General features: G+C 44.7%; 2 protein-coding genes across 2 annotated transcripts; one reads left to right on the top strand and one right to left on the bottom strand.

Moving 5' to 3' along the window:
* Window positions 1-20503: 20503 nt before the first annotated feature.
* ZNF488 (zinc finger protein 488) lies at window positions 20504-22337 on the top strand. The gene has a single exon (XM_023547202.2). The coding sequence runs from the start codon at window positions 20510-20512 to the stop codon at window positions 21602-21604; it is 1095 nt and encodes a 364-aa protein (XP_023402970.2). The 5' UTR covers window positions 20504-20509; the 3' UTR covers window positions 21605-22337.
* Window positions 22338-37738: 15401 nt separating this feature from the next.
* Window positions 37739-48564, bottom strand: RBP3 (retinol binding protein 3). Its single transcript, XM_003409096.3, has 4 exons — window positions 45443-48564; window positions 42291-42481; window positions 39286-39428; window positions 37739-38109 (listed from the first exon to the last, which is right to left on the bottom strand). Exons 1-4 carry the CDS (start codon window positions 48551-48553, stop codon window positions 37739-37741), a joined length of 3816 nt encoding a protein of 1271 aa, XP_003409144.3. The 5' UTR covers window positions 48554-48564.
* Window positions 48565-71877: the final 23313 nt, after the last annotated feature.

Raw genomic sequence — 71877 nt, 5'->3', positions numbered from 1 at the left:
TATGTATGTATATATGTTTATATATGTATGTATATACACACACACACACACTTAAAGCCATTTTTGTCGATCAGGTTGCTCCATCGTTCTCCCAAAGAGCTGCTGATGGATTGGAACTGCTGACCTTTCGAATAACAGCCAAGCTCTTAAAGCACTGCACCACCAGAGCTATTTAATATAACCCAAGCCCACTGCTGTTGTGTAAATTCTGACTCATAGCAGCCCTATAGGACAGAGTAACACTGCCCCATAGGATTTCAAAGGCTGTAAATCTTTATGGAAGCAGACTCCTACGTCTTTCTCCCAGGGAGCAGCTCGTGGCCTTGAACCGCCAACCTTTAGGTTACAGCTGAGCACTTTAATCATGGTGTCACCAGGGCTTCTTCTACTTAATATATATATATACTAAATTATAAAAAGATCCTTGTTTGTTTTAAAGATGTTAATTACCAGCTAAAGCTTGAAGCTTTGAATTCTTATAATCTGTTGTTTTAGTTTAGTATGATCTTTAATGTTAATTCAGCTTAATTTTTCAGTTGATGTATATGGAAAAGGAACTTTGGCAGTAGATAAATCACACAGAAGAAGTGAACAAAAATTAAATATGATGGAAAAGGATTATAGTGTGTTTAAAGAAAGATTTTTGATTTTTTTTTGCTTTAGATCCAAAAATACTAGACAAATTCATAGGTATATATGCATGGAACTTTTATTTAGAAGACTATTTTCTGGATTGAAGAATTAAATTGTCTTTTACTTCATTTATCCATTAACCTCCAATTTATCCTAATTCTAAGGGGCGAAGGGATGCTTTTTAAATGATCTAAAACCATCGTGTCTACTTCGCTTAGAAATTTTTTTTTTCCTTTTTCAGAAATCTGGGAGGTGACAGGTTTTCTTAAAAATAGATAACCACACCAAATGTGTTTTATACAAGCCTAGTTCTTGAACTGTAATGCTTTTAAACATGCTTTCTTTCATTAAGTAGGCTGCATCTCCATATAGTACATCACTGTGTCCCATTCTAGTAGATGGTGCTTTGAGGTTGGCACATGGAAGGGTCTGACTGAGCAGCCTGATGTATATAAACAATGGACCTTTCCCCTGAAGGCTGCCACTGGAATTATGACCACTGGTGGAGAATCTGTGTTTATTCTCTAATTGCATTAGTGATAACAGCTGCCATTTTTTTGGGCTGTTACTACCTGTGGTACACAGAGCATTGTTTAATCTTAGCAATAATCCCTGAAGTGAAGATCCTTATTGTTATTGTGTGCCATCAAGTTGATTCCAACTCATAGGGACCCTATAGGACAGAGTAGAACTGCCCCATAGGGCTTCTTAGGCTGTAATCTTTATGAGAGGAGCCCTGGTGGCACAGTGGCTAAAGTGCTCAGCTGCTAACTGAAAGATTGGTAGTTTGAACCCACTAGCCGCTCTGCAGGAGAAAAATGTGGCAGTCTGTCTCCGTAAAGATTTACAGCCTTGGAAATCGTATGGGGCAGTTCTGCTTTGTCCTATAGGGTAGTTGTGAGTCGGAATTAATTTGACGGCAGTGGGTTTTGGAATCTTTATGGGAGCAGATCACCAGGTCTTTTCTCCCTTGGAGCGGCTGGCGGGTTCCAACCACTTACCTTTTGGTTAGCAGTTGAGCGCTTAACCATTGCGCCACCAGGGTCCTTGAAATAAAAATTTAAAAAACCAAACCCGTTGCTGTCAAGTCAATTCCGAAATCCATTTGTCCCCTGGAACCTGAGTTATTGGACCTAATTCAGTCCCATTATGTCCATGTTGCTGCAGCTAGGCAACTGATAGCACCATCAGGTTTCCAGTCCCAGGCATTTAGTAGAATGCTCCTTGTTCTAGGGTCCTGGCCAGCGTTGACTCTGTAAATCCACAGGGTAGGGCCTCTTTGAAGCCCTGGCTTGTCCGTCTGCTTCCACTGGCTCTGCTTCTGCAGCCTCTGAGGCTTCTGAGTGGGTGATGGAATTGCATCTGCCTTGGAAACCCTGGTGGCGTAGTGGTTAAGTACTACGGCTGCTAACCAAGAGGTCGGCAGTTCGAATCCACCAGGCACTCCTTGCAAACTCTATGGGGCAGTTCTACTCTGTCTTATTAGTGTCGCTGTGAGTTGGAATCGACTTGATGGCAGTGGGTTTGGTTTTTTGATTTATGTGGGCACATGTGGCTGAGTTGTATTGGGACTCAGCCAATCTAACTACAGGCCTGGGGGTGTCCTGAGAATTCTGCACTTGGCTTTTTTGCTGGCGGGGTGCAGGCATAGCTGGATGTGGAGCCTGTGGTGGCTGGGTGGAAAGCTCTCCTCTTCCCCAGCCCCAGGGTCCCACCAGCCAGCCTCCAGGGAAGTTTGAACAGGTCTTCAGTGTTTAATTTTCTCAGCATGCCAGGACCAGTTGTATGCCTAGAAAACATGTGTATTCCCCTTCTTAGCCCAGGGCCTCACAGTCCATATGCAGAAGAATTCAACAGATGATTATTTTTTGGAATCTTTCAAAAGGGAATCATCTCTAGAAACTAGGGAAACCAATGGATTGGGAGCACAGGAGATCTTTTATGCTCTTATTTGTTTTAGCTGAAGACAAAGGCAAACACAGTAAGGGACTGGCTGGCCATGTAGATGGTATCACCACATAAGATTTGGTTTCTGGGCCATGGCTAAGGACAGTGGAAGCCTGACCAATTGACTTGCAGTGGGAAGTGCCTTCAGACATTTCAGGAAACTGAACCCCTCCAGTTGTTTGCCAAGAGTTCTTTCCTCTGTAAATGGAGGGGGAAGAAGGAAAATGTCCGGGCCATTGGTCATTAAGCTATTGTGTGCCAGGTTCTGGTGGTTCCTGGAAGTGCACAGATAGGAGGAAGGCAGGCATGTGATTGGCACTAACCCTTTGCAGTAAGTGTGATAATGAAATTGATACCAAAAAAAAACACATTGCCGTCAAGTCGATTCTGATACTACATAACATTTATTGGTGTCCCTGAATGGCACAAAGAGTTAAAAGTGCTTGGCTGCTAACTGAAAGGCTGGAGGTTCAAGTCCACCCAGAGACACCTTAGAAGAAAGGCCTGGTGATCTACTTCTGAAAAATCAGCCATCGAAAACCCTGTGGAGCCCAGGTGTACTCTGGTACACATGTGGTTGCCATGAGTTGGAATCAATTTGATGGCAACTGATTTGGTTAGCTTTTGTTTTTTTAAAAAAAACATTTATTGAGCCATGCTCTTGAACACTTCAGATATGTGAATTTATTAATCTTTACAACAGTCTAGTGAAGTTGTAAAACGTGGGGATCCTGTTTTACAGATGAGCAAATGGAGGCATGGAAAGGATAAGCAGCTTGCCTGAAGCCACACAATGAGTAACAGCAAAGCTGAATTTGAATCCAGGCATCTGACCCTAGAGCCCATGCACTTAACTACTAAGTGGATGTAAAGCTTGATGGTTACCTGGGGGACCTGGGTTATGGTGTGAACAGAAGTGTACTATGGGAAAACTTGGCTTCCAGATGAAGGAATGATCAGTAGTCTGTAGCCAGAGCCCAGGGAGTGGGCCACAAACAAGGAAACATAAGCTTTTAATGCAGTGGGGGGATTTGAGCTGACACTTCATCTCCCAGAATGCAGGAGTTGCTGTGTTCATCAATAGAAGAACCCTGGTTGGTGACTCTCTAGAGTTGGGAGCCTTAGGGACAAGTATCACCTGTGGAAGGAAAGACTGGGTAAGTTCAGACACCTGTTGACTTGGGTGGGGGCTCAGCTTTAGAAAGTTTCAAAAATCATCACTCATGATCCCATGGTCTAAGAGCTCAGAAAATAGTTGGAGAGCCTCAGAATTAAATCAGGTCTTTTCAAATAAGAAGACCGTGGGGTGATATTGAAAGATGTCCCTGTGGTATCTGGCAGAGCTCAGCCCAAAAAGAGCCAGGAATGACAAGAGGAGCCCATTCTCAGGAAACACACAATGCTCGAGCAATGAGAACCAGTCAATAGTGTCAGGGGATGAGAGCCCAGAATGAACTGAGACTTTTTTTGTGTGTGTGTGCTTTAAGTAAAAGTTTACAAATCAAGTCAGTCTCTCATACAAAAATTTATATACACTTTGCTATATACTCCTAGTTGCTCTCCCCCTAATGAGACAGCACACTCCTTCTCTCCACCCTGTATTCTCCATGTCCATTCAGCCAGCTTCTGTCCCCCTCTGCCTTCTCATCTCCCCTCCAGACAGGAGCTGCCCACGTAGTCTCAGGTGTCTACTTGATCCGAAAAGCTCACTCCTCACCAGTATCATTTTCTATCCTATAGTTCAATCCAATCCCTGTCTGAAGAGTTGTGTTTGGGAATGGTTCCTGTCTTGGGCTAACAGAAAGCGCGGGGACCATGAACTCTAGGGTCTGTCTAGTCTCAGTCAGGCCATTAAGTCTGGCCTTTTTACAAGAATTTGAAGTCTGCATCCCACTGTTCTCCTGCTCCATCAGAGATTCTCTGTCGTGTTCCCTGTCAGGGCAGTCATTGGTTGTAGCCAGGCACCATCTAGTTCTTCTGGTCTCAGGCTGATGTAGTGAACTGAGACTATTGAGGAGAGTAGAGGAGAACAAGATCTTTAATGCTATATTCAAAGCGAGGAGGGCAAAGAATGCATAGTCCCGTCCATTGCTTAGGCCAGCTGGTGCCTTTGTAGTGAGAAGAAGGAAGGAGCAGGTCTGTGGCCTGTGGAACATCTGGCAGAGAACTGTCCTCCAGATGAAAACAGCCTGGTGGGTCCACGTAGGAAAGGAGGAGCAGAGCTGCTGTGTATGTGATCACCTTTCCTGACCCAAGAAGTCACTTGCCAGGGCATGGAGTGGCCCCAAAATTGAGGTCACATATCTGCAGTGTCAGCTGAGAGCTCAGGAGAGGGGAATGAAGCTTGGAGATGGATGGGGCCTTATTTTCAAAGAAAGAAGCTCACAGGCTGAAGTCTGAGGTTGACACTGGGAAAGATGTTAGATAAAGGGAAGGTCTGTACGTCCTTACACAAGGTCTGTACATCCTTAGGAGAGGAGCTGGCAGGGGCTCACTAGGCACTTGCCTTACCTCAAGTAGTGCTGATGACTGATAGTGATGACCCTCAGACCTGGTGATGTGCCAGAGGTCCCTGGCCAGTTCAATACCTTTGTGTTCTCCTTTTCCTCCTTCTCATTATTATTCTTATTATGATTTGGATGACAACCTTTATGGAGTATTGACTAGATTACAACATTTTATGAAGCTGAATGGGGTATCTGAAGTTGGCACGATCTAGACCCATAATGGTCTCAGAAAACCAGAGTGCTATGGTGAGTTTGGCAAGATGGCATTTGATGGGTTAGAGATAAATGCAGTACTGTTTGCCCGTTGAGGGTGCGCATGAAGTTGAGTTTCCCAGGATCAACATCAAATAAATGCACTTGGGTTGAGACAGGCAACTTGCTTCATGTAGTTGTGACAATTAAATGAAATTAGGTGTATCAAGCATCTGGCATGCAGGGAGTGTTCAGTGAACAGAGACTTTATTTTAATATTTTGAAACACCCTGATAGTAAGCATTCCATCCTACTGTAGACCACATGCCCCAGTTTTTAGTTCAGAGAAGAGGGCTACCTCATCTCTGGCTCTGGTGCCCCTGGACAGTTCTGGTGTCAATGGCCTGTGCAGCAGTGGTGGGCAAAGGCTGCCTGAGCTGCTTTGATGGCAGCCCATGGGGTAATCTGGAGAGGGTGACACAGGAGGCCAGTGAGGCCAGAAGGACAGCAGGGGCAGAGTTGAATCCTTCCCAGTGAAATCATACATCGGTAGGTCAGGACACCAGAAGTGATTTAACCCAACCCCTGTTTGACAGATGGTAGACTGAGGACAAATGGTTTGCTCCGAGGAACTCAGTGACCTTTGTTGCTGCCTTGACCTCTGCAGGAAGCATAGGTTAACATTGTTACCTCTGATACCGGTGACAGCCCCTTTGAAGAATTGTGTGGCAAAGATGTTAGGAATGACTCTGATCTTCCTGGCAGCACACAGTATGGTATGACAAAGGAAACAGAGGCCCAAGGGTCCCATGGAAGGGGCCTGAAGGGTAGAGCTGGCATATGTTTCCTCCTCTTCGTCCTCCCGCTGCTTTCCTCCTAGTCTTCCTCTTCCCTCATCTTCCTCCTCTTTCTTCTACCTTTCCTCCTCTTCACCCACCTGCTCCTCTTTTCTTCTCCTCCTCAGTGCCCTGTCACTCGTGCACTTCCCTCACCTGTGATTTTTTAGGTCTTCTCTTCCACACTACGCGCACCTCAAGTCAGTTCCACCTATGTGGCACAAGCACCCAGCTAACAAATGTTTAACAGGCAAGCAGAGGAGAAGCAAGTGGATTAATGTGCAAGGCTAGTCAAGAACGAATACTTTTGGCAAGTGGAGTTAGGAGACTCACTTTGGGGGTAGGGCTTGGTGAAGAGGTGGCTGCAGCCCAGATGTGGGAGCAGGGGCAGGGGTTAGGCTCAGCCCCCACCTACCTGTCAGGGTGTTTGTTGCTCCAGCTTTTATCACTCCATGCCTGCCAGAGCTTCTGTGCCCAGGTGCCTAAAGAGTCCTAATGCTTGAGGATTGGGGAGAAACATTAGTGTGCCTACCAGCAAGGAAAGAAAGCTGCCCCGAATTAGGGTGCAGACTCATTACACTGTCCACCAAGTCAGAACTGGTGGCACAAGAAAGCAGTGTGGGCTCTGTTAATAAGCAAACTGCTGCAGGGGGCCGGCAGGTACAGCAGGAGTTCTGGCAGGCCATCCAGGGCAGCAGGTCCAAGGGGGTTGCCTGGCAGGCCACGGCTGTTCTTCTGCATTGAAGACCAGGAGGTGGAAATGGAAGAGAGCTTAGAGCCGCCATGTGTTGATTGCATCTATAGCAGTTAGCGTTCTGTGGATGCAAACAACGAAGGCCGGCTCTTGCCAGCTTAAGCCAAGAGAATTAATTAGAAATGATACCAGAGGGCCAGGAGAGGAAAATCTAGATGATGGTGTCAATGGGAGGACTGGAGAACTAAGCTTGAAAAAGACAGGGACTGAGCTGCTTTGGAGAGTCCCAGTAGTGGGAACAAACGTGTAATTTCCCCAACTGAAACTGGGTTTAATTAGGAAAGATTCTGGGTAGCATCAAACAGAACAAAGCAATCTGATGTCTGCTTTAATGTCATACCATTACCAGCTGCTTTGGAGTCGATTCTGACTCCTGGCGACCCCAACTGTGTCAGTAGAACTGTGCTCCGTAGGGTTTTCAATGGCTTATTTTTCAGAAGTAGATCACCAGGCCTTTCTTCTGAGGTGCCTCTGGGTTGAACTTGAACCTCCAACCTTTCAGTTAGCAGCGGAGTGCGTTAACCTTTTGCTGCGCACAAGAACTGTACTATTGTCACTTGTTGTTAGTTGCCATTGAGTCAATTCTGACCCATGACGACCCTGTGTGTGCAGAGGGGAATTACTGCAGAGTTTTCAGGGCTGTGACCTTTCAGAAGCAGATCTGCAGACCTATCTTCCAAGATGACTCTGTGGATTTGAACTGCCAACCCTTCAGCTAGTAACGACGTACTTAACTGTGCCACCCAAGGACTCCTCTGTTGTCATAATGATCACATAATCCTTCTGTCCATTGGCTGGTTTATGAATCTGGGGCAAAAAGGGGCCCCTCAGTCCAGCTTCCAAGAAGCTGCTGCTTACCATGCCCATGATGTCCCCAGGGGTCTCCTTCTCCAGAGTCTGCGAGTCCAGCAGGATATCAGGGCTACAGGCTCTGTGGCCAGGGCAGTCAGCCCATGCTGGTTTCTATGCCCTGAGCTTGGCTTGGTAACCCTCTTGGTGTTTGCTGCAGATAAGTTTAACTTCATAATCAGCTTTCTGAGGGTCCCCTGGAAGTCTGCACCCAAGGAAGAGTTACACGCCCAGGGAAGTTATCTATAGGGTAGCATGAAGACATGAGCGTTATTGGCTGTTGTCGTAGTCATCTGGTGCTGCTATAACAGAAATACCACAATTCAATCCATGACAGATGTCAAGGAGTTGGTGTTCTTCAGTAGAAGGAGCTGTGCAACTCTTCAGCCCTGACTCTGACCCTCACCCCTTTTTCTTCCCTACCATCTAGCGGAGCTGGATTTCACAATTGGGCCAGGTCTGGCTTAGAGTGAATAGGATGTTAGCATTAGGGGGCTTCTATGTCTTGCTGGGCTCCTGTCCCTTGACCTTCTCCTTATGGCTAGAGCATGCCCAACCCTTCTTTTCTGCTACGACTTTGCCTATACATTTTCACCGTCTGGCTTGGTGAGCCCCAATTCAGCCATCAAAACCCAGAATTAATGTCACTTCCTCAGTGGGGCATTCCTCAGCCCCCCTGGCACTGCATGGTCAGTGGTTCCCCATCCCTGACCTTGCAGTGTTTCCCCTGCACCTCTAATGCAGTGCTTTTGTCAGCCCTGTTATAACTAGGCATTTTCTTTCCTTACTGTGAGTTTTTGAGGAAGTAGGAGCTCTGTAATATTCACCATTCTGCCTCCAGGACTAGCAGAGATAGCTAATTATTGAATAAATGAATGAATATCATGTCTACATTGCAGGAGAGCCAAGTGAGGAGTCAGGAATAGTTGTGGATTGAACCAATCAGCAGAACCTGTCGTTGTGGCACATATAAAGCTCACTCTGTGGGAAGGCTGAGGGGACACAACCATAGAACTATGTCCCTCAAATGGTCTCTTCTCTCTCCCCAGCATCCTGTGAGTTATAAAGGTTTTCTGGGCTGGACTCAGCTCATGGTGGCTTGTGAGAGCCAATTGGTAAATTTTCAAGAATTTTCTGAGCCAGCTTTTTCTAGTATTTTTGTGGCTAGGGATCCCTGGAGGAATTTGAGGGCCATGGTACAGGTGGGGAAAGGTTTGGGGCTAGGCATCTTTATGTAGTTTCTCTTTTTTCTCAATATTTTTCTTAACCTGTGCTTGGCCCAGAGCTCCAGCTTTCCCATGCTTAGAAAGCAAAGGAGCCCTGAGCTTCCAACAAAGGCCTGGTCACATGTTACTCCATTCAGCATGGCCAGCTATGGTGTTGGCCAGGAGCCTAAGGATCTGTGCCTGCAGCATTTCATCGCCATGTTCGTCTGCATCCAATCCTTGGCAAGTCTGGGGCTGCTGTTTCTGATCGAGCCTACCTTGGATATTTCATTTGGCATGCACCAGGACTGGCATTCATGTGTCAGACTTCCTGCTCTAAATTCCAAGTGAGGCCTCTAGGACACGCTGGAGCTTGGCTCCCATTCACCTCCCACCTCACCCTACTCTCCCACCATCTTGAACAACTTGGAATTCTCTCAGTGTGTTAACCACCAGTCTTATATAAACTGGAGCCTGGCACATAATAGGTGCTTTAGGCATGTATACTGAATGAACGAATCAAGTGAACCACACATTGTTCAAAAGCTAAGCTATTCTGAGAGCTTGAACATTCCCCCCCACCCTGTAGTCTAAAGCTCTCCTTTTGCCTGTGGAGCTCATGGGGATGCTTGTTCAAACCCCAGCCAGGCTTGGGAGTAGGTCTCTCCAGGTAGTGTGAGATGGACCCAGAAGCTAACAACAAGCCCCCAGCCCACTGTACAGCCAGCAGGAAGGGCCCTGGACTGGCTTTCAGACCTCTTGGCTCCCCAGAGATTCCAACTACAACAGTCCACTCTGGGGAGTGGGGATAGAATGTCTCTTTCCCAAGGGGTGGTAATGATGACGAGAGGAAAATTTACCTAATGATTATTTCCCAGAGCAGATGGGAAAGTAGCATCCCCTGAAATCAAAACAGTTTCACTGAGCTATGAGAATGTTCTTGTTATGTGTCATCAAACTGATTTCAACTCACAGTGACCGCTTGTGAAAGAGAAGAACTGCCCCATAGGGTTTTCTAGTCTGTAATCTTTATGGTAGCAGATCTCCAGGCCTTTCTCCCATGGAGTAATTGGGTAGCTGGGTAGGTTCGAAGCACCAGCCTTTCAGCAGCCAAGTGCTTAACTGCTGCACCACTATTACAGGAGACGGGGCCAAGATGGCGGCATAGTCAGATGCTTCTGGTGATCCCTCTTACAACAAAGACCTGAAAAAACAAGTGAAACAATTATATATATATAACAAGCTAGGAGCCCTGAACATCAAAGGCAAGGCTAGGAAATCAGACTGAGTGGCAAGGGGAGGGAGAGATAGTTCAGAAGCCACGAGGAGTTTCCGGACCTGACTCCGCAGGAACCAGCGCCCCTCAGGCACAATCCCCTGGCGTGACGGCAGCGGGGCTGGCGGTAGCGTTCAGGATGCGGTTTCCTCACGGAGAACAATGAGCCGCACACTCTACTCACCCCTCCAGAATCGGAGAAGAACAGCGCTCACGGCAAAATGTAAGTACTTATGTCGATTTTACCATGTCCCTGACCCCCAAGCAGGCTTCAGTGGCTGTCAATTTACCTGGGCCTGAGATAGGTCCTGCTGCACATCCTAAGCCATGCTCCTGGCCTTGGAGAAGGAATAAATTAACAATTGGGGGAAAAGATAATCTGCCAGCTCCCCTAAGCTGGGGAGCTCAGGACAGAAGTGGCTCCTGTCCCGGCACAAACAGTCTGCAGACTTTGAATACCTTTCACCCCTGCGTGGATCTGTGTGGGCCCATTTCAGAAGCTGAGGCCATTGATGGCAGACTCTTAACGGTATATGGGCTTGAGATCTGACTTCAGCTGTTCCAGCTGTGTGGTAGAGGCAGTTTTTTGATGTTTGAAACCACTTTGCCATGTGGGAGTCTATCAAGAGAAATAACCTAGGAGAGATTGGAGTACCAGAAAGGGAGGGAGAACAGAAAATATGGAGCGAATTGTTGAAGACTCGTTGGCAGAAAACTTCCCTGGTATAATAAGAGAGAAACAAGTATCTATCCAAGATGTTCGTAGAACGCCACGTAAGGTAGACCTCAAAAGAAAGTCAACAAAACGTATTATAATCAAACTTCCCAAAACCAAAGATAAAGGGAAAATTTTAAGAGCAGCTCAGGATAAACGAAAAGTCACCTACAAAGGAGAGTCAGTAAAAATAAGCTCGGACTACTCGGTAGAAACCATGTAGGCAAGAAGGCAATGGGACGACTTATATAAAGCACTGAAGGAAAAAAATGCTTGCCAAGAATCATATATCTATCCAGTAAAACTGTCAGATAAAAGGCAAAATTAGGACATTTCCAGATAAACAGAAATTTAGGGAATTTGTGAAAACCAAACCAAAACTACAACACTAAAGGGAATTCTCTGGTTAGACAATAATATCAACCCAAGACTAGAACACAGGACAGAACAACTAGATATCAACCCAGACAGGGAAATCACAAAAATATATTAAGATAAAAAAATGCTCAAAGTGGGGAAACAGCGATGTCATTATGGAAAACATTAAATCAATAAAGAGGGACAAAGAAATGTAGTCATAGATCTTTCCTATGGCGAGGAGGTCAAGGTGATATAAAGAAATAAAAGTTAGGTTTAAACTTGGAAAAATAGGCGTAAATATTAAGGTAACCACAAAGGACACTAACAATCTTACACATCAAAATAAAATACAAGAAAAACATAAAGACTCAGCAAAAAAAAAAAAAAATCAACAACAAAGAAAAGGGGGAAAAGACAATATATAAAGAAAAACTACTCGGCACAAAAAAAGTGAAAAAAGAAGCTGTCAACAACACACACAAAAAGACATCAAAATGACAGAACTAAACTCATACCTATCCATAATTAGTTGAATGTAAATGAACTAAATGTACCAATAAAGAGATGGAGAGTTGCAGAATGGATAAAAAACACAATCCGTCTATATGCTGCCTACAAGAGACACACCTTAGACTTAAAGACACAAACAAACTAAAACTCAAAGGATGAAAAAAAAATCAAGCAAACAACAATCAAAAAAGACCAGGAGTGACTAATTTCTGACAAAATAGACTTTAAAGTTAAATACGCTACAAAGGATAAAGAAGGACACTATATAATGATTAAAGGGACAATAAACCAGGAGGGTATAACCATATTAAATAGGCACCTAATGACAGGGCTTCAAGATACATAAACTCCGACAGCATTGAAAAGTGAGATAGGCAGCTCCACAGTAATAGTAGGAGACTTCAACATACCACTTTCAGTGAAGGACCGAACATCCAGAAAGAAGCTCGATAAAGACACGGAAGAGCTAAATGCCACAATTAAACAACTTGATCTCATAGACATATACAGAACACTCCATCCAACAGCAGTGAAATAAACTTTCTTTTCCAATGCACATGGAACATTCTCTAGAATACACCACATATTAGGTTATAAAGCAAGCCCTAACAGAGTCTAAAACATCAAAATATTACAAAGCATCATCCCTGACCACAAAGCCATAAAAACAGAAATCAATAACACAGAAAGCAGGTAAAAGGAATCAAACACTTGGAAACTGAGCAGCACCCTGCCCAAAAACGATTTGGTTATAGAAGAAATTAAGGATGGAATAAAGAAACTTACAGAATCAAATGAGAATGAACACACATCTTACCAGAACCTTCAGGACAGAGCAAAAGCAGTGCTCAGAGGTCAGTTTTAGCAATAAATGCACACATACAAAAAGAAAAAAAGGCCAAAACCAAAGAATTATCCGTACAACTTGAACAAACAGAAAGAAAACAAAAGAAACCAAACAATAAAAATTAACTTAAAAACCTTAACCCAGTGCTGTCAAGTCGATTCTGACTCTTAGAGCAGAATTAAATAAAATAGGGGCAGAAAAATACTTGAAAGAGTTAACAAGACCAAAAGCTGGTTCTTTGAAAAAATTAACAAAATTGATAAACCATTGGCCAAACTGATAAAAGAAAAGCAGGAGAGGAAGGAAATACCCTGAATAAGTAACGAGATGGGCAATATTACAACAGACCCAACGGAAATTACAAAAATCATCAGATTACTATGAAAAATTGTACTCTTAACAGATTCGAAAGCCTAGAAGAAATGGATGAATTTCTAGAAACACACTACCTACCTAAACTAATACAAACAGAGGTAGAACAACTAAATAAACCCAGAACAAAAGAAGAGATTGAAAAGATAATTAAACCCCACCCCCCACCCCCCACCCCCCCCAAAAAAAGCCCTGGCCCTGACAGCTTCACTGGAGAATTCTACCAAACTTTCAGAGAAGAGTTAACACCACTACTACTAAAGGTATTTCAGAGCATGGAAAAGGATGGACAACTCCGAAACTCATCCTATGAAGCCAGCGTATCTCTGATACCAAAACCAGGTAAATACACCACAAAAAAAGAAAATTATACATCTATATCCTTCATGAACTTAGATGCAAAAATCCTCAACAAAACAGTAGCCGATAAAATTCCACAACATATCAAAAAAACAATTCACCATGACGAAGTGGGATTCATACCAGGTATGCAGGGATGATTCAACATTAGAAAAACAATCAATGTAATCCATCATATAAATAAAACAGACAAAAACCACATGATCTTATCAATTGATGCAGAAAAGGCATTTGACAAAGTTCAACACCCACTCATGATGAAAACTCTTAGCAACATAGGAACAGAAGGAAAATTCCTCAACATAATAAAGGGCATTTATACAAAGCCAACAGCCAACATCATCCTAAATGAAGAGCATCTGAAAGCATTCCCCCTGAGAATGGGAACCAGACAAAAATGCCCTTTATCACCACACTTATCCAACATTGTGCTGGAGGTACTAGCCAGAGCAATTAGGCTAGATAAAGAAATAAAGGGCATCCGGATTGGTAAGGAAGAAGTAAAAATATCTCTATTTGCAGATGACATGATCTTATACACAGAAAACCCTAAAGAATCCTCAAGAAAACTACTGAAGCTAATAGAAGAGTTCAGCAGAGTATCAGGATACAAGATAAACGTACATTTATCAGTTGGATTCCTCTACACCAATGAAGGGAACATAGAAGAGGAAATCAGCAAATCAACAGCATTTACAGTAACCCCCAGGAAGATAAAATACTTAGGTATAAAGTGAATCAGAGATGTAAAAGACCTATACAAAGAAAACTACAGAACACTACTGTGAGAAACCAAAAGAGACATACATACGTAACCGGAAAAATACACCTTGCCCATGGGTAGGAAGACTCAACATTGTAAAAATGTCTATTCTGCCAAAAGTGATCTATAGATACAATGCAATTCTGATCCAAATTCCAATGACATTTTTTAATGAGTTGGAGAAACAAATCACCAACTTCATATGGAAGGGAAAGAGGCCCCGGATAAGTAAAGCTTTACTGAAAAAGAATTAACAATGTGGGAGGCCTCACGCTACCTTATTTTAGAACCTATTATACTGCCATGGTAGTCAAAACAGCCTGGTACTGGTACAGCAACAGATACATAGACCAGTGGAGCAGAACTGAGAATCCAGACATCAAATCCATCCACATATGAGCTGCTGATATTTGACAAAGGCCCAAAGTCAGTTAAATGGGGAAAAGACAATCTCTTTAACAAATGGTGCTGGCATAACTGAACACTCATCTGGAAAAAACTGAAACAAGACCCATACCTCACACCATGCACAAAAACTAACTCAAAATGGATCAAAGACCTAAATACAACATCTAAAACGATAAAGATCATGGAAGAAAAAATAGGGACAATGCTAGGAACCCTAATACATGGCACAAACAGTATACAAAACATTACTAACAATGCACAAACACCAGAAAAGAAACTAGATAACTGAGAGCTCCTAAAAATCAAACATCTATGCACATACAAAGATGTCACCAAAAGAGTAAAATGATTACCTTCAGACTGGGAAAAAGTTTTTAGCTATGACATTTCCGATCAGCATCCGATCTGTAAAATCTACATGATACTGCAAAAACTCAACAACAAAAAGGCAAATAACCCAATTAAAAAATGGGCAAAGGATATGAACAGACACTTCACCAAAGAAGACATTCAGGTAGCTAACAGACATGAGGAAATGCTCATGATCATTAGCCATTAGAGAAATGCAAATCAAAAGGGCAATGAAATACCATCTCTTCTGAACAAGGCTGGCATTAATCCAAAGAACACAAAAAATTAAATGTTGGAGAGGTTGTGGAGAGACTGAAACACTTACACACTACTGGTGGGAATGTAAAATGGTACAGCCACTTTGGAAATTGATTTGGTGCTTCCTTAAAAAGCTAGAAATAGAGCTACCATATGATCGAGCAATCCCACTCCTTGAAATATATCCTAGAGAAATAGGAGCCTTTACACAAACATATATGCACACTCATGTTCATTGCAGCACTGTTTACAATAGCAAAAAGATGGAAGCAACCAAGGTGCCCCTCAAGGGACGAATGGATAAATAAATTATGGTATATTCACAGAAACCCTGGTGGCATAGTGGTTAAGTGCTATGGCTGCTAACCAAAAGGTTGGCAGTTCAAATCCGCCAGGCGCTCCTTGGAAACTCTACGGGGCAGTTCTACCCTGTCCTATAGAGTCGCTATGAGTCAGAACCGACTTGACAGCACTGGGTTTGGTTTTTCTGGGTGGTATATTCACATAATGGAATATTACGCAATGATAAAGAACAATAATGAATCCGTGAAACATCGCTTAACATGGAGGAATTTGGAAGGCATTATGCTAAGTGAAATTAGTTGCAAAAGGACAAATATTGTATGAGACCACTATTATAACAACTCAAATAGTTTAAACAGAGAAGAAAATATTCTTTGTTGGTTACAACGGTGGGGAGGGAGGGAGAGTGGTATTCACTAAATAGATAGTAGACAAGAACTGTTTTAGGTAAGGGGAAAGATCACATGCAATACAGCAGAGGTCAGCACAACTGGACTAAACCAAAAGCAAAGAAGTTTCCTGAATACAACTGAACGCTTTGAAGGCCAGAGTAGCAGGGATGGGGGTCTGGGGACCATGGTTTCAGGGGACATCTAAGTTAACTGGCATAACAAAATGTGTTAAGAAAGCATTCTGCATCCCACTTTGGTGAGTGGCGTCTGGGGTCTTATATGCTAATAAGGGGCCATCTAAGGTGCATAAATTGGTCTCAACCTACCTGGAGCAAAGGAGAATGAAGAACACCAAAGACACAAGGTAATTATGAGTTCAAGAGACAGTGCCACATAAATCAGAGACTACATCAGCCTGAGACCAGAAGTACTAGATGGTGCCCGGCTACAACCGGTGAGGACTGTGACAGGGAACACAACAGAGAATCCCTGATGAAGCAGGAGAACACTGGGATGTATACCTCAAATTCTCATAAAAAGACCAGATTTAATGGTCTGACTGAGTCTAGAAGGACCTCGGAGGTCATGGGGCCCAGACCCACTGTTAGCCCTAGACAGGAACCGTTCCCAAAGTCAACTCTTCAGGCAGGGATTGGACTGGACTATAAGATAGAAAATGATACTGGTGAGGAGTGAGCTATTTGGATCAAGTAGACACATAAGAGTATGTGGGCAGCTCCTGTCTGGAGAGGAGAGGAGAAGCAGAGGGGGAAGGGAGCTGGCTGAATGGACACGAGGAATACAGGGTGGAGAGGAGGAGTGTGCTGCCTCAGGGGGAGAGCAACTAAGAGTACATAGCAAGATGTATATAAATTTTTGTGTGAGAGACTTGATTTGTAAATTTTCACTTAAAGTGCAATTGAAAAAAAAAAATACTATTATAGAATTCCAAGCCAGACCAAGTAGGGAAGAGACTGAGTTGATCTAGTGAACCCTGGCACTGCCTCCTTTTAAAACTGATTACTGATTTAAGAAAAACAAAACCAGCATAATTTTAAAATAGAAAAAGAAAAAAAATCATCCTAAATTCCATCATACTAATATTATCATAGTGTTTCTGTTTTAGTATATTTCCTTCCGTGTATTTGGTTTGTTTATTTGGTCAGATAGTTTTGCTATTTTGTTTAATAACACATGCTTGTATCTAACAATGTATAATCTTTTTTCATGCTATTGCATAGTTTGTTTTTTTTTAAAGAATGCCATTTGTCATGGTGTTAGGAGGCAAGCTTTATTCACATTCTGCTGGGTCACAGAGATTTGATAAATGACAGTGTGGTTCAGGGACAGATAATCCAGTAGGCAAGGTAAGCACAGTGCTTACCAGATCATCTGTAGTGAGCAATTTCACGTGGGCCCCATCAAAGATGTGGTGAAACCCATGTAAAATTATTCACCGCAGATGGCTATTGCACAGTTTTAAAAAATTCATGGTTTAATTTTTTAACTATAAGAACAATCAGGTTGCCTCCCTGACCCTGTGTCCTCACCCCCTGGCCCACTCCCTCCAGCAGCCCTGTACTTCTCCCAGCTCCCTGAACTTCTTTCATGTTCCCCACTCCACAGAAGCACACTGGCTTCTCCTTCTGCTATGCAGAATCCACCTTTTTGACCCCTAGGCAGCCCCTCCTCAGTTTTCAGGACTCTTCTCAAATGCTGCACTTGGCTGTTGGTAACACCACACGCACAGGTCCGCTCTCAGTGTCCTACTGAGCAGAGCCCAGGACTGCCTTGTCACTGTTGTCACCTCAACACTGAGGAGGCACTCAGTAAATAAATGCATGCTGAATCAATGAGAAATGAAACATTGCCATTTCTGTATGTTAACTTTCAAGGTTTTTTCCATTTTTTGTGCAGAATTGATTACACCAAATATATCGTCTTTTTGTCCTTTTCCCTCCTCGATATTATAAACATAGGTAAACATCACTTTCCAAGGCTGAATAGCTTTTCATCTCGCATAGTTAGGCATTTGGTTGTTTGCTCTTTTTCACTACTATAAACAATAACTCCAATGACCTTTTTCATTCTCCTGTCAAGCAGACCAGCCCCCTCAATCTACCTTTTAGCTGTGATCAAAGTGTGGTCAGCCCATCATCTGAAGGAAGAGCACTTTCAGTATCTGAACTCCTTGAGTGGCTCCTACTCTCAACGTGGCTCTCAACACTATAGGCCATTCAACATTTTTCTCTGTCACTGACCCTGTGTTGTTTCTTCTATGAGAAAAGACTGAATAGATTTCACTGGGGACGGAACTAGGACCAAGGAGAGATGAAGAGATGGGAAGGGGATAAAGAGTTTTGGTGGGGCCTAACCTTTGGATCTTCTGTCAGGGTTAGAAAGGTAAGTATGCCCTTCCACTGAGCTGTGGACCAGCAGGGCCTCAGGTTCAGGATGGCAGGGAAAGTGGGGAGCCTCAAAGACAGGGTGCTCCCTGGCCTCTCTCTGTTCCACAGGCCCTTGGGTCCTACAAGAACACTGCGTGGCCGTAGTACCCTCTATGCAAACGTGAGGATGGCATTGACGTCTTTCTAGCAGTTGTTAAACCAGTCTCTTGTCACCTCATCCACTCATTCACCAATGTTTCCTGAGCACCTACGCTGTTCCAGGCCTCACAAAGTGCTGCAGACTTGGAGGTAAACCCATATGTGGGGCCTCTAAAAAGGCTGCCAGTTAACCACACATGATAAATGCAGGACATTGGTACCTGGACAGCAGTGTCATGGGAGAGGAGAAATCCTCTATATCTGAGAGGGTTGGGAAGGTTCAGGGAGGAGGTAGGGTCCCTGCTGAGCTTTGAGGAGGATCCGGCACTCATAGTCTGATGGAGAACAAGGCTGTCCATGTGCACAGCAAGTCCTGCAACAGCACACAAGGACCAGCCAGGTACTCCGAGAAGCCTCTTGGGCAAGGATGAATGAGGGTGAAACACAGGCACTGTTTGGACAATCTTGTTGGCCGTCTCGGCCAGAGCAGGTTTGGTAGCAGTAGGACTCTTCGCCTGGGACTGGGGTGTGATGGGGGAGAGTGGAGGTATGGAGCACACATGACTCTTCCAAGAAGCCAAACTCTAAGAAAACGGAAGGAGATAAAACAAAAGCCAAGGGCACATGAGGTAGAGGGCTGCTGGGATGGGAGACAGGTTGAGTAGTCAAGGAGTAAAGGGTTGAAGTTAGAGCAGAGAGGGGCACCATGAGGAGAAGGAACTGTACAAGTTAACAGTCCTCCAAACACTATGATTTCTTCGTGCTGTAACTACCAACTGTGCCTGGCCACACTTACGCCAGGGTGGCCTAAGCCCAGGTGGGGCCATAGAGCTTATTATGCTCGGCTTCCAAGTGCTGGAGTCTGCTATGACAGATAGGCCTGGAAGGGTCCTAGAGGCCCAGTTGCTTCTCCCTGAGCAGGCTCCCTTCACTCCCTTCTAACCTCTCTCTTTCTCAGCCTGGCAAACAGCCTTAACCTGATTACTTGTTGTTGATAGCTGTGGAGTCAGCCCTGACTCATGGTGACCCCATGCACAGTGGGATTGGACTGTTGTACTGCATAGGGTTTTCATTAGCTGGTTTTTGGATGTAGATCCCCAGGCCTTTCCTCCTAGTCTGTCAGTCTGAAAGTGCCACTGAAACACGTTCAGCGTCATAGCACCACGCAAGCCTCCACTGACAGATGCGTGGTGGCTCCATATGAGGTGATCAGCCTGTCATCGAACCCTGGTCTCCCACAAGAATTCTGCCATGGAACCACAGTTACCTCTTGCCTGATGGCTTACAAGCAGCCACTTCTACCTTTGCTGTCTGTGTGTCTGGACCTGGTATCTTTCTCTTGAGGCTGCTGCTCCGTGTGTTTTTCAGGGAGATCTCCTTCCCCACTGTTAGGGATTGAACTGTGTCCTCCAAAAATATGTGTTGTAAATCCTGACCTCTATGCCTATGGTTATAATCCCATTTGGAAATGGGTTGTCTTTGTTATGTTAATGAGACAGGATCAGTTTAGGGTGTGTCTTGAGTCAATCTCTTTTGAGATATAAAAGAGATTAAATGCGCCAAGCAAGCAGAGATGGGGTAAGACAGATGCCAAGACACATGGAGATCTCCAGGGAACCAGGACAGAAGCTGAAGAGAAAAGGACCTTCCTCCAGAGCCAATAGAGAAAGCTTTCTCCTAAGAACTGGTACTCTGAATTTGGACTTCTAGCCTCATAAACTGTGAGAAAATAAATTTCTGATTGTTAAAGCCATCCACTTGTGATATTTCTGTTATAGCAGTACTAGATAAGACACCCACCCTCACCCTCAGCTGCTGCTCTGGGATCCTGGGCTCTAGAATCCAATGGCATCTAAGCACTCACTTACCTCAGAGGAGCAATGGTCATTACTCCCGTTTTGCAGGCACCGAACAAAAGTCAGAAAACCAAGCGCCTTGTCTAATGCCACACAACTAGCAACTCAAACCTTTGTCTGTCCCCAGAGGTCATGTTCCTGGTCAGTATATGGCCCTAGAGAGAGAGGCCTGGGGTGAGCCATGGTAAGGTAGCCACAGGCACCATGACACAATGTGCTTCTGAACCATGCCATTCTTACTGCCTGTTGCTTCCTCTCTCTGCAGAGCCATGTGGTCCAGCCATCCCATGGAGTTACCCAGTTCCACCCTCCAGAGCCCAACTGCCCTAAAGACCAACGGCCAGTGGAGTGACCCACCGTGCTACACTGGCCAAGGACCTATAATCCAGAAGGCTACTGGAAAAGAGTCTCCCCCAACTCCTCTGGCTGAGATCAGGTGGGGACTGAGAGAACCTGAGCCAGGCCAGGGCTGCAAGCCAGTGCTGCTTGAGAAAACCAACCACCTGGGCCCTGCGGCTGGCACAGGCAGTGGGGGCCGAGAGGCAGCCTGTGCTGAACTGGTGCTGTTGGCGGACCCAGGCAAGTTCCAACTGGGAAAACTGCTGCCCCGGGAAGCACTCCAGAAGCAAAGGCAGAGTGCCTTCATGGAGGCGCAGCAGCTTAAGGAGAGGCTGGGGGGCAATCAGGCCCAGAGGAGAGAGCATAATGACCCCACAGCCCAGCCTGGCTGCCAGCAGCTGACCCAAGATGTCCCCGCGTGCCCAGTGGGCAACACGGTCGTCTCTGTGTGGCCCAGCAGAGCCCGAGGCGGGCAGAGAAGCGCCTTCAGCAAACCAACCAAGTGTCCAGCAGAGAAGCCTGGGCCACCCCCTGTCTTCCCAGCCAACCAATCTGCAGATTCCCCAGGAGACCTGTCAGGAATCACCAGCTCTGCAGACCTGCCTCATTGGAGTCAATTTTCAAATGCCAACTTTTGTATAGGTGATTTCTGGAACTTACAGATGTTGCCACAGAATGTTCTACTCTCCAGTGCTTTCCTGGGTGGCTCCACGCTGTGGCTGAAGCACAAGGTGGCCCAGATACCCATGCCCTCCTGCCTCTCCTCTGCTTCCTCATTGACCCACGTGCCACTCACGTTCACCAAACTGGGCTTGTGCACCCAGAACTGGTGTGCAAAATGCAGCCTCTCCTTTCACCTGACATCTGACCTGGTCTTCCACATGCGGTCCCATCACAAGAGGGAGCATGCAGGGCCTGACTTGCATTCTAAGAAGCAGGGAGAAGAGGCCCTCGCATGCCCTGTCTGCCACGAGCACTTCCAGGAGCGCCACCATCTCTCCCGGCACATGACATCTCACAGTTAAACAGGTGGCCATGGGACACACCTGTAGGTGCAGCATTCACCTGTGTTTGGTGATGAGGCAGGCATGGCATCGAGTCTTCTTTTGAAAGGCCTGGTCACTGTTGTGGGCAGGGCCATCTTCTTTGGCATGTCTAGATGAACAGCTCAGTCATAATTTGAAAAAGACAGCCAAGTCGTGCAGTGCACTTTGAAGGAAATAAAATCATGAAATAAGATGATTCACTTTACTAATCCAGGGTATTAGAACTAATAGACATAGAGTGTTTCTAACATCTTCACGAGTGGGGCCATGCTACCATTCTTTTGGCTCCGTAGAGAAACAAGTTTGAGGCACAACGTGAGCTTTGGAGATAAACCTGAATTTGAATCTTGATTCTTTCATCTATTAGCCATGACTGTGGACAAGTTGCTTCAACCTTCTGAGCCCCAGTTTCATCTGTAAAATGGAGATGATAACACCTGTGTCTTAGATATGTAGTCAGTCTGGGTTATATAGGAGGCTCCAGGTAAAATGGCCAGCATAGTGCCTGACACACCATGAGCATTGCATAAATGATCTTTATTATCATGTCAGTACTGGTCAACTACTGTTAGGTAACATACAATCTCCCTGGCAAATAACAACAAACATCTATTTTTCATGGGTCTCTGGGTTGGCTGGTGTAGAGCTGGTCTTGCAGGTTTGATTCAGGTTCGTGTTCTCTTCTGAGACTGACGGGCTACCCAGAGCATGTTCCCAGCACATCTCAAGCCTCTGCTGGGCCACCTCCACTAACGCCCCCTTGGCCAATGCAAGTCACATGGCTAAACCCAAAGTTAATAGGTGAAAAAAGCATCTGCCGCCCACCGAAGCCGTGACAGAGTAGATATATAATCCCACCACCGGGGCGGGGTGGGGGTGGGAGGGTGAAGAATTGGGACCAGTAATTCAATCTGCCACCTGGTCTGTGGGTCTTCACATTCTGAATGTGTGAAAACAGAAAAATAGGATGAAACATACACACTTCTCTTAGTGCTCAAGAAGTGAGCTTGTACAAAAACTTAAGGTTTAAAAGATTGTGAGGTTTGAAAGAGTTCTGTGTACCATTTATTATCCACTGCCTGTTGAGTTTCTATCCATAACTATTTATCCAAGTTTACCTTGTCCCTGATAATGCAAACCACAGGTCATAAACTCCTACGTAATGCAGCCTGGCTTGCATGAAAGCAGGGTGCTGGGAGTTTTTGAGTGAGTGCAGGTCATTCTGCATGGGTTTCCAGTGACGTTCAGGATTTGTTCACCTGACCGGCAGTTTCCAGTCCTCCACTGAGATTCCAGCCCCAGAGCTCTGTGCTATGGTTGAGGAGGCAGGATGCAGTTGGTGGATGAAGGAGTGATCTTAGACAGCTGCCACCTAACAACCGATATGTCTCCCAAACACACCCCAGGTCAGGTTTGACCTCTTCTCTCCATCTGCACGGATCCCACCCTATCCAAGGCAGCATCTCCTACTCGTCCTGCTTCTACAGCATGTTCTCTCCCTCTCCTCTCTTGGCCTGCCCTGCCTCACATCCACACACCCATCTACACCCAGCAATCAGCATAATCTTCGAAAAATCCAAGTCAGATACTGCCAAGGCACAATTTAACCACCCACGGCTTCCCTTTCCGTTTACAATCCTAAAACGGGTCCTCCAGGACACCACAGGAACTGTTGATGTTTGCCTTTGAGTTAGCCCCTGACTCATGGTGACCCCAGTGCACAGCAGGAGGAAACACTGCCCAGTCCTGCAACATCCCCATGGTCAGTTGGGGATCAGACTGCTGTGATCTGTAGAGTTTTCACTGGCTGATTTTCAGAAGTAGATCACCAGCTCTTTCTTCCTAGTCCGTCTTAGTCTGAAGGCTCCACTGAAACCTGCTCAGCATCATAGCAACATGCAAGCCTCCACTGGCAGATGGGTGGTGGCCGTGCATTAGGTGCGTTGTCCAGGAGTAGAACACTGGTCTCCCATATGGGAGGTGAGACTTCTACCACTGAACTGCCATTGCCTCCCTCAGGAACTGGTCCCTACCTAATGCCAGTAATTGTGAGCACTTACTGAACTTTTCATATTTGCCAGGCAATATTGGAAGTACTTGAAAAAAAAAAAATTATGTCACGTGGACTGACAACAGCCTTCTGCCGTAAGAGCAGCTTCGCTTCCATTTTTACGGTCAACCACCACTGCTAACGTACATATAGCACCCTCTAAGCACTTCATTTTAGGAATTCCATTTCTCCTGGGCCCTGCTCTGACTCCTGGCTTGCCGTGTTCTCAGGACAACACTCAAGGTCTTCTCCATCTCAGGGTTTTAGCATCTGCTGTCCCCTCAGCCTACTGTCCCCTCAGCCTGGAACACCTTCCCCAGCAGCTCCGTATGTGGCCACCCTCCTTTGGTCCTGAGCTCTTCTCAGATGCTCTCTCCCTAGAGGGATCATTCCAAATCCCCACCTACAGTACCCCCCAGCCATTTCTCCCAAGGATATACCTAGTCTGCTTCCCTCATAGTCCTTCTTATCCAAAAGGACCTGTTTGTTTTCTTATTTACTTTCTCTTTCCACCAGACTGTCAGCTCCTAGGCAGCAGGGATCTCTGTTTTACTCACTGTGTCTCCCCAGTGCCTAGAACCAAAAAAAAAAAACTATCTGTCGAGTCGATTCCAACTCATAGTGACCCTACAGGACAGAGTAGAACTACCCCATGGCGTCTCCAAGGCTGTAATCTTTACAGCAGCAGACTGCCACATCTGTGGAGCAGCTGGAGGGTTCAAACTGCCGAGCTTTCAATAAGCAGCTGAGTGCTTAACCACTGCACCACACCTGCCCCTGGTGTGTCCGAACAGTGCATGGCATATGGTGGACTTGTCATAAATACTTTTTGAGTCAATTTCTGTGTGAAAAGCTGTGCGTGACAATGTTCAAAAGTAGATCACTAGACCTGCCCTTTTTTTTTTATTATTAACAACTTTTATTAAGCTTCAAGTGAACGTTTACAAATCCAATCAGTCTGTCACATATAAGTTTACATACATTTTACTCCGTACTCCCATTTGCTCTCCCCCTATTGAGTCATCCCTTTCAGTCTCTCCTTTCGTGACAATTTTGCCAGCTTCCCTCTCTCTCTATCCTCCCATCCCCCCTCCAGACAAGAGATGCCAACACAATCTCAAGTGTCCACCTGATATAATTAGCTCACTCTTCATCAGCATCTCTCTCCCACCCACTGACCAGTCCCTTTCATGTCTGATGAGTTGTCTTCGGGGATGGTTCCTGTCATGTGCCAACAGAAGGTCTGGGGACCATGACCGCCGGGATTCCTCTAGTCTCAGACCATTAAGTATGGTCTTTTTATGAGAATTTAGGGTCTGCATCCCACTGATCTCCTGCTCCCTCAGGAGTTCTGTGTTGTGCTCCCTGTCAGGGCAGTCATCGATTGTGGCCGGGCACCAACTAGTTCTTCTGGTCTCAGGATGATGTAGGTCTCTGGTTCATGTGGCCCTTTCTGTCTCTTGGGCTCTTAGTTGTCGTGTGACCTTGGTGTTCTTCATTTTCCTTTGATCCAGGTGGGTTGAGACCAATTGATGCATCTTAGATGGCCGCTTGTTAGCATTTAAGACCCCAGACGCCACATTTCAAAGTGGGATGCAGAATGTTTTCATAATAGAATTATTTTGCCAATTGACTTAGAAGTCCCCTCAAACCATGGTCCCCAGACCCCCGCCCTTGCTCCGCTGACCTTTGAAGCATTCATTTTATCCCGGAAACTTCTTTGCTTTTGGTCCAGTCCAATTGAGCTGACCTTCCATGTATTGAGTGTTGTCCTTCCCTTCACCTAAAGCAGTTCTTATCTACTGATTAATCAATAAAAAAACCCTCTCCCTCCCTCCCTCCCTCCCCCCCTCGTAACCACAAAAGTATGTGTTCTTCTCAGTTTTTACTATTTCTCAAGATCTTATAATAGTGGTCTTATACAATATTTGTCCTTTTGCCTCTGACTAATTTCGCTCAGCATAATGCCTTCCAGGTTCCTCCATGTTATGAAATGTTTCACAGATTTGTCACTGTTCTTTATCGATGCGTAGTATTCCATTGTGTGAATATACCACAATTTATTTAACCATTCATCCGTTGATGGACACCTTGGTTGGTTCCAACTTTTTGCTATTGTAAACAGAGCTGCAATAAACATGGGTGTGCATGTATCTGTTTGTATGAAGGCTCTTGTATCTCTAGGGTATATTCCGAGGAGTGGGATTTCTGGGTTGTATGGTACTTCTATTTCTAACTGTTTAAGATAACGCCAGATAGATTTCCAAAGTGGTTGTACCATTTTACATTCCCACCAGCAGTGTATAAGAGTTCCAATCTCTCCGTAGCCTCTCCAACATTTATTATTTTGTGTTTTTTGGATTAATGCCAGCCTTGTTGGTGTGAGATGGAATCTCATCGTAGTTTTAATTTGCATTCTCTAATGGCTAATGATCGAGAGCATTTTCTCATGTATCTGTTGGCTGCCTGAATATCTTCTTTAGTGAAGTGTGTGTTCATATCCTTTGCCCACTTCTTGATTGGGTTGTTTGTCTTTTTGTGGTTGAGTTTTGACAGAATCATGTAGATTTTAGAGATCAGGCGCTGGTCTGAGATGTCATAGCTGAAAATTCTTTCCCAATCTGTAGGTGGTCTTTTTACTCTTTTGGTGAAGTCTTTAGATGAGCATAGGTGTTTGATTTTTAGGAGCTCCCAGTTATCGGGTTTCTCTTCATCATTTTTGGTAATGTTTTGTATTCTGTTTATGCCTTGCATTAGGGCTCCTAGGGTTGTCCCTATTTTTTCTTCCATGGTCTTTATTGTTTTAGTCTTTATGTTTAGGTCTTTGATCCACTTGGAGTTAGTTTTTGTGCATGGTGTGAGGTATGGGTCCTGTTTCATTTTTCTGCAAATGGATATCCAGTTATGCCAGCACCATTTTTTAAAAAGACTATCTTTTCCCCAATTAACTGACACTGGTCCTTTGTCAAATATCAGCTGCTCATACGTGGATGGATTTATATCTGGGTTCTCGTTCTGTTCCATTGGTCTATGTGCCTGTTGTTGTACCAGTACCAGGCTGTTTTGACTACTGTGGCTGTATAATAGCTTCTGAAATCAGGTAGAGTGAGGCCTCCCACTTTCTTCTTCTTTTTCAGTAATGCTTTGCTTATCCGGGGCTTCTTTGCCTTCCATATGAAATTGGTGATTTGTTTCTCTATCCCCTTAAAATATGACATTGGAATTTGGATCGGTAGTGCGTTATATGTATAGATGGCTTTTGGTAGAATAGACATTTTTACTATGTTAAGTCTTCCTATCCATGAGCAAGGTATGTTTTTCCACTTAAGCATGTCCTTTTGAATTTCTTGTAGTAGAGCTTTGTAGTTTTCTTTGTATAGGTCTTTTACATCCTTGGTAAGATTTATTCCTAAGTATTTTATCTTCTTGGGGGCTACTGTGAATGGTATTGATTTGGTTATTTCCTCTTCGGTGTTCTTTTTGTTGATGTAGAGGAATCCAAGTGATTTTTGTATGTTTATTTTATAACCTGAGACTCTGCCAAACTCTTCTATTAGTTTCAGTAGTTTTCTGGAGGATTCCTTAGGGTTTTCTGTGTATAAGATCATGTCGTCTGCAAATAGTGATAGCTTTACTTCCTCCTTGCCAATCCGGATACGTTTTATTTCTTTGTGTAGACTAATTGCCCTGGCTAGGACTTCCAGCACGATGTTGAATAAGAGCGGTGATAAAGGGCATCCTTGTCTGGTTCCCGTTCTCAAGGGAAATGCTTTCAGGTTCTCTCCATTTAGAGTGATATTGGCTGTTGGCTTTGCAGATGCCCTTTATTATGCTGAGGAATTTTCCTTCAATTCCTATTTTGGTAAAAGTTTTTATCATAAATGGGTGTTGGACTTTGTCAAATGCCTTTTCTGCCATCAATTGATAAGATCATGCGGTTTTTGTCTTTTGTTTTATTTATGTGATGGATTACATAAATGGTTTTTCTGATATTAAACCAGCCTTGCATACCTGGTATAAATCCCACTTGATCAGGGTGAATTATTTTTTGATATGTTGTTGGATTCTATTGGCTAGAATTTTGTTGAGGATTTTTGCATCTATGTTCATGAGGGATATAGGTCTGTAATTTTCTTTTTTTGTAATGTCTTTACCTGGTTTTGGTATCAGGGAGATGGTGGCTTCATAGAATGAGTTGGGTAGTATTCCGTCATTTTCTATGCTTTGAAATACCTTCAGTAGTAGTGGTGTTAACTCTTCTCTGAAAGTTTGGTAGAACTCTGCAGTGAAGCCATCCGGGCCAGGGTTTTTTTTTGTTGGGAGTTTTTTGATTACCGTTTCAATCTCTTTTTTTTGTTATGGGTCTATTTAGTTGTTCTACTTCTGAATGTGTTAGTTTAGGTAGGTAGTGTTTTTCCAGGAATTCATCCATTTCTTCTAGGTTTTCAAATTTGTTAGAGTACAATTTTTTGTAATAATCTGAAATGATTCTTTTAATTTCATTTGGTTCTGTTGTGATGTGGTCCTTCTCGTTTCTTATTCAGGTTATTTGTTTCCTGTCCTGTATTTCTTTAGTCAGTCTAGCCAATGGTTTATCAATTTTGTTAATTTTTTCAAAGAACCAGCTTTTGGCTTTGTTAATTCTTTCAATTGTTTTTCTGTTCTCTAATTCATTTAGTTCAGCTCTAATTTTTATTGTTTTCTTCTGGTGCCTGATGGATTCTTTTGTTGCTCACTTTTCTATTTGTTCAAGTTGTAGAGACAGTTCTCTGATTTTGGCTCTTTCTTCTTTTTGTATGTGTGCATTTATCGATATAAATTGGCCTCTGAGCACTGCTTTTGCTGGGTCCCAGAGGTTTTGATAGGAATTATTTTCATTCTTGTTGCATTCTATGAATTTCCTTATTCCCTCCTTGATGTCTTCTATAACCCAGTGTTTTTTCAGGAGGGTATTGTTCATTTTCCAAGTATTTGATTTCTTTTCCCTAGTTTTTCTGTTATTGATTTCTAGTTTTATTGCCTTGTGGTCTGAGAAGATGCTTTGTAATATTTCGATGTTTTGGACTCTGCAAAGGTTTGTTTTATGACTCTGCAAAGGTTTGTTTTATGTGGTCTATTCTAGAGAATGTTCCATGTGCGCTAGAAAAAAAAGTATACTTTGCCGCAGTTGGGTGGAGAGTTCTGTATAAGTCAATGAGGTCAAGTTGGTTGATTGTTGTAAGTAGGTCTTCCATGTCTCTATTGAGATTCTTACTGGATGTCCTGTCCTTCTCCGAAAGTGGTGTGTTGAAGTCTCCTACTATAATTGTGGAGGTGTCTATCTCACTTTTCAATTCTGTTAAAATTTGATTTATGTATCTTGCAGCCCTGTCATTGGGTGCATAAATATTTAATATGGTTACGTCTTCCTGATCAATTGTCCCTTTTATCATTATATAGTGTCCTTCTTTATCCTTTGTGGTGGATTTAAGTCTAAAGTCTATTTTGTCAGAAATTAATATTGCTACTCCTCTTCTTTTTTGCTTGATATATTTTTTTCCATCCTTTGAGTTTTTGTTTGTGTCTCTAAGTCTAAGGTGTGTCTCTTGTAGGGAGCATATAGATGGATCGTATTTCTTTATCCAGTCCGTGACTCTCTGTCTCTTTATTGGTGCATTTAGTCCATTTACATTCAGGGTAATTATAGATAAATAAGTTTTTAGTGCTGTCATTTTGATGCCTTTTTATGTGTGTTGTTGACAATTTCATTTTTCCACATACTTTTTTGTGCTGAGACGTTTTTCTTAGTAAATTGTGAGATCCTCATTTTCACAGTGTTTGATTTTATGTTAGTTGAGTCGTTACGTTTTTCTTGGCTTTTATCTTGAGTTATGGAGTTGTTATACCTTTTTGTGGTTACCTTATTATTTACCCCTATTTTTCTAAGTAAAAACCTAACTTATATTGTTCTATATCGCCTTGTATCACTCTCCATGTTTGCCAGTTCAATGCCTCGTGTATTTAGTCCCTCTTTTTGATTATTGTGATCTTTTACCTATTGACTTCCATGATTCCCTGTTATGTGTATTTTTTTTTAATTAATCTTAATTTGTTTGTTTTTGTGATTTCCCTATTTGAGTTGATATCAGGACGTTCTGTTTTGTGACCTTGTGTTGTGCTGGTATCTGATATTATTGGTTTTCTGACCAAACAATATCCTTTAGTATTTCTTGTAGCTTTGGTTTGGTTTTTGCAAATTCTCTAAACTTGTGTTTGTCTGTAAATATCTTAATTTCGCCTTCATATTTCAGAGAGAGTTTTGCTGGATATATGATCCTTGGCTGGCAGTTTTTCTCCTTCAGTGCTCTGTATATGTCGTCCCGTTGCCTTCTTGCCTGCATGGTTTCTGCTGAGTAGTCTGAACTTATTCTTATTGATTCTCCCTTGAAGGAAACCTTTCTTTTCTCCCTGGCTGCTTTTAAATTTTTCTGTTTATCTTTGGTTTTGGCGAGTTTGATGATAATATGTCTTGGTGTTTTTCTTTTTGGATCAATCTTAAATGGGGTTCGATGAGCATCTTGGATAGATATCCTTTCATCTTTCATGATGTCAGGGAAGTTTTGTGTCAGGAGTTCTTCAACTATTTTCTCTGTGTTTTCTGTCCCCCCTCCCTGTTCTGGGACTCCAATCACCCGCAAGTTATCCTTCTTGATAGAGTCCCACATGATTCTTAGGGTTTCTTCATTTTTTTTAATTCTTTTATCTGATTTTTTTTCAGCTATGTTGGATTGATTCCCTGGTCCTCCACATGTCCCAGTCTGCATTCTAATTGCTCGAGTCTGCTCCTCTGACTTCCTATTGTGTTGTCTAATTCTGTAATTTTATTGTTAATCTTTTGGATTTCTACATGCTGTCTCTCTATGGATTCTTGCAACTTATTAATTTTTCCACTATGTTCTTGAATAATCTTTTTGAGTTCTTCAACAGTTTTATCAGTGCGTTCCTTGGCTTTTTCTGCAGTTTGCCTTATTTCGTTTGTGATGTCTTGAAGCATTCTGTAAATTAGTTTTTTATATTCTGTATCTGATAATTCCAAGATTGTATCTTCATTTGGGAAAGATTTTGATTCTTTTGTTTGGGGGGTTGTAGAAGCTGTCATGGTCTGCTTCTTTATGTGGTTTGATATGGACTGCTGTCTCAGAGCCATCACTGGGAAACTAGTTTTTCCAGAAATCCGCTAAAAAAAAATGCAGTCAGATCCCTATCAGAGTTCTCCCTCTGGCTCAGGCAATTCGGATGTTAATGAAGCCGCCTGGGGAGGATGGGGGAGGGATCAGAGAGATAGGAGAGTAGCACCTCAGAATATAGCCAGAGTTGCTTGTCTTGCTTGGAATGGCTATTATATCTGAGATTCCCGTGGGGCGCGTTGCCTGTGTGTGCTGGCTGTGTGGAGATTGCCCCCGGGGGGTCTGTCCCGCTGAAGTCAAGGTCAGATCCTCCGCTGCCAGCCCCACGCCCAACGTCAAGGTTCCCCTGCTGGGACGGTGCACTCTCGACTCCAAAATCAGTCGCTGCCTCCCGGGGACTTCTCGTCCCGCCAGCCGCGTCGCCGTGCCGCCCCTGAGAACCGGATAGGGCCCCTCCCGGGGTCAGTTCAGGTGAGTGGAGCAGCTCCCCGTGCTTGTGCCATGACTGCGTGTCCCGGCTGGGACGCTGCTCTCCCTGCTCCAAGACCAGTCAGTGCCTCCCGGGGACTTCTCCCACCGGCTGCGTCACCATGCCGCCCGCGCAAACCGCAAACCGGCTGGGCCCCTTCCCGGAGTGAGTTCGGGGGCTAGGGCTGGGCCCCTTGTTTGTGCCATCTGCTCCCCTGGGCTCTGCCCTAAATTGGGCGCCGAAGGTTACCTGACTGGAACACTGGCTCCAGGCTCTGAAAACAATTGCTGCTTCCCGTATTTGTTCGTTCTCCGTCTCTAAATCTGTGTTTGTTGTTCAGGGTTCGTAGATTGTTATGTATGTGATCGATTCACTTGTTTTTCCGAGTCTTTGTTGTAAGAGGGATCCGAGGTAGCGTCTACCTAGTCCGCCATCTTGGCCCCGCCTCCTGCCCTTTTTTTTTTAAATGAACATTTTATTTAGTTTTTGGTGAAAGTTTACAGGGCAAATTAGATTCTCATTTAAATTTCTCTATACAGTGTTTGGTAACATTGGTTACATTTTCCACATTGTGTCAACATTCTCCATGTTTCTGTTTTTGTTCTTCTTCCATTAATCCAGCTTCCCTGCCTCTCCTGACCCCATCTATGCTTAAGGGTGAATGTTGACCATTTGGCCTCATATAAAAAAAAAAAAAAAAATTTTTTTGTGTGATTTTTTTTTTTAAGGAGCACAGGATTCACAGGTGATATTGTTTATTTTATGAGTCAAACTGTTATTCAGCTGAGAGGTGACCTTCAGGAGTAGTTTTAGTTCAGAGTTTAAAGAGTATCTCAGAACAAGTCTCAGGGGTTCCTCAAGTCTCTACTGGTCCAGTAAGTCTGGCCTTTTTTTAATATAAGAATTATAGTTTTGTTCTAGGATTTTCCCCACTTCCTCAGGGACCACCTCTTATGTCTCCGGCTGGCGAGGTCGGTCAGTAGTGGTAGAGTTGGGTACCATCTAGTTTTTCTGGTCTCTGGATAGACGAGGCCGTGGTTCATGTAGGCAGTTAACCTCACCCATACCACCCTACTTCCCTGAGCACAGGAAGAGAACCCCTACTTGGGCCAACCCTGAATTCTTCCTTTCCTTAGAAAATGATTGCTCCCCAGGAGGCAGCAGGCCTCCTCTGCAGTCTACTCTTCAGGATTTTACTGTTTCCATTTGTGTTATTTTGTTTTGTCTTTGTTTTATGGAAATCATGTGGTAGGCCTAAACATCAGGTAGCAAAATATGCATTACATGGAATAAATCTTTAGTTTTTAAAAATAAGTCATTTTCCAAAGTGTTTTAATTTATGCCACTTTCTAAGAAAGAAGTTTTGGAAACCAGTTTTGAGTGGGTCCTGGGAAGACAGTGCAGGAAGGAGGAGTGGGGTTAATTACATTTAAATTTTTCTCCCCAGGACACCTTGTGTTTTCCTGGGGCAGGAGGCAGGAATTGGCTGGCCTTTGGCACCCTTGCTGTTTTCAGTGGCTTAGATTAGGATACTATTTTCAGTGCTGGCCACCCTGGTCAGCAAGGTGGTAAGGAGGGCCTCAGGCCAGATAGAATTAAACCCCACAAGAAAGAGCAAGGTGCGTTCCTGAACGTTTTGAACAAAGATTCTATGGAAGAACCCTGATCAAAAGTGGGAAAACGTGAAACCGAATTTCAGATTCTCATGGGGTCCAGACTTTCCCAAGCCTCTGAGGCTGGCTGAACCCTTTTAACTACTGTCCTGAGATAATCTCTAAACCTTAAACCAAAAATATCCCCTGAAGTCTCCTTTAAACCAAACAGTAGCTTGTTGAAGAGGAAAATTAGTGACAAGCATTTTACTTTGATTTTAAGGTTTTTCTTATCCACAAAACCAAATATTACCCTAAAAAGCCTGACCAGAACTGCAAAAGCATTGATTATGTTTATGCCAGAAGCTGCTTTATAGCAATGTAACTTTGTCCTTTCCTACCAGAAAAGGACAGTTGTAACAAAACCATTACCCCCTGATTTACTGAAAAAGACTCTGGGCTCTTCTATTTAAATCTCCAAAGAGATCATGGCTGCAGATGGGTGGAAGGCCAGGGGCCACCCAGCAACCTGATAAACTGATCTCAGTAAAAGGAGGAAGACTGGGTTCAGTGAATCCTGTTACGATTTGCCAATGGTTGATCTGTTCTTCCTCCTCTTCTTTTCTTTATAAGCTTCAATGTAACTAGCCTACCTCAAGTCATTTGGGCTTTTTGGAATCAGTGCTCCCCCTATATACATACAGAATAACTGCTCGGAATAAACCTTGTGTTTCCATGTATTTGAATTTTGATTAATTTTTAACGAGCTTAGTTAGTAAAGAATATCTGCCTTGAGGGAATCCCTGGTGGCGTAGTGGTTAAGTGTTACAGCTGCTAACCAAGAGGTCGGCAGTTCAAATCCACCAGGTCTCCCTTGACATTCTATGGGGCAGTTCTACTCTGTCCTATAGGGTCGCTATGAGTCGGAATTGACTCGACGGCAGTGGGTTTGGTTTTAGTGTATCTGCCTTGAGAATTGTGCTCTTTTAAAGAATTGTCTATATGGGATCAAATTGACAACAGATAGAAAGCTTAGGGGGCAGTGAGTTTATGTTAATGGGAGAGGAACAATTCATAAAAGGAGGGTGAGAATGGTTGCACAACATGAAGAATGTAATTAGTGTCACTGAATTGTACATGTAAAATTTGTTGAATTGGTGTATGTTTTGCTGTGTATATTTTCAATAACAACAAAAATTAAGATAAATTATTTTAAGAAATAAAAATAAGGAGCTGGGTGAGAGACGGGTGCTCACAGGTGGGGACCCTGCCCAGGGATGCAATTCAGGTGGCCTCGTCTCTCTGAGCCCAGTCGTCTCAATGCATTACAGCTGTGAGTATAGCCAGGGCCCTCGCAGGCTTGCAGACCCAACCAATGCCTGTGCTTGGGCCATGTGGGAGGCAGAAGCAAGTACACTGGAAGCAGAGGGGTTTGTGAGACTAAGAAGAGCTGGCTCCTCCCATCCAGTGCTCAGGCCTGGCCTGAAGAGAGAGAGCCCATGAGGCATCCACATATTCCCTTCCGGGCAGAGGATGTGCTGACCTCAGCCCCTGCCCCTTGGGGGCTGGGCCAAGTCTCCAGCAAGGTGTCTTCCTCTCTGAACTGCAGAGCCTGGCAGAGGCAGAGCTTGCTCCTGACCGAGAGCACTAGGACATGGGTGCCTGGCATCCAGAGCCACTGCCCTCACCCTACCTACCCTGGGCCTTCGTGATCAGCCGTGGATCAGGGAGCAGTCCTCCCTCTGCTCCACTGCACCCACCCCGACTCACTGCTGCTCACACCAGGTCCCTTGGGTCCTCTCTGTGCCTTCACAACGTGTTGTCAGATGGCCTGCATCCTCTGAGGATCTATTCCAGAGCGGGAGGCCCAGGAGTGGCCCAGCACACCCTGTGTTCCTTTCTCCAAATGACCCTGTGGTTTGGATGCCCAATGTGCTCTGGCCTTTGGATGAAGAACAGTAAGGCAGCCCCTAGGCCTGTCCTGCCCCAGACAGCCAGCTCTGAATCCCTGCCAGAACATAGCCCACCATGCTCTACAGGACCTTTATAGTCCATTTGTCATGTGTGTTACCACCGCACAACATGCTGGGCTTCCGGAAGGCACACCAAGACCCCTGAAGGCCAGGTCCACGTCTCCACTACGTCTCCAGGGAGGACGATCACCTCCTTGGGGGTGTCTGTATCACATCACAGCACCCCCCAGAGGAGCCACCGTCCTCTTATTCACTTACACAAAGAGATAACCCTCCTCCCCAAGAGCCAAACTTGTTTTGGGCCTGAATTATCTTCCATCTGGGCTTCATACTGAGATGGATTTGGCTCAAGAGACTGGATTCACCTAGAATCCCCTAGATATTGGTGGGGTGCCCGTAGATTTGTCCAGATTCCCCAGCAGTCTGGAGCCTGGGAAGGGAAGTCAGGTAGCTAGGTTTAATGGATTGTAAATCCCAACTTCTATGCCTGTGGTTATAATTCCATTTGGGAATGCGTTCTTTGTTATGTTAATGAGACAGGATCTGTTTAGGGAGTATCTTGAGTCAATTTCTTTTGAGAAATAAAAGAGATTAATCAAGCAAGCTAGGAAGCAGAGATGGGAGAAGATAGATGCCAAGACATGTGGAAATCTCCAAGGAACCAGGAAGCAGGAGCTAAAGAGACAAGGACCTTCCTCCAGAGCTGAAAGAAACAGAAAGCCTTCCCCTAGAGCCGAGGCTCTGAATTTAGATTTCTAGCCTCCTCAACTGTGAGAAAATAAATTTCTGTTTGTTAAAGCCACCCATTTGTGGTAATTCTGTTACAGCAACATTAGATGACTAAGACACCAGGACTGTGCCTGGTACCCACAGAAGGCTCTGCTGGTCAAGCCCAAAGTAGAGGTGGGGCAGTTCTTTTCCAAACCCACCACTGAGACCAGACACAGACATGCCAGTGCCTCATCCTCACCAAGCAGCCCTGATCACAGGCCTCCGGAGAGCTGTTGCAGGGGCTGTGACTCCCCTTCCTCCTCCCAGCCTCTCCCCATTATGACCTTGAATAGGGCCCTAGAGGCTTCTCATTCTGGGTCCCTGGTCACTCTCCACTCAGTCCTGCAGAAGCAGAGTTCCGTGACTCTCAGGGCACCAGCCAGGGGTCTGTGTCCCCCCAGACCACCTCTGGGCTCCCCGGTCTGCTCCCTGGGGTTGCTCAGTTTTGGGGGAAGTCTTGAGGTCTCGATGCTACAACCATCTCTCCCGGCCAAGAGGAGTTTGACTGCCACAGCCAGCACAGTGGCAGACCACACTGCTGCGCACTTGGACACTCTTGGCTCCTGTTCTACAAGAGCACATGTGCAGGAGGGCAGGCCATGAGGACCAGCGGGAGTAGAGCGAGGTTTTCTGTGCAGAATGGCATTAGGAGGGTTTAGGGAAGGAAGGGGAGGATTCAGAGTGAGCCAAGAGGGTTTAGGGAAGGAAGGGGAGGATTCAGAGTGAGCCGAGAACCGTCCTTAAGAGACTGCAGAGCTGCTGCATGGAAAAGCGTGTTTATTTAGCACCTACTGCATGTACCAGGTGATGTGTTAGGACCCGGGCAATAGGACACTAATATGAGCAAGACAGTTTCTGCCCCTAAGACTGCACACTGTGGTGGGGAGAGAGAATCGCAAGACGGGGGAGCAGAGGGGGCAGTGGCAGGGGAGCAGGACCTCTGATTTCTCACCTGCAGTGCCCAACATGGGGGACGTGGCCCCAAGTGACTACTGAGCACTAGAAATGGGGCGCGTGAGAATCAGATGTTCTTTGAGGGCCAAAGGCTTGGTACAAAAAACTTACCAGTAAATTTTATATTGATTATGTGTTAAAATGATATGGTTGTGGGTTAGATATGCTATTACAATTAATTTCACCTTTTTTTTTTTTTATGTGGCTACAAGAAATTTTTAACGGCACATGTAGCTGGTATTGTTGACTCCCATTATAATTCTAGTGGGTAGAGTGCTCTACGTGTCAATAAAAATCAGAACCTGGTAAATTCTAAATTCAAATAGGCATTCAAGACCAGGAGTTAAAAGTAGCTTCTGGTCTGCAGACCCTGGAGTCCTAGACCTCAGCTATCTACTTCAGGAGCCCTGAACCACATGCAGCTACTGAGCAGGTGACAGGAGCCGAGGCCAAGGTGAGCTGTGCTCTGTATGTAGAGGGGGCAACAGATTTTGAAGAATTGGTATGAAAAAAGGCTGAATGTAAAATATCTTATTAGTAATTTTTATGCTGATTACATTTTGAAATGAACATATTTGGGATATATTGAGTTAAATAAGACGTATTATTAAAATTAATCTTATCAGTTCTTTTTACCTTTTTAATGTGGCTACTAGAAAATTTGAAATCACACATGTAGTTGTATTGGTGGCTCATGTTCCATTTTTATCAAACAGTCTGTCCAAGAGGGTTGCTGTTGTTACGTCACAAGACTGGCTTTTGCTGGGATCTGAAGTGATAAGGGAGTGAGATCAGAGTGGGATTTATCATTATTCATGAAGAGAAAGTACCCCTGCCCACTTTTCAGGAAAGCCAAGCCAGGGTTGGAGATTAGCACATATCAGGGATAGATCTTGACTTCACCTCCCCAAATAACTGTTGTCAGAGAATGGAAGGGATTGCCTTTGAAGAGAGTGAGCTCCCTGTCACTGGGGCATTCAAATGCTGCTGAGGAGGCTAGATAAGCTCCAAACACACGTCCATCTCTAAGCCCACTGGGGGCTCAGCAGGCCCCTTTGCTGCCCCCCGGAGCGTCAGGCAGGACCACGTGCACGGGTGCCCTCAGTGCGTGGCCCAGAGGCCCCTCCTGCCCGGGGCTCTATCCACCGAGGCCTCTCCTGTGGCCCTGCAGGCCTGCGTTTAGCCTCACCATCTGCAGAGAGTGGTGGAGCATCTCCTTGGCTCTGGTGAGGGCAACTTCTCCAGGGACCACCAGGTGGGGTGTCACGCCCACCCCTTCCCAGGAGCTGTCATCTGAGGCCCCCACTGAGCGGGCTGTGGGGATGGTGATGTAGAGGTGCGTGTCATCTACGTGGTAGGTCTGCAGCAGCTGGCAGCCACCACTGGTCACCTCTCCGATGACCAGGGCCCGGCCCAGCCTCTTCATGATGTATGTGAACTCCTCTGCAGCACCAGCCGTCACACGGCTGGTCAGGATAACCACGGTTTTCTTGGAGCCGTAGCGTTCACCTGGAAGACACAAGGCCCTTTAAAACTGGGAGACAATTCATTACCCTTGGGCCTGCCTTCCTTCTCCATACAATCTGGAAGTGAAGGGGCCTGAGATTTAGTTCTGGGTCATTATATCCACACGTAGACTCGCCACCTGTCAACTGCTCAGCAGCTGCATGTGGCTTGTGGCTCCCCAGGTGGACAGCTCAGTTTAGAATCACTTGGTTCTGATTTTTATTGACCTTTTGTAATATTTTTGAATGTACGTCCTTAAAAAAATAAAACAAAAAACAGTTGCCATTGAGTTAATTCCAACTCGTGGCAAACTCATGTGTTTCAGAGTAGCGCTGTGCTCCATAGGGTTTTCAATGGCTGTGACCTTTTGGAAGCAGATCACCAGGACTTTTTTCCAAGGTGCCTTTGGGTAGATTTGAACTACCAGCCTTTAGGTTAGTGGCCAAGTGCTTAACCATTTGTGACATCCAGAGACTCCCGTATGTCCTGGAAACTACCTCAAAATCCTTGTGTAGTAAGGAAGAGCATAAATGAATACCGTGGGCTATATTTTTTTATTATTCTGGTCATATGCATGTCCCCACTTTTGTCTGCAGATCCCTCTTGTCTGAGCAAGGGAAATGGAGGGAGGCTCTCCACTCCAGGACGGGAGGTTCCTATGAAGTCTCGGCCACCGAGGAGATCCTCCCACCACTGCTCTGGGCCCAAGGCAGGTAATGGCAGCCCCTGTCAGTCATGCGCTTTCTTCAGGCAGGTGTGTTGAAAGCTGCTGATGTGAGTTCAGGTAGGATGAGTACTGGAACTCCCTTTAGTTTGGTGGTGGTGGGGTGGGGGGCTCCTTTTAGTTCTGCATTTGTCTTGCAGGATGATGATTGTAAACAATCTGGGGCATTTTGGTATTAGACAAACCAGTCAGTGTTCAAACTTTGGCTCTTTCACTTATTAGCAAGTTATGCAATTTAGGTGAGACTCCTTTTTCTCTACTAGAAAATGGGCATCATGATATGTGTTTTGCAACGAATAAAAACCATATGCACAAACTCTGTGGCGTAGGACAGCTGCTTTATATTATTGCTTTTTCCTAAACCCACGCTGGATTTCCCTGACTTACCAATGTGGAGGAATAAAACCAGGTGCTTCTAGAATGAAAAATAGGAGAGGGAGAGCTTTGCCATGCACCTGCAAGCTGGGTGTGGGTCCAGATTTCGCTGACAGAATTGTTGGGCCGATGGTAGATTTTGTCCAGCAGAATTGGAGGGCCTTCGTCAAAGAAGTAGGAGCACAGGGCAGAGATGGAGGAGGTAGGGCCACCGATGTTGAACCTGGGAAGGGTGAGTGGAGCCCAGTGAGGGGCTGAGTCCAGTTAGGCTCTCAGTGCTCCTCTGGAAGACTGGGATCTCTTTTTTTCTTTTTTTTTATGCAAATGTTTTCATTATCAGCAAAATATAAGCAGATTTTAACCATTACATAAATCTTTTACACATTTATTAAGAATTGCAAGGCATGAAAAACAAAAGCTCTGAAGAATGGGAGAAGGAAGAAAGAATTTTAGCTTTTAGAATATTTATCGCTATATAAAAAATTACAAATCAGTGCTATTTTGACAAGGATGTTTGGAATGCTGTAATATGCACACCTAATGCTTTCTCTGAAAGGGGCTAAAGAACCGAGCCCAGGGTCAGGCTCTAGGGCACCTTGACGGACAGCGTCCCTCTCTAGTCCTTAGATGCATAGGTGCTGTCACTGAAGCAAAGTTGGTTGTGGTCGTCTATCAGCTGCTCCAATAACCAGCCTTATCCAGTCTGGGTCAGCCTGACAGACTTCGCCAGTCAAACATCATATCATTCCAATGCATTACAAGGGGTCAGTCTTGGACCTGGTTACCTGACCGTGAAGATGAGGTTTAATGTCACATGTGAAGAGCAAAATATAGATCTGCATTCTTCTCACAGAAGAAATAAGGCTTATGCATAAAATCAGGACTTTCAGATTCCCTATGATCAGCTAGGAATGAATGATAAAATTTTGAAGACAAATTCAAGATTGAAAGCATGATTAACCCAAATGGGCACAGCTTCCAACAGGCTAAGACTCAGTTACGTAGCAGACAAGTTAACAGAAAAGTGATGTGTTGACTAAAACTCTGCTGAGGCTATCTAGGTAAGATTTTATCAAATTTGTATTTTGTTAATTGTGAGATACAAAAAATTACAAGCTAGAACATTTGAAACTTTACCTTCTGTGATAATTCACTTCAAATAAGACTGGGATCATTACCTTGTACAGGGCTCTCATTAAAGGCAGCCTCAGTCTTTTTTACACCCTCCTCCTACAGAATTCCTTCAGTGAGCACTTCCAGGGGTATTAGTCGCTTGAGAATGGGAGACTTTGTTGTCAAATATTTTTAGAAAATACTGCATACCATACCTTCCCCTTGGAATCACATTTTATCACATTAAAGGCTCTGACAAGCTCTGTAGTTAGAAGCTAGTAAATAAATTTCCCACATTTATTGACCATGGAATGCCCCCTGCACCCATACAGCCTGTAAGTAAGGCACATTTTGGGCAACACTGTCTTTGCCAGTTGCATTCTATAACAACTTCACAGAACCCACTAGGGGTCTTAGCTCAGGTCTCCTGATGTGGGACACACAACAGAGATCTCAGGGTTGTGGAACTGCACCAGGGGTGAGGAAGCCTGTGTCCCGGGCCATTTAGATTTGCCCTACTGTGTGGCCCTGGATAAGGGGCCTCACCTTGCTGGGCCTCTGTCTCCAATCTGAAAAATGAGGACTCCACAGCTGGCAACATGTTAGAAGCCTCTCTGGCTGAGGGCCTAGGATGCCCTGGCTGGGTTCAAGGACAGTGACCTTAGTGTCTGTACCTCTAAATCTTGGAAACGGAAGGGTCCTAAACCCAAGCACACCTGTAGGCTGGTGGTTCTCCTTTTTTAAAAAGGTAGACAGCACAGTTAAATAGAAAGAGACTTAGAATGATGGTCATTCTGATGTTCTGTCCAGATTTTGAAGAATAAAGTAATCCGAGGCACCATAAGGACCCCCAAGATCATGATCTCGGCATACACAAAACCAAAGCAATGGAGAATGGGTCATCTGCAGACTTGCAGGATATCAGCCTCTGTGGGATCTAGCGCCACGTAGTGACAACTGAGAGCCACGGTGAGTTCTGCAGGTCAATAAACTGGATGGAGCTCTCCAGCAGCAGTGGAGGGTGGGGGGTATCAGGGTCAGCACCCTGAGGGGCGCAGTCTCCCCCTCCCTGTGCCCATAAAGGTTTCTCAGGGCATGTCCACCCCTGGACCAGGGAGTTGTTGGAGGCCTGGGCCTGGACCCTGCCTGTCAGCGTTCTTTCCCCTCTTTCCCTTGCTCTATAATTGAAACTCACTGCATAAGGGGAGTTTTCACAGAAGCAGATGGGAGTGGCTAACTGAAGTTATCCTTCTAACAACTGTAACATTAATAGCTAATTGCCAAACAAATCCTCTGTGATCCTGGCTTTACAATGCTTATGACCAGGGTTGTGGTGGTACATGACTCACCACAGGACTCTCACAGGGACCCTGCCCACTATAGACCGTCAGGCTGTCTCCTTGCAGATTCTGGCTCAGGAGGGTAGACTCAGTACTTTTAATGCCCCTCCTCCCCAACATCCGTGACCAGGCAGCTCTGGGAAGCACCAGGTTAGCCCAGTTGTTCTCCACCTGGAATGCACACTGGGATCATCTGAGGGAGAGCTTTAGAACCCACCAGGCCAGTTAAATCAGAGCCGCTAGGCTTGCTAGCCCAAGCCCTGTCAGGTAGGGAGGCTGGTCCCTCTTAGTGCCTGGGCTGTGTTACAGGATCTTTCTTTCTTCCCAGCTGGGGGACCTGGCTGTGACTCTATTGTGGCATCTGTGGGTGGCTTAGCCAGGCAAGAAACCACCGACTGCCCCCCTCCCCAACTGACCTTAGAAAGTACTGCACGCTATACCTTCCCCCTCTGATCACATATTATCACATTAAAGGCTCTAATAAGTCCCGCAGCCAGGAATGTGTCAATAAATTTCCCATACTTATTGACCATGGAATGCTCCCTGCACCCACACTGCGAGTGGAGCACATTTTGGGAATCATGGGAACAGTGGCCAGGTGAGGGACCACTGACCACCCTTCCCCCACTGACCTCATATCAATAATCATGGCGTCCGTGTGCACAACCTTCCTCCACACATGCTCCACTAGCAGCTCGGAGACCTGGGAGAGCAGCTCACAGTCTCCAAACATGTCGAACCTCAGGTAGCCGAGGTTGCCCTCAAACACGTTCGTGTGGAAAGAAAACTTGATCAGGTCTTCAAAGGCTTCAGGGGAAGGAATCTGAAAGAGTTGAAGCTTGGCTCAGTGCTAGGAAGGGAGCAGATTTCAGAGCCAGAAAGAGAGGGAGCCGCAGATCTCCATGATATCATGAGAAATATTAAGAGTATGGGAAGGAAACTAGCATTTTGGAAGGAGTTAGTATGTGTCAAGAACCCTTCCAATGGTGTGTCAGCCAAGAAGGAAGTCCAGGGAGGCCACATGGGGGGTGAGCCTAGAACTTGAACCCATTCTGATTGGTCACCTCCTTAAAAAGAATGCTCATCTCTCCTGGTCCCATGCTCTGGTAGTGAATTACTTAATATGGCCCTTCTAACCATTCATGGTCTTGTTACTCCCACAAAATGATTGGGTGGGACTACGCAAATGTGTTTGTGACCCACCAAGGAGATTGGGCAGCTTGCTAACAATGCAAATAAGGTGCATGGAACCCTAAAGAGGTGATTGATCAGTTCTGCCATCCCACTAGGCTTAAAATGACCCATCCTAGAGGTGAGAAAGGGGAATCTCACTACCAAAAAGAAGAGCCAGGAGTAGAGCGCATCCTTTGGACTCAGGGTCCCTGCGTTAAGAACCTCCTACACCCACCAGGATACAGAGAGCTGTAACACCAAAGAAGGCGAGAAGCAGCGGCAAATATGGCAGAGAAATGGCAGCAGCAGAACCAGGATGCTGGCAGTGAACGAGGCAGCTGTAGTGGGAGTGCTGATCCACCGAGCAGGAGAGCCCGGTGCCTTCAGGCAGGAGGATTAATGGCAGAATGGAACGCCTCCGGACACTTATTAGCAGAGCTAAAAGAGCTTTGTAACACTTGCCTGAGCAGGGCAGAGGCCAGGCCTGAGTGCGACTGAGGCTGAGAGAGGAGCCCTGACCTCAGGGGGTTGAGAGAAGCTGAGAGAGCTGTCCTTCCCTGAAGAAAGGAGACTTGGCCTACTTGTCCTGATCCTGATCCTGAGTTGTAGCCTGTTACTTCTCTAATAAACCCCGTAGCTGTGAGTATGGTCTGTGAGTTGTGTGTGGCCATTGCAACGAATTATCAAACCCAGCAGAGAAGTAAAGAGTGCTGTGGGAGGGATAGATGGTGTCAGAATTTGTAAAAAGGCTGAAGAGAAGAGGTATGTCTGACCTCTACCTCATAGGAATCAGCTTTGGGCTGCTAATAATGATTCTCTCCCCTCCTTATGAAGTTAGACAAGGAGGTTTGACAATGCCACGCTGCCATTTTTATAGGGGGCCAGAGCTGGAAGGACCAGGCATGGTCTCCTCTCTGACCTACCCCCACCCCAACTTCTCCAGACAGTCTGTGATGCTCCTGTCCTCCTCTTCCTCTCCTCCAGTGGGGCATGGAGTGAGAACATTTTTGACCAAGTACCTGAGCCTTTACCAGGTGCCTGACCCTTTGCAGCCTTCATCATCAGCTCCACAGCCACCCTGAAGTGTAGATGCCATCATCCTCATGTTTTCAATGAGGACACTGAAATACAGAGAGATGAAGTAACTCGTCCAAGGTCACAATTCTAGTATGTGGTGATGCCAGACTCCGAACTCACATTGGCTGTAAACTGTGAACTGCTAGTTACGCTGGGAAGAAATGAGCCTATGATTTGGGGCCTGGGGCGCCTAGGAGCATAGGCACATAGTAGATCCCACTGAAATGGCCGTTCCTTCTCTCCTCTCTGCAAGGGAGGCAGCAGGGCTCAGTGGGCTGGAATGAGCCAAGAAGTCCGCAGGGTGCTGGCAGCTTTGAGGGGGACACTGGCCTCCAGGCCCTGCTCCACCTTTAGTTACAAGCTTTCTGGGTCTCAGTTTCCCTTTATGTAAAATGGGAATAATTCTATAGCAGATGCCCCCTCTGATTTTGCCTGTCCGTGGGTCCTGGCTGACAGGACCCTGCCTCCAGCACACCCCTTTGTCCCTCCACTCTCTGTTTCAAGATGTTCTCTGAGCTGGGTGAGCAGGTTCACCCAGAGTGAGAGAGAGTCCTTGTCGCTGGGGCAACCCTTGGCCAACAGATTCATGCCCAGCCTCCTGCACTCAGGAGCCTTCCCCACACTTGCCAGGGCAGCAGCCTCACTAATACCCCACATGTCCCTGCTCCCTCACTCCTGCCTCAGCCATCACCTCCCAAATGAACTGCCTGCACCAAGGCCTAGTCTTACTTGCTGTGATTATCCTGTAAAATCACCGATAAGAGCACAATGTGGGAAGAGGCTTTCAGTTTTGCTTTCGACAGAGCTCTGAGCTGATGGCCAGAGGACTGGGTGTGTTCTTTCCCCTCACCCTATCCAGCAGTAACACCCATCAGCCTTGGCCCACCACTTTAGTGTTTCCCAGAGCTTCAGGGCTGGCTTCCAAATATTTTGATCACAACGTCTTTGCCCAGAATTTCCTGTCCAGCCTGTCCTTTGACCAGCCCAAGCTGCGCCCCCACTGATTCCTTGCATTGGAGCCTCACTGTGCATGGAAGGTTCTCTGGGCTGTATGCCTGGTTCTCTGGGCTGAGCCCCAGTACCCCTGGCCACTCCAGAACCCATGTCTAGGCTCCAAGCTTTAGCTCTGAGGCAACTGAGGCCAAGGCCTCTGCCTGTTCCTACATTTACAGAGGAGGAAACCACAGTTTGGAGAGCTTACTTGACTTAATGATCTTTTCCCCAATGCTGACCATAAGAACCCTGCACACACCTGCCTTCCACTAGCCAAGAGAGAAGCTCTTTCTCTTCTACCAGGTTTCCAACTGGGCTCCTGTGGGAAAAATGTTCTACAGAGGTGCTGAAGGACCCTGTGGGCACAGGGAGTGGGTGGGAAGACAGGATAAGAGAGGGAGAAGATTTGCTTGGAGAAAATATAAACCTGAAGTGAGTCTGGAAGCCAGTGATCTGCACTGTGCACATAGCCCTGAACATGTGGACAACTGGTCAACTCCCTGCTGAGACTGGGTTGAAGCCAAGACTCCCCATGTCTCACCTGCATGGGTACAATCCCGGGAATGTGGTCCTTGGCATCCTCGGGGATGTAGACAGTTTTCAGGTGTGGGTCCCTGGACAGCATCTGTAGGTCAGCCCCCAGCATCTCAGCCAGGGCCCGTTCCGAGGTCACGGTGGCATAGTGGCTCTGTAGTTGGCTCAGTTGCGCAGCCATCTTGGCGCCCAACTCGGGCGAGGCATAGTTATCAGCTACCAGCTTGCCAGCTGTCTGCAGCACCGTGGGCACCTTGGCACGCAGGGCCACAATGTCCTGGGCTGTGGAGAGAGCCTCGCTCACAGGCACAATGATGTCAGGCTCCACACCAGCCAGGTCCCAGGCTTGGCCTGTGGTGGCGCTCAGGGCTGTCTGCGTGGGCATGGAAGCATATAGGGGGCTGCTGCCTACCTGGTAGATGCCCACAGAGAGAGCCCCCCCAGCCGTGGGCTCCCCGATGATGGTGGCCCGCTGTAGGTCCTGCATGGCATGGGAGAAGGCCTCTGCTGCAGAGCCACTGCTGTGGCTCACCAGGACATAGAGGTCCTTGGGGGAGCTGTAGCGCTGGCCAGCAACCTGGGACAGTGTCCACACTTCAATCACCTGAGAGGTGGCTCTGTCAAAGACTGAATAGAGGTGCCGGCGGGGTTTTGCCTCAAAGAAGTAAGAGCAGAGCAACGGCACGGCAGAGGAGTAGCTGCCGGGGTTGTAGCGCAGGTCAATGACCAGTGCGGCCGTGCCCACCAGCCTGGACCACACTAGCTGCATCAGCTGTGGCCCAATGGCCTTCACCGTCTCCAGGTCGGCCATGGTATCAAATCGAAGGTAGCCCAGCTGCCCGGGCAGTATGTCCGTCTTGAACAGGGCCTCGATGAGGTAGGAGAGCTCCTCCGGAGAAGGGCCAGCAGGCGGCATCGGGGGCGCCTCCTCAGCCACCAGCTCCCCGGGGCTATGGAACACCAGCAAACGGTGGTCTCCAGACACCTCCTGCAGGTCAGCTGTGAGCTGGGAGGCCAGTGACTCAGGGTCCACGGCTGTGCGGTAGGCCCCTCGTGCCAGCTTCTGCCGAAGCAGGGCCCGGGTCTGCTCCACCACCTCCGGCCGGGCGTATTGGGCCTCCAGCAGGTGCCCTGTGTCCTCCACCAAAGCACCCAGACTCCGGTGGAAGTCCAGCACCTCCAGCGCACGGTCCAGGGCCTCCTCGGCCAGCACAATGGCGTCGGGAACCACGCCGCCGCCCAGCCAGCACTCGCCATTGTTGTCTATGAAGGTGAGCATGGGCACGGTGACCACCAGGCTGCCAGTGGGCGTCTCCAGCAGGGGCACGGAGTGCGTATGCAGCAGGTTGCCCGCTGTGATCTCACCCACCAGCGTGGCCCAGCCTAAAGACTGCATCAGGAAGGCAAACTCCTCAGCGGCCGTGGCTGTACGGTGGCTGGTGAGCAGGTACACACCGCGCTGACTGCCATAGCGCTGGCCCTGCAGCTCCGCGCGACTAAAGTGCTCCTGTGTGCGGTTGGTGCGGCGATCGTAGGTGGTGAAGAGGCGCACGGGGCCGGCCTCGGGGCCTTGGAAGTAGGACAGCAGCAGGGGCACGGCGGAGGAGGGCCCCCCGGGGTTGTGGCGCAGGTCCATGATGAGGTGCTCCGTGTCCTGCAGGGGTTCCCACACCTGGCGCAAGATGTGTGGACCCAGCATCTCCAGAACGGACACGTCTGCAAACCTGTCGAAGCGCAGGTAGCCCACGTTACCCTGCAGCACCGACACCTGGAACTCGGACTCCACCAGAGCACACTGAGCAGCCTCATCCTCAGGCACCATGGGGGCTGCCCCTGGGGCTCCGTCGGCTTCCGGCTCAGGCTCAGGAGAGTTTTCCCTGGGCCTGAGGGCCTGCACCAGGAGTCTGGGGTCCTCAGACACCGCCTGCAGGTCGGCGTTGAGCTTGGCAACCAGGTCCTCCTCCGAGACCACGGCGGAGAAGTCCATGGTGGCGAGGAGGTGCAGCAGGGTGGGCACTCGGCTCACCAGTGTGTAATAGTCCTGCAGGGTCTCCTGCAGCCGCCGGATGATCTGCGGCAGGGCGCGCCGTAGCGTGAGGATGGCCAGCGCTTTTTCCAGGGCCTCCTCTGCCGGAGTTCCTACACAGGGCAGCACCCCACTGCCTTCCCATGTCTGGCTTCCCCCGCCCAGGGGCCCTAAGGACCTAGACACAGGCAGAGTGAGGAAGAAGTCAGAGTGGCCTATCCTCAGCTTCTGGAGGTCCAGGGCACCACCCTCAGTCCGCTCGCCCACCACGATGGCCCTGCCCATCTGCTTGAGGATGTAGACGATGTCCTCGGCCACGCCCCTGGTGTGGCCACTGGTGAGGACCACCACATCCTTGTCGGCGCTATACCTCTCCCCCAGCACCTGGGGCAAGGTCCAGAGCTCCGTAGTCGTATTGGAGGGGCGGTTGTAAATGGTGTCCACGTGCAGCACGGTGCCGCCCGGGTGCAGGTAGGAAATAAGGTAAGGGATGCTGGAGACATGGCCCCCTGTGCAGTGTCGCAGGTCCAGCACTAAGGCAGAGGAGCCCATAAGCTGCTTCCAGACGTGAGTCACCAGGAAGCCCCCCAGCTGGTTCAGCACCTCCTGGCCTGGGATGTTGTCTACCCGCAGGTAGCCCACGTTGCCCTCCAGAACCTTGTAGCTCATGCTTGTCTGCAGCTCACTGAGCATTTCTTCTTCCGTGAGGTTGGTGGGTGCTGAGGCTGGCTGCAGAGCCTCTAGGGTGCTGGGCTCATAGGAGATGAGTAGGCGAGGGTCATTCAGGGAGCTTTGCACCCCGGCTGTCAGCACGCCAGCCAGCGTCTGGGGGTCTGAGATGCTCAGGATCTCACGGCTCCGGATAGCCTGCTCAATGGCTTCCTGCATTCCCATGAGGTTCTCTGGGAAACAGTAGTTATCCAGGAGTACCTGGGCCATGTCCAGCACCAGGCTTGGCTGGAACAGGTGCTCAGGGCCAGCCAGACCACAGAGTAGGGTAGACAAGAACAGGATCCATTGTCCCCTCATGAGGATCAAGAGGAGGGCTGGGTCCTGCACAAACCCCACCCCCGCAACCATCCACAAGACCATGCTCTGCTTTATGGCTCTGTCTTCCTCTCTTGTCCTTCTTGCCGGCAGATAGAAGGTCTGGGGCTAACCTCGGGAGGCAGGCTGAGGCTTCCAGTTCCAGTAAGCCTTTAATCCTGTCTAATCCAATCACATCAGCCCTGGGACTTGGGAGAACAGATTGGGTGGCTTGACCTGGAAGGTATGCGGCATCTCAATTTGCTGTACCATCTCTGCACAAAATAAAATTATTAACTACAAACATTTACAAACCAACAGCTTTCCCCACAGCTCTGCAAAGTAGAGTTCAAGTAATACCATCTTCCCACTGTGTGATCAGTGTGTGTCATCAATGGCTTTGGAATTAGGTAGACCTCTATGGAGTCCTGTTTTGTGGCCTTAAAGAAGCACCTTACTTACTTAATGTGTACATTAAATGAGGGAAGATGTGTGAAACACTTCACAGTACCAGGCAGGAAGAAAGCACTCAATTACTGATTATTACAGAATTAGATGTTATCTCTATTTTATAGCTGAAGGAGCAGAGGCCAGAGACTTTAGTAGGTTACTAATCAACTATCCAACCAGTTGTGAAAAGGTTGACTCCAACTCATGATGACCCTATGTGTGTCAGAGTAGAACTATGCTCTATAGGGTTTGCAGTGACTGGTGTTTTGAAGTAGATTGGCAGGCTTTTCTTATGAGGCACCTTTGGGTGGACTCCAACCACTAATCTTTTGGTTAAGCATGTTAACTGTTTCCACCACCCAGCTTACTGAAGCCCACCCTTTTAGGTGAGAATAGGTAGCGGGGAAGTCCCTGTGGGACTGTCAACATGCTTGCTGCTAACTGAAAGACTGGCAATTCTAACTCACCTAGTGGCACCTCAGAAGGAAGAACTGACAATCTACTTTAGAAAAATTAGCCATTGAAAACCCTATGGAGCACAGTTCTACTCTGGCACACAGAGGTCACCATGAGTCAGGATGGATTCTACAGCAACTGGTTAGATGGTAGAGGAGGTGAGAAGAAGTCTGTGTGGCCACCAGCATCAACTCCTATAGCACTGCAGTGGAGCCTGTAGTTGCTCATCATCACAGGGTGGAAGCTCATTCATGTGTTCTGCTACTGCCTCCAGGGCACTGGACCAGCTCCCCTGTAGCTCTTGAACAATAGTAATGAAATATCTTGTCCTTTCCATAGCTTGTGGCCAGTGGAAAGGGCACCTGCTTTTAAGGCCTGTGACCCAGTGACTCTGGATTAGATAGTGTTGTCCCTAAAATCTAATGAGCACCAATTCTCTTGGCTAAAGAAGACCCCTGCGAGTGAGAGATGAAGCCCACATCCAGCACTTGCAGTGAGAACTGAGTGGTAGAGGGAGGACTTGGGTCCCAGGCCTTACATGGATTCCCTCTCCACCGAACACACAAAAGCCAGCCTCAGGCAAGTGCTAGACTCTCTGCTCATAGAATGTGGGTCCCATTGTGGCTGGTTTGCCACTGATATCTAAGAAAACCTACTACTGAGCCCAAAACCTAGACCCCTGCTTTGTCTCAGCATCCTCTGGGAATGGGCATTCTCCTCCTTTAATAGATGAGAAGAAGACGGCTCAGCCTGTGGCCATGTAGCTGATAAAGAGCAGTTGGTAGCGATACCTACAGCTCTCACTCTGCCCCGTGTATTGCCCAGCACATCCTCACCTTTGGGCTGAGTAAGCAGTGGCAGCAGCACTGTGTGCCCCTGGGACTACTGACTGAGAAGATGTTCTTGGGAACAGAGAGGCCTTCTCAGCAATCAGGAAAGCCCTAATCTGCTCTCTGGAAAACATCTGAGGCCAAGAAGGTCAATTAGCTAAAACAAATGTATTTTTAGCTGATTAGGATTAGTTTAATGCCCAAGTGACATATGGTCACATCACTCCACTGCCTTCAGCCAATAGGAATCAGCCTGATTTATTATCATGATAAGACAGAAGGTGGGATTTGGCAGAAGCCTCCTTAATGAAAGCATTCATTATTTTTCCTGAGTCCCTGCTAGGATGACTGAACCCTCTACTCTGCCTTCACTAGGGAATCATAACTGAAAACATACAGTCCAGTGATCCCCTGTGTGTCTTCTGTCCTTGCTTGAGCCCAGCCAAAGAGGTCTGGACAAAAAACGGCTGTGGGTGAAGGTGACCAGTCTCTCTGGGGAAAGTGGTTAGGCAGGGAAGGCCCTCCCCTCCAATTGTATCAAATATTATTAAAATGCAGTCTCAGATACCTGATAAATGTCTTACATATATAATGACTATATAAAGAACTCCTACAACTCAACAACAAAAAGCAAACAGCTCAAAACATGGGCAAAATACTTGACACTTATCTGAAAAAAAAAATACCAATGACCAATAAAAAACCAAATAAAAAAAAACCCAAACTTGTTGCGTTAGGCACACCTTAGTCCTCAAGGGGACGTCTTTGCTTTTTAACAGTTTAAAGAGATCTCTTGCAGCTGATTTGCCCAATGCAATGCATCTTTTGATTTCTTGACTGCTGCTTCTATGGGTGTTGATTGTGGATCCAAGTAAAATGAAAACCTCAACAACCTCCATTTTTTCTCTGTTTGTCATTATGTTGCTGATTAGTCCAGTTGTGAGGATTTTTGTTTTATGTTGAGGTGTAATCCATACAGAAGGCTGTGGTCTTCAATTCTTCATCAGTAACTACTTTAAGTCCTCTTCAGTTTCAGCAAGCAAGGTTGTGTCATCTGCATAATGCATTTATAATAGCCCCTAAAAAAAAAAAAAAAACAGGAATAAATCTAACCAGGGATGTAAAAGTCCTATACAAAGAAAACTACAAAACACTACTGCAAGAAACCAAAACAGACCTACATAAGCAAAAAACATACCATCCTCACGGATAGGTAGACTCAACATTGTGAAAATGTCAGTTCTACTCAAAGCAATCTACAAATACAATGCAATCCTGATCCAAATACCAACAGCATTCTTTAACGAGATGGAAAAACTAATCATTCACTTTATGTGGAAAGGACAGAGGGCCCAGATAAGTAAAGCAGTATTGAAGAAAAATAATGAAGTAGGACAGGCACTACCTGACCTCAGAACCTCAGCTGTAATAGTCAGAACAGCCTGGTACTGGTACAACAACAGACACATTGACCAATGGAAGAGTATCGAGAACCCAGAGGTAAATCCATCCACCTACAGTCACCTGGTCTTCAACAAAGTCCCCAATTTCCTTAGTGGAGAAAGGACAGTCTTTTTAATAAACAGTGCTAACAAAACTGCATGTCCATCGGCAAAAAACATGAAACAGGACCCATACCTCACACCATACACAGAAACTATTCCAAAATGGATCAAAGACCTAAATATAAAACTAAAAACTATGAAGCTCGTGGAAGAAAAAATAAGGTCAACACTAAAGGCCCTAATACACTGCATTAACAGGTTACAAACTATAACTAACAATACACAAACACCAGAAGATAAGCTAGATAATTGGGATCTTCTAAAAATTAATCACCTATGCTCGAGGAAATCCTGGTGGCACCGTGGTTAAGTGCTACAGCCGCTAATCAAAGGGTTGGCAGTTCGAATCCACCAGGCACTCCTTGGAAACTCTATGGGGCAGTTCTACTCTGTCCTATAGGGTCACTATGAGTCAGAATCGACTCGACGGCACTGGGTTTGGATTTTTGGTTTTGTATGCTAGCAGTGGCAGTGGGTATGTTTATCAAAAGACTTCACCAAAAGAGTGAAAAGAGAACCTACAGACTGGGAAAAAATTTTTGGCTATGACAAATCTGACAAAGGTCTAATCTCTAAAATCTGTAGGAAAATCCAACACCTCTACAACAAAAAGACAAATAATCCAATTAAAAATGGGCAAAGGATATGAACAGACACTTCACCAAAGAAGACATTCAGACAGCTAACAGACACATGAGGAAATGCTGATAGTCACTAGCCATTAGAGAAATGCAAATCAAAAGTACAATGAGACACCATCTCTCCTCACCGTTACTGGTACTAATTAGAAAAAAAAAAAAAAACAGAAAATAGCAAATGTTGGAGAGGCTGCAGGGAGATTGGAACTCTACGCACTGCTAGTGGGAATGTAAAATGGTACAACTACTATGGAAAACTATATGATGCCTTCTTCAAAAGCTAGGAATAGAAATACCGTACAATCCAGCAATCCCACTCTTAGAAATAAATCCTTGAGAAATAAGAGCCATCACACAAATAAACATATGCACACCCATGTTCATTGCAATATTATTGCAATGGCAAAAAGATGGACACAACCTAAGTGACCATCAACAGATAAATGGATAAACAAACTATGGTACATACACACAATGGGGTACTACGAAATGGTAAAGAACAATGATGAATCTGTGAAACATCTCACAATGTGGATGAATCTGGAGGGCATTACGCTCAGTGAAATAAGGCAATCACAAAAGGACAAATGTTGTATGAAATAACTATTATAAAAACTCATGAAAATGTTTACACACAGAAAGAAACAATCTTTGATAGTTACTAGGGAAGGGAATGGTGAGCAGAGAAAAACACTAACAAGACAATGTTTTTGTTAGGTGCTGTCGAGTCATCTCCAACTCCTAGTGACCCTATGTACAACAGAATGAAACACTGTGTGGTCGTATGCTATCCTCACAATTGTTGCTGTGTTTGAGCCCATTGTTGCAGCCCCTGTGTCAATCCATCTTGTTGAAGGTCTTCATCTTTTTTGTTGACCCTCTACTTTACCAAGCATGATGTCCTTCTTCAAGGACTGGTCCCTTGCCAATAGATAAGTGGTAACTTTGATGAATGGTAAGACAGAATACGATACTGGGGAAGTCAGCAGAACTTGACCAAGGCAAAGTCATGGAAGCTTCATAGACACATCCAAACTCCCTGAGGGACCAAGTTACTGGGGCTGAGGGCTGGGGCCCACAGTTTGGTGAATATTTAGTTCAATTGGGATAACATAGTTTATAAAGAAAATGTTCTATATGGTACTTCGGTGAGTAGCATCTGGGGTCTTAAATACTTGTCAGCAGCCATCTAAGATACATCTACTTGTCCTACCCTATCTAAAGCAAAGGAGAATGAAGAAAACCAAAGATACAAGGGAAAAATTAGTCCAAAGGACTAATGGACCATAATTTTCACAGCCTCCATCAGACTGAGTCCAGAAGAACTAGATGGTGCCTGGCTACCACCACTGACTGCTCTGACAAGGATCATAGTAGAGGGCCCTGGGCAGAGGGGGAGAAAAATGTAGAAAAAAATTCAAACTTACAAAAAGACCAGACTTACTGCTCTGACAGAGACTGAAGAAATCCTGTGAGTATGGCTCCCAGACACCCTTTTAACTCAGTACTGAAGTCACTCCTGAATTTCACCCTTCAACCAAAGATTACATAGGCCTATAAAACAAATGGAAACCCTAGTGGCATAGTGGTTAAGAGCTATAGCTGGTAACTAAAAAGGTTGGCAGTTTGAATCCACCAGGCACTCCTTGGAAACCCTATCGGGCAGTTCTACTCTGTCCTACAGGGTCACTGTGAGTCAGAATCGACTCTATGGCAAGGGGTAAAAAACAAACAATAACACACATAGTTCAACCATGTGTATGAACTAAACGGGCACACCAGCCCCAAAGCAAAGATGAGACGGAAGGAAGGGACAGGAAAAGTGGATGAATCAAAATGGGGAACTTGAGTCCGAGAAGGGGCGAGTGTTGACACTTCTTCAAGTTGGCAAATACTGTTACAAAACAATATGTGTATTAGTTGTTTAAGGAGAAACTAACTTGCTCTGTAAACTTTCACCTAAAGCACAATAATTATAACAACAACAACAAAACCTTAAAGACCCTACTTATATAAAATATCTAGAACAGGCAAATGTGTTGCGTTATGGACTGATTTGTGCCCTCCAGAAAGATGTTGCAGTCCTAATTCCTGGTACTTGTGAATGTGATCTTGTTTGGAAATAGGGTCTTTGAAGATATTAAGATCAGTTAACATGAGGTCAAACTAGAGTAGGGTGGGTTCTAATCCAATCTGAGCAACTCCTTGTAAAGAGGAGAAGAGACACAGAGGTGGAGGAAGGGTAGCATCTCTACATGCCAAGACATGCTGGTGTATCTTCCCCCAGAGACTTCAGAGTGAGCATAGTCTGGCCAATACCCTGAATTTGGACCCCCAGCCTCCAGAAATGTGAGATAATAAATGTCTGTTCCAATGTGCTACAGAATTTGTGGTATTTTGTTACCAATTCTAAATAGACTAGTGGTTATCAGGGGCTTTCAGGGAGGAGTGAATGGGGAGCCATTGCTCTGTTTGGGGTGATGAAAAAGTTTTGGAATTACATAGTGGTGATGATTGCACAACATTGTGGGTGTCATTAATCATTGAATTGTATACTTAAAATGGTTAAAGTGGCAATTTTTAAAAATATATATTTTACCACAACATATTTTTTAAAAATGCAGCCTCAGGATGGGCTGTCTGGAACTGTTTTGGGACCCTGATTAGTGTAGATGGACCAGAGCATCATGAGGATATAAGAAAAAGATTGGAGTCTGTTGCAAGTCAGTGGGGTACCCCAGGGGGATAATGCTTGAAAGGAGAGGTAATGCTTCCCCCTGTGGGTATGCCTGTGAGGAGGGGGAATGTGTCCCCAGGGTGCCCAAATTCTCACAGGGCAGGGGATATAGCAGGTGGCAGACTGGCCTTCTTAGCAGGTCCTGGATAGCAGGTTTTGGGCAAGTCCTGAGAGTCGGAGCCTGGAGGAGCTCTGCATCTTTCCATCCTGTCCCTGCTGGCAGTCACTTCTGGGGGATGGGGCGGAGGGAGGTGCTGAAAGTCCCATTGTGATCCTGGGGATTGATTTTCGGTGTTGGGATAGGATCAGACAGCTCTGCATCCCTAGTAAGACATCATTCCCCTCACTTCTACAAGAAGCCGCGAGTACAGGGGAGCCACCCTGAAGCCCTACCATGGTAGAGCTGCTGTGAGATCTTGATTAGGTAACATGACTTCTCTGTGTCTCAGCTTCCTCAAAAGGGAAAAAGGGATGAAGAGAAACACTCACAGTATTGTTGGATGATTAAATGTTAACAATGTCAGTGGCTATAACAAGGCAGCCCATGTCACAGCAGGAGTTGGTGATTGGTAGCTTGGCTATGCCAATTATCAGAATTCCCCTGTAAAGTTGGGGAGGGTACCCAAAGAGTCAGGCATTGCCCTCAGAGCCTTGGAGTACCTGGTGTTTCTTAGGTCCCAAACCCTCCACGGGCCTCTGTATATCTGGAGAATCCCTACACCTCAGAAATATCCATACTCAGGGTTCCCCCCAGAGTACACACACCTGCAGTGACCCCAGCATGTGACGAAAAGGGGGTGATGGCACATGAGGCTGTGGCCTTGGGAGTGGCCGGGTGGGGGAGCACATCTGGGGCCCGGGGACTATAGAAGGAGTGGGTCATATGTTGCCTTATGGATTTATGTTTTGCAGTGGCCAAAGCCCTTGTCCTTATTTTTATTTATTTTTGTTTTGTTAGTGTCTTAGGCTGGGTTCTCTAGAGAAGCAAAACCAGTGAAGTGTGTATATACACACATAGACACACACACACACACATATATATATACATATACACACACGTGTATATGTGTAGAGAGAGAAGAGAGATTTATCTCAAGGACATGGCTCACGTTGTTGTAGAGGCTGGCAAGTTTCAAGTCCATGGATCAGGCATCAGGCTGGAGGATTCTCCTGACTCACATAGCTGCAGGGGCTGACGAACTCAAGACTGGCAAGTCAGATGGTAGGCTCACAGGCTGGGAGGCTGACAAATCCAACATCGGCAGGTAAGACAATAGGCTGCTGTATCACAGGCTGTGGAGAATGACGAATCCCAAAATCAGTAGGTAATACGGCAGGTCGCTGGCTCAAGTCCCAAGAACTGAAGGTCAGATACAGGATCCAGAGCAAGCAAGTGAGCTTTGCCAGAACATCCACATATATATTGGATGCAGACCACAACCCCCGAGGAAACTCCCTTTAAAACCAATTGCCTGATCATATTAGATCACTTCATGGAGGAGGACTACATCATTACATAGCTAACAAACTACATCATTATGTAACTGCCAAACTACATCATTACTTAACTGCCGAAACACTGATAATCATGACTCAGCCAAGTTGACACACAACCTTAACCATCACAGATAATTTATAGGGATTTTCAAATTGTACAACAAATATCCATATACTATCTATCTAGATTCTACAATGGACATTTTATCACCCTTCTTTTATCTTGCTTCTGTCTCTCCAACCCCATTTCTAACCCACAAGCTAACATATTGTATTTGCATGCATTTCAAAGTAAGTTGAACCTTGTCTTTATCTTATTTTAAATGCTTGTTCTCTTTTTTACCTTTTTTTTAAATAAGAAGAGCAAAACAAACTCATTTTTACAAGTTAACTAGTTTAGAAAGGTGTGATCAATCTTTCCCCAAAGGCTTTTCAATCCACCTTCTTTAGCAACCAGTAATAGCAGTTGAAATGTGTGCATCAGGGTTGTATCCTATCACCATTCTTATTCAATCTGTATGCTGAGCAAATAATCCGAACAGCTGGACTAAATGAAGAAAAATGGGACATCAAGATGGGAGGAAGACTCATTAACAACATGCATTATACAGATGACACAACATTGCTTGCTGAAAATGAAGAGAACTTGAAGGACATACTGATGAAAATCAAAGACCACAGCCTTCAGTATGGATTACACCTCAACATAAAGAAAACAAAAATACAACTGGACCAATAAGCAACATTGTGATAAATGGAGAAAAGATTGACATTTTCAAGGATTTCATTTTACTTGGATCCACAATGAATGCCCATGGAAACAGCAGTGAAGGAATCGAAGGATGCATTGCGTTGGGTGAACTCTTTAAAGGGTTCAAAAGCAAAGACGTCACTTTAAGGACTAAGGTGGGCCTGACCCAAGCCATGGTGTTTTCAATTGCCTCATATGCATGTGAAAGCTGGACCATGAATAAGGAAGACTGAAGAAAAATTCAAAGCCTTTGAATTATGGTGTTGGCAAAGAATATTGAATATACTACGGACTGCTAAAAGAATGAACAAATCTGTCTTGGAGGAAGTACAGCCAGAATGCTCCTTAAAAGCAAGGATGGCAAGACTTCGTCTCACATACTTTGGACATGTTATCAGGAGGGACCAGTCCCTGGAGAAGGACATCATGCTTGGTAAAGTAGAGAGCTGGCAAAAGAGAGGAGGATCCTCAACGAGATGGATCGACACAGTGGCTGCAACAATGGGCTCAGGCATAAAAACCATTATGAGAATGGTGCAGGAACGGGTAGTGTTTCATTCTGTTATACACAGGGTTGCTATGAGAACTGACTGCATGGCACTGACCAACAACAACAGTGGAACGTGTAGCCATCCTTACATTTCTCTGTGTTTATGTATGTAAGCACATACGCAGATCTATCTCTCCCTCCATCTGCAGATACACAGCCCATTCATCCATTCATCTAGTATCATCCCATGATACTGTACAGAACTTTCTGAATTTTGTTTTACTCTCTTAAATATACAGCATAAACATCCATGCAAGTTGAAGTACATACATTTAACTCATCCTTTTAATAGTTGCATAATTGCCCCTGATTGGAAGTTGCATAATGTATTGATCTATTTCCCTAGTAATGGATATTTTAAGTTGTTTCTGTTTTTGTTTATAAAATAATATTGTGATAAATATTCTCAAATATATGTCCTCAATAGCTGGTGCTTTTTGTTTCTATATAATAAATTCCCACACGTGCACTTGCTGAATCAGAGTATGTGCCTTTGTTTGTTTGCTTGTTTTCTTTATTATACTTTTTCAGTTACCTTTTAGTTATATGGTAAACATACATTGTTCCATTTTCTTACAACCTTATTGATGTATAATTGATGTACATTAAGCTGCACACATTTAGGGGTACAATTTGATGAGTTTTGACATATGTATACACTCATGAAACTGTGACCAAATCAAAATAATGTATATTCCTGTCACCCCCTCCCCAAATTTTCTCATGCCCCTGGGTTAAACAGTCCTCTCTCAACTCCCATCTCCCAGTAAACACCGTTACGCTTTCTGCCATCGTTATGGATTAGATTACGTTTTCTATAATTTTATGTAATGAAATCATACCATATGCACTATTTTTTTGTTATGTCTTCTTTTACTCAGAGTAATGATTTTGAGATTCGCCCATGTTATTGCTAAGTAGTATTCCATTGTGCAAATATATCACAACTTGTTATCTACTTACCTGCTGATGGATTGATGGAATTTCGGGTTGCATCTAGTGTATGACTGTTGCAAATAAAGCCTCTATGAATATTTGTGTACAAGTCTTTGTGTGGACATTTTTTTTTTTTTTTTTTGCTTCAGTAATACCTAGGAGATTTCTACAAAAAAAAACTCTTGCTGGGATTTTGATTAGAATGAATCGAATGTATAGATGAGTTTGGGGAAGAATTGATGTCTTAACAATACTGAGTCTTCCAACACATGAATATGTATATCTCTCCATTTATTAGATTTCTTTTATTAGTGTTGTGTGGTTTCAGTATACAGATCATACAAATGTTTGGTTAGAATTATACCTAGCAGGACAGGGCACCATTTTGTTCTTCTCTAAGTAAGATTGCTATGAGTTGGAGCCCACTCAACAGCAATTAACAATAACATGTTACTTTTTTGTGTTATTATAGATGGTAGTTTTTCACTCTATATTTCAATTTCCAGTTATTCATTTTGTATTGATTTTGTATCCTGCAACCTTGCTAAACTCACTAATGTATCCTCGTAGGTTTTTTTTTTTTTTTTTTTTAGAGTCCTTTGGATTTTCTAACAGGTTATCCATGTTATCTACCAATGGCGAAAGTTTTATTTTCTTCTTTTTAATCTCCAAATGGTATTTTCCCCCTTGTCTTTTTGCATTTGTTAGGCTCTCCAGTGCCTTGTTCCTGATCTTAGGGCAAAAGCATTCAGTCTTACCATTATGTGCGATGCTAGCTATAGAGTTCTTTTTTTTTTTTTTTTTTAGATGCTTCTTATTGGGTTAAGAACATTCTCTTCTATTTCTAGTATTTTCAGAGTTTTTAAAAATCATTTAATCATGAATGCATGTTGAATATTGTCAAATGCACTGATTGAGATGATCGTATGTTTTTTTTCTTTAGTTTGTTAATATCGTGAATTACATTGATTTTTAAATTTTGAACCAGCCTTGCATTTGTTGGACAAACCCCACTTGGTCATGATGTAATATCCTTTTTGTTTGCTGCTGGATTCAATTTCATAATTTTTTTCATAATATTTTATTGAGAGTTTTTGCATCCACTTTAATTAGGGGTATTGGTCTATAGTTTTCTTTTCTTGTAATGTCTTTTCCTGGTTTTGGTATCAAGGTAATGCTGATCTCATAATATGAGTTAGGAAGTATTTTTTACTCTTCCTATTCCTTTTTCTTTCTATTGTGTAGAATTGATATTATTTCAATCATCTGAGAAGCTGAGAGTTATTGCTCTAGGCAAGGGAGGAGGGATGGTTTTCAATTTATTAGTTAACTGCACTTCTCAGCTGGGCATATTCCTGGTTATATGTTACAAAATGAACACAGTAACTTACAACAGAGAACACAGATTATTGCAGCTGTTAATCACTTGCGTTAGGAAGCGATCACTGCCCCAAAGGAGACATCGTTGGCTCGTTGCCCTCCACTCAATTCCAACCAATAGTGAACCTAGAGGACAGAGTAGAAGTGCCCCGTAGGGTTTCCAAGGAACAGCTGGTGGATTTGAACTGCCAACCTTTTTGTTAGCAACTGTATCACTTAACTACTGTGCCACCAGGGCTCTGACGGGAAGGTTAGGGTAACCCCCCCGCCACCAAAAAAAAAAAAAAAAAAAAATCAAACCAAACCTATTACCTGTGAGTTGCTTCTGATTCCTCCTCGTGGCTTGCATTAGGCAAGGTACCCACGGGCTTACTTGTCTTTACTTACTCCTTTCAAGACCCATGGGACATATGGTGTCCCGCCCACTTTTTATGCCTTTGGAGTTTCATGGAGGAGAAGGCTGGGCTCAGAGCTGTTACAGGACTTGCTCAAGATCCCAGAGCTGAGTGTCAATGGATCAGGCCTGAATAAAGGGAGGACATTGCCATCAAGGACTCCCACAAACAGTGTTTTCACTTCTCTGTGTATGTTCTTTCTCTCAGACCAATAGTTGCATTCTTAAGGCTGGGCCTGAGTCATGTAAGACTTTGGCTCCCATCTCCGTGTCCAATCCCAGGCACAGACTTGGGGCGAGTGGAATGCTGAGCAGGGACTAGCTTTCCTATAGCTTTAGCAACCCCAGCAATGAGGCGTCTCTCATAAGTCTGGGACAGGTAGTCTGGAAGGGAAGGGGGAGCTGGACCGAGCACTGGCAGATGCTAGGGTGAAGCTTGAACCGTGAGGCACAGCTCACCCAGGGATCCAGGTGATCAGATGGGAAGGAACAATGGAGCTGGGAGTGGTTAGTGGAATATAGTCTTGGCAACGACAGATTAACTAGTAAGCAAGGTGTGCACCAGCTCACAATAAGCAAAAGTTACACGTGGCTTACATTAAGCAAGGTATGCATGGGCTTACCTGTGTTTACTCACCCCTTTCAAGACTCCACGGGACAGACAGTATCCCACCCACTTTTTATACCTCTGAAGTTCTTTGGAAAATGGGTACCCAATTTTAATGTGTTTAGGTTCTAGGTGGGAGCCTTTTGAAATGTGTGAAATTAAAAAACCCTGAGTGGGAGCCTCATTTTTGTATAGATAAAGCATTGTCTTGGGTGACGCCTTCCAGATGTGAGGATTTTCTAAATTTTTGACAGGTTTGCCTTTATTTCTGTGAGGTAAGCCTCATCACTATGTTTGCCAGGACCTGTGTTCTGGCGAGAATGTACTTACCATGAGAATAGGTTATTGCCAGTTTTCATTCAGTTTTAGTGGCCATTTTCTTCTTGATGCCACCCACTGTTGCCAGGTGTTAATGGCTCCCTTCTTTTCTAGCTTCTGAACAGTAAATAATGCCTTCCCAATAAGGAATAATGCATTGCAGTGGTACTTTTCAAGAGATTCGAACTCCAGTAAGTTATTCTTACCCTGCATTCGATCTTAGGGCCCAAATCATTGCTTCCACGTGTGTCACGTGGAATGCCCTACTGCGAGCAGTTCTGCAGTATTCCAGGGCAGCTGTTTCTGCTTCTTAGTTGTTAGTACTGCTTTTGCCGTAATGAAGAATGCATTGTAGTGGTAATTTTCCTGAGATTAAAAAACAAATCTCTTGGCTTTATTTATTTGGGCCATAAGTACTGCTTTTGCAGCAAGGAAGAATGCATCGCACCATGTTTTGAAAAGTTTCGTGAAAAATAATAAAAAGCCTAAGAAGAAGGACACTAGAATAAAATGTATGTGCAGTCATTTCCAGGAGACTTCATGCTTTATCTCATGTTTTGGAATTTTTCAAGAAATAAAGTAACCATTTTATCATTGACTCATATCAGCAGGATTTATGTTGTCCATGGTTCACTGGGACACATGTGATCTCAGATACTGGGTATCAAAAAACCATAATTTGTAACAAAAAATCCTGAATTGGTCCCTTAATCAGCATGCCTTCATTAGTGAAAACACATAGTATCAACAAAAGATTCAAAGGAGAAAATAATTGGGTCTCAAAAGGGTTACTCATTTGTAGTGAACAATTTCACACCTTTGCTGTTGTAAAACCCACGTGAAATTGTTCATTACAGATAAATAAGTACACAAAAGTAAGCCGTGCATACCTTGCATATTGGGTAATCTGGCCCTGAGTCTTAGACATCTTTGAACAGGGCATTGGGGGATTTCAGAAGCAGGGGCCACCTGGGAACCACGGGTGCCCATAGCGGTCATATCCCTGAGGATCTGGGCCTAGTTCTGGTTCAGGTCCAGGAAGAAGGCTGAGATTACTCACCAGGACATGGGCTCGATGTGAGGAATGGATTCTGGGCAAGGCAGAAGCGGGTCATGGGTCAGAGCCAGGGAGTTGCCATGGGGTGGGGCTTCTTCCCCATCTTGCCCAGGGTGCCTAGGATGAAGCTGATCCTGGAAGGTGGGGATGCTGCTTTAGGACCATAAGGTGGTCTAAGACAAGGAGGTACCGAGGAAGCACTCCCAGCCATCATGTTCCTTTCATGGTCTCTCCATTAGCACCCTGGGAGCTTCTGGTAACTGAACAAGGGTGCCAAAATAAATATCTTCAAAGAACCAATACTCAGACAGCCACGCACAAACAGGGCCAGGAACTTCCTTAAAATTCCTGTAGTTTGGAAACAAGGGTTTATGTGTCATGAGCTGTGCTAGAGAGAGGAATAGGTCTGGAGGGGGCATTTGGCTCCATGTTGGTGGGCCCCTCTTTGAGAATGAAAGCTTGAACTCTGCCTAATAATGAGGGGTTGGAAGAAATACCTAGGGTCACAGACAGGAAGAAGTGCAGGGGATAGAGACAAAACGGCTTTTGAAGGCAGAATGAATTTGGAAATTAATTGCCTCTTCCATTTGTACCATGTTTTATCACTTTCATGAACACTGTCTCACTTAATCTTTACAACCCAGCCAGATCAGTCATATTGTTCCCATTTTATAGGTGAAGAAACTAAACTGAGGCTTGAGGAGGTCAAAAGCCTTCTCCAAGGGCACAGTAGGTAGTAGAGTCAAAGCTCAAATTGGAAACTACCCCCTAAAATGTGTTCAGTTCTCATACCTATACTAGGCCTTTCAGCCTGTGCTGAGAATAGTTCAGGCTCAGAGAATACTTGAGTCCTCAGTACTACGAACAGGTTCCAAAAAAATATGGTTCCCTTGACCACAAACACGTACATTCTATAAATGACTCAAATCTCTGTAAAAGATAAATCCCCCCATCCTGTTGTTCCCCAACTTTTAGTCATAGCCAGGCTCTACTTCTTTCCCTAAGCATGAGGTGATATGCAGGGTGTTTTGAACAACTATCTCTAGGTGTCCAAAAGGCTGGGGCTCACTGTTTCATCTGCTCTGCCAGGGTCTCCCAGAACCCTTTGATGGTCAGCTCCTCTCTTCACCTGATCTTTTGCTAGTTTACTTTATCATCATCTAGCCCCAGCTCTTTTTTTTCTTAATTGTGCTTTAGATGAGAATGTATAGAGAAAATTTATTTCTCATTCAAAAATTTATTGTTTTGTGACATTATTTGCAATCTCTGCAATGTGTCAGCACTTTCACCCTTTCCACTCCTGGTTTTCTATTTCCATTCATCCAGTTTTCCTGTTGCTTTCTGCCTTCTTATCTTAGCTTTGGAGCAGGTGTTGCCCATCTGGTCTTGTAAAAGTATACATGATTGGTCTAAGAAGCACATTCCTCATATCCATTCCAACTCATAGAAACCCTATAGGACAGAGTAGAATTGCCCCATAGAGTTTCCTGGGAGTGGCTGGTGGATTCAAACTGCTGGCCTTTTTGGTTAGCAGCCAAGCTCTTAACCACTGTGCCACCAGGGCCCCATTGTTCATTTTTAGAGGCCTGTCTTATCTTTGGCTGAAAGGGGTACTTCCAGAATGGCTTCATTTATGAGTTAGAAGGGTGTCTGCGGGCCATAGTCTCGGGGGTTCCCCAGTGTCTGTCGGGCCAGTAAGTCTGGTCTTTTTTGTGATTTTGAATTTTGTCTACATTTTTCTCTTGCTCTGCCCAGGATCCACTGTTGTGATCCCTATCAGAGCGGTTGGTGGTAGTAGCTGAGCACCATCTACTTCTTCTGGGCTCAGGCTGGTGGAGGCTGTGGTTCATGTGGTCCGTTTGTCCTTTGGACTAATACTTTCCTTGTGTCTTAGTTTTTCTTCATTATCCTTTGCTTGGGGTGGGATGGGACCAATAGGTGTATCTTAGATGACCACTCGCAAGCTTTTAAGACCCCAGGTGCTCCTCACCAAAATAGGATGTAGAACATTTTCTTTATGAACTGTTATGTCAGTTGACCTAGATGTGCCTGGAGACCAAGGTCCCCAGCCCTCAGCCCTAATAACTCGGCTCTCAAAGTGTTTGAATGTGTCTAGAAAGCTTTAATTACTGTGTCCCCTTTGTGCTCCATTACGTATATATATAAATATACATACCGTACATACAAATATGTATGTAAAAATATCTACAACATAACCTATATATGTACATGGGTATACTCCTATACGCCCTCCCTCCTTTCCCTGTTCAGCACACGTACCTGCTTGTAAGTTATTATTTGTTTTTACTGTCATCGTAGGGGTGTATACACTATAGTATTTACTGTGGTTGCCTCTTTTTTCTTTTCCTTGTGTTCCTCTAAGTGTCTCCTTTTGCCTTGGTCAAGTTGTGCTGACTTTTCCTATATCTTGTGTTGTCTTTCTCTTCATCAAAGTTAGCACTTGTCTACTCTCTGGTGATTTCCTTCCCTCCCTTGTAACCATCAAAGATTGTTTCTTTCTGTGTGTAAACCTTTTGGGTTTTTGTAATAGTGGTTTCATACAATATTTGTCCTTTTGTGATTGACTTATTTCACTGGGCATAGTGCCTTCCGGATTCATCCATGTTGTGAGAAGCTTTGCAGATTCATCATTGTTCTTTATCATTGCATAGTATTCCATTGTGTATGTATCATCATTTCTTTATCCGTTCATCTGTTGACAGGTACACAGGTCGTTTCTATCTTTTTGCTATTGTGAATAATGCTGCATACCTATTTGTGTGATGCCTTTTATTTCTCTAGGATATATTGCTGGATCATATGGTATTTCTAGCTTTTTAAAGAAGTGCCATATCATTTTCCATAGTCATTGTACCATTTTACATTCCCACCAGCAGTGTATGAGAGTTCTAGCCTCCCCACAACCTTGACAGCATTTCTTGTTTTTTGAATTTTTGATCAATGCCATTCTTGCAGGAATGAGATGGTATCTCATTGTGGTTTTGATTTGCATCTCTCTAAAAAAAAAAATAATAATTTTTTTTTTTTTTTTTAACGACTGATGATTATGAGCAACTTTTCAGATATTTGTTGGCTGCCTGAATGTCGTCTTTGGTGAACTGTCTGTTCATGTTCATTGTCCATTTTGTGATTGGGTTGCTTGTCTTTTTATTGTTGTTGCAGTTTTCTGTATATTTTAGAGTTTAAGCCGTTGTTGTTGTCAAAGCTTTTTTTTCCCCAGTCTGTAGGTCCTCTTCTTACTCTCTCAGAAAAGTCTTTTGATGAGCATAAGCATTTAATTTTTAGGAGGTCCCAGTTTTCTAGTTTATCTTCTGGAGTTTGTTTTTGGTTATGCTTGATATTCTACTTACGCCATAAATTAGAGCACCTAGCATTGTCCCTACGTTTTCTTTCATGAACTTTATAGCTTTAGGTGTGTCTGTAAATTTGTCATACTGTGGGGGCTTGCGTGTTGCTGTGATGCTGGAAGCTATTTCACCAGTATTCAAATAACAGCAGGGTTACCCACACTGGACAGGTTTCAGCGGAGCTTCCAGACTAAGATGGATTAGCAAGAAAGACCCAGTGTTCTACTTCTGAAAAGAATTAGCCAGTGAAAACCTTATTAATAGCAGTGGAACACTTTCTGATATAGCGCTGGAAGATGAGCCCCTCGGGTTGGAAGGCACTCAAAAGATGACTGAGGAAGAGCTGCCTCCTCAAAGTACAACCCAGTACAGTTGACCTTAATGACGTGGAGGTAGCCAAGCTTTCGGGACCTTCATCTGCTGATGTGGCATGACTCAAAATGAGAAGAAACAGCTGTAAACATCCACTAATAATAGGAACGTGGAATGTACGAAGTATGAATCTAGGAAAATTGGAAATCATCAAAAAATAAAATGGAATACATAAACATCGATATCCTAGGCATTAGTGAGCTGAAATGGACTGGTGTTGGCCATTTTGAATTGGACCACCATATTTTTATTGTCTACTATGCTGGGAATGACAGCTTGAAGAGGAATGGTGTTGCATTCATTCCCAAAAAGAACATTTCAAGATCTACCCTGAAGTACAATGCTGTCAGTGATAGGATAATATCCATCTGTCTACATGGGAGACCAGTTAATACGACTATTATTCAAATTTATGCGCCAACCAATAAGGTTAAAGATGAAGAAATTAAAGATTTTTACCAACTTCTTCAGTCTGAAATTCATCAAACATGCAATCAGGATGCATTGACAATTACTGGTTGATTGGAATTCAAAAGCTGGAAATAAAGAAGGACCCCAAAACCAAACCCATTGCCTTCAAGTCAATTCCAACTCATAGTGACCCTATGGGACAAAGTAGAACTGCCCCATGGAGTTTCCAAGGAGCACCTGATGGATTCGAACTGCCAAACTTTTGCTTAACAGCCATAGCCCTTAACCACTTATGCCACCGGGTTTTCCACAAAGAAGGATAGGTAGTAAAAAATATGGCCTTGGTGACAGAAATGATGCTGAAGATCACACAATAGAATTTTGCAAGACCACCTATTACTTCATTCCAAATGCCTTTTTCAACAACATAAACGGACACTATACACGTGGATCTTACCAGATGGTATACACAGAAATCAAATCAACTACATTTGTGGAAAGAGACAATGGAAAAGCTGAATATCATCTGTCAAAAGAAGGCCAAGGGCTGACTGCAGAAGGAACTTGCTCATATGCAAGTTCAAGTTGAAACTGACGAAAATTGGAACAAATCCACAAGAGCCAAAGTACAACTTTGAGTATATTTCACCTGAATTTAGAGACCATCTCAAGAATAGATTAGACACATTGAACACTAATGATTGAAGACCAAATGAGTTGTGGAATAATAGCAAGGACATCATACATGAAGAAAGCAAGAGGTCATTAAAAAGTCAGGAAAAAAAGAAAAGACCAAAATGGATGTCAGAAGAGACTCTGAAACTTGCTTTTGAAGGTCAAGTAGCTAAAGCAAACAGAAGAAATGATGAAGTAAAAGAGCTGAACAGAAGGTTTCAAAGGGAGGCTCCAGAAGACAAAGTGAAGCATTATAATGATATGTGCAAAGACCTGTTGTTGTTGTTAGGTGCCTTCGAGTCGACTTCAACTGATAGCAGATCTATGCAGAACAGAATGAAACACTGCCTGGTCCTGCACCATCCTCGCAATTGTTGCTATGCTTGAGCCCATTTTTGCAGCTACCGTGTCAATCCATTTCACTGAGGGTCTTCCTCTTTTTTGCTGACCCTCAGCTTTACCAAACATGATGTCCTTCTCCAGGGACAGGTCCCTCTTGATAACATATCCAAAGTATGTAAGATGAAGTCTTGCCGTCCTTGCTTCTAAGGAGCATTCTCACTGAACTTCTTCCAAGATAGATCTGTTCATTCTTTTGGCAGTCTGTGGTATATTCAATATACTTCACCAACACCACGATTCAAAAGCATCAATTCTTCTTTGGTCTTCCTTATTCATGGTCCAGTGAAGATGGGAAGAAAGACAGAAGATAGAAAACCAAAAGGAAAGAACATGCTTGGAATTTCTCAAGATAGAAAGAAAGATAGAAGATAGAAAACCAAAAGGAAGAATATGCTTGGAATTTCTCGAGCTGAAAGGACTGAAGAAAAAAATTCAAGCTTCAAGTTGCAATACTGAAGAATTCTGCAGGGAAAATATTAAAAGATGCAGGAAGCATCAAAAGAAAATGGAAGGAATACAGAGTCACTGTACCAAAAAGAATTGGTCAATGTTCAACCATTTCAGCAGGTAGCATATGATCAGGAACTGATGGTACTGAAGGAAGAGGTCTGAGCTGCACTGAAGGCATTGACAAAAAACAAGGCTCCAGGAACTGACAAAATACCAACTGAGATGTTTCAACAAATGGATGTAGTGCTGAAGGTGCTCACTCATTTATGCCGAGAAATTTGAAAGACAGCAACCTGGCCAACCGATTGTAAGAGATCCATATTATGTCAAGGCAAAGAAAGGTGATCCAACAGAATGTGGAAATTATTGAACAATATCATTAATATCATACGCAAGTAAAATTTTGCTGAAGATCATTTCAAAAGCGGCTTTAGCAGTACATCGAGAGGGAACTGCCAGAAATTCAAGCCAGATTCAGAAGAGGATGTGAAACCAGGGACATCATTGCTGATGTCAGCTGATTCTGGCTGAAAGCAAAAACACCAGAAAGATGTTTATCTCTGTTTTATTGACCATGCGAAGGCATTCGACTGTGTGAATCATAACAAATTATGGATAATATTGCGAAGAATGGGAATTCCAGAACACTTAATTGTGCTCATGAGGAACCTATACATAGGTCAAGAGGCAGTTGTTTGAACAGAACAAGGGGATATTGCATGGTTTAAAGTCAGGAAAGGTGTGTGTCAGGGTTGTATCATTTCACTATACCTATTCAATCTGTATGTTCAGCACAAAAATCCAGAAGCTGGGCTGTATGAAGAAGAACCGGGCATCAGGATTGGAGGAAGACTCATTAACAACCTGCATTATGCAGATGACACAACCTTGCTTGCTGAAAGTGAAGTGTGCTTGAAGCACTTACTGATGAAGATCAAAGACCACATCTTTCAGTATGGATTACACTTCAACATAAAGAAAACAGAAACCCTCGCAACCGGACCAATAAGCCACATCATGATAAACAGAGAAAAGATTGAAGTTGTCCGGGATTTCATTCTACTTGGAACCACAATCAACACCCAGGCAAGCAGCAGTCAAGAAATCAAAAGACGCATTGCATTGGGCTAATCTGCCACAAAAGACCTCTTTAAAGTGTTAAAAAGCAAAGATGTCACCTTGAAGACTAAGGTGTGCCTGACCGAAGCCATGGTGTTTTTAATTGCCTCATATGCACGCAAAAGCTGGACAATGAATAAGGAAGATCGAAGAATTGACGCCTTTGAAATGTGGTGTTGGACTGCCAAAAGAACGAACAAATCTGTCATGGAAGTACAACCAGAGTGCTCCTTCGCAGCAAAGACGGCGAAACTACGTGTCACATACTTTGGACATGTTATCAGGAGACATCAGTCACTGGAGAAGAACATCATGCTTGGTAAAGTAGAGGGTCAGTGAAAAAAAGGAAGATTGCCAACAAGGTGGATTGATACAGTGGTTGCAACAATGGGCTCAAGCATAACAATGACTGTGAGGATGATGCAGGACTAGGCAGTGTTTGTTTATGTTGTACATAGGGTTGCTCTGAGTTGGAACCAAGTCGATGGCACCTAACAATAACATAGCTTTAGGTTTTACATTTAGGTCTTTGATCCATTTTGAGTTACTTTTCGTGTATGGAGTGAGGTACAGATCCTGTTTCATTTTTCTGCAAATGGATATCTCGTTTTGCCAGCACCATTTGTTGAAGCAACTATCTCTTCCCCATTTACTGGACTGCAAGAAGATCAGGTGTCCAGAGGTGGATGGATTTATTCCTGGGTTCTCAATTCTGTTCCATTTGTTTATGTGTCCATTGTTGTACCAGTACCACGCTGGTTTTTTTTTAAATTGTGCTTTAAGTGAAAGTTTACAGATCAAGCCAGTCTCTCATGTAAAAATTTATATACACCTTGCTATGTATTCCTAGTTGCTCTCCCCCTAATGAGACAGCACAGTCCTCCTCTCCACCTTGTACTCCCTGTGTTCATTCAGCCAGCTTCTGACCCCTTCTGCCTTCTCATCTCCCCTCCAGACAGGAGCTGGCCTCATAGTCTCATGTGTCTACTTGAGCCAAGAAACTCACTCCTCACCAGTATCATTTTCTGTTTTATAATCCAGTCCAATCCCTGCCTGAAGCGCTGGCTTTGGGAATATTTCCGGTCTTGGGCTAACAGAAGGTCTGGGGACCATGACCTCAGGGGTCCTTCTAGTCTCAGTCAGACCCTTAAGTCTGGCCTTTTTACAAGAATTTGAGGTCTGCATCCCACTGTTCTCCTGCTCCATCAGAGATTCTCTGTTGTGTGCCCTGTCAGGACCGTCATCGGTGGTAGCCAGACACCATCTAGTTCTTCTGGTCTCAGGCTGATGTAGTTTCTGATTTATGTGGCCCTTTCTGTCCCTTGGGCTCATAATTACCTGGTGTCTTTGGTGTTCTTCATTCTCCTTTGGTCCAGGTGGTTTAAAACCAATTGATGCATCTCAGATGGCCGCTTGCTAGAGTTTAAGACCCCAGAAGCCACTCATCAAAGTGAGATGCAGAATGTTTTCTTAATACATTTTGTTATGCCAGTTGACCTAGATGTTCCCTGAAACCATGGTCCCCAGAACCTGGCCCCTGCTACTCTGCCCTTTGAAGCATTCGGTTGTATTCAGGAAACTTCTTTGCTTTTGTTTTAGTCCAGTTGTGCTGCTACCAGCCTCTTTCGACTACCGTAGCTGTATAGTGGGTTCCGAAATCAGGTAGTGTGAGGTTTCCAACTTTGTTCTTCTTTTTCAGTAACGTTTTACTTATCTGGGTGCTATTTCCTTTCCTATAAAGTTGGTGATTAGTTTTGCCATCTTGCTGAAGAATACTGTTGGAATTTGGATTGTAATTACATTGTATCTATAGATTGCTTTCGGCAGTATTGACATTTTCACATTAAGTCTTTCTACCTGTGAGCGTGGTAATTTTTTCCATTTATGAAGATCTCTTTTGGTTTCTTACACTAATGCTTTCATAGTTTTCTTTCTATAAGGCTTTTATGTCCCTAGTTAGGTTTTTTTTGGGGGGGGGACTTGTTGGTAATTGTATTGTTTTTCTGATTTCCTTTTCAGAGTGTAATCTGATTTTTGTATGTTGATCTTGTACCCTGCCACTGTGCTAAATCCTTTTATTAGTTCCAGTAGCTTTCTTTTTTTTTTTAATTTATATATACATATATATTGAATTTTAGATGAAGGTTTAGAGAACAAGCTAGTTTCTCATCTAACAGTACACACATTGTCGTATGACATTGGTTAACAACCCCATGACATGTCAACACTCTCCCTTCTCAAACCTGTGTTCCCTATTACCAGCTTTCCTGTTCCATCCTGCCTTCCAGTCCCTGCCCCAGGGCTGGTGCACCCCGTTAATCTTGTTTTGTTCAACGGGCCTGTTCAATTTTTGACTGAAGGGTGAAGCTCAAGAGTGGCCTCATCACTGAGCTGAAAGTGTGTCTGGGGGCCATACTCTCAGGGCTT

This window comes from Loxodonta africana, chromosome 16 (genome assembly GCF_030014295.1).
Source record: "Loxodonta africana isolate mLoxAfr1 chromosome 16, mLoxAfr1.hap2, whole genome shotgun sequence".
Taxonomy (NCBI): Eukaryota; Metazoa; Chordata; class Mammalia; order Proboscidea; family Elephantidae; genus Loxodonta; species Loxodonta africana.
The sequence above is the reverse complement of the archived record's forward strand: the minus strand, read 5'-3'. Positions and strand labels throughout refer to the sequence as shown.

Excerpts from the sequence above, each read along its gene's own strand:
- RBP3 (XM_003409096.3), bottom strand. The coding sequence starts at position 48,553 with ATGGTCTTGTGGATGGTTGCGGGGGTGGGGTTTGTGCAGGACCCAGCC. Across the intron at positions 42,482-45,442 it reads CCGGGATTGTACCCATGCAG|ATTCCTTCCCCTGAAGCCTT; the intron begins GTGAGACATGGG and ends CAACTCTTTCAG. Across the intron at positions 38,110-39,285 it reads GACCCACACCCAGCTTGCAG|GTGAACGCTACGGCTCCAAG; the intron begins GTGCATGGCAAA and ends TGTGTCTTCCAG.
- ZNF488 (XM_023547202.2), top strand. The coding sequence starts at position 20,510 with ATGTGGTCCAGCCATCCCATGGAGTTACCCAGTTCCACCCTCCAGAGC.